Below are 69241 nucleotides of genomic sequence, written 5' to 3' on the forward strand. Positions count from 1 at the left end.
AAGGACTTCAGCCACCACCCATGGAAATATTTGTTCTTCTTCACTTGATACAAGTGGATTTCGTAGCTCCCACAAAATATACTATTCGTCTGATTTTGCACTTACAACATTGGTCCATATATTTTCTTATAGGTCCAACTCAATTCTCAGATTTCAACACTCAACATGTCACTTCTAAGTAGATCGCAGTTTGGTTCTCTTGTCTACGTGTAGTTTATACCATGAATACCCACAACCCGGCATCCAAATGGCACACCTCGTTGTCTCGCACTTGATGCTGTTGTCCCTAGGGATGCAAGTTGCATGGATGCTGGTCCCAAACCAGACCAAATATACCGCCATGTCTGTTTTTGGACCATTTTTTTTTGGAGTAACAATATACAACTATATTCTGATAGGTCGGATTCAATCCTAAGATTTTAGCACTCAATATGTCGACTTTTAGATGGACTTAAATTGGTTTGGTTATCTTGCCAACGAATGCCATAACCGGGCATCCATCCAGGGTAGTATCTTTCATGTGAAAGAAGGATTTGCTTTCCTTCATGTGAATCTACCGTCGGGTCACCATCAAAATAGTTTTTGCCGGTATCTCCTTCTTGGTTATTTTGTCCATTGCCAAGAGAAGGAAGAGAGAAGATGGCATACATAAAGCTAATTATTGTATGTGTCATGAGTCATTTTACCCATGATTTTGCATGGTAAGCTGTGCAGACACCACATGTATCCACCGCTCACACATGCATTCACTTGTTATTTTATATAGAATGGCTCATACTTAAACTGATTTGTTGGATGATTTTAAATGTTTCCAGTCAACAAGAAATCCATCAATCCTTTATTTAGCAGAGAAATCCGTGAATAATCGATAAAATTTTCAATAATAATTCAGAGAACACTCGACTCCTAATACTTATCATCCGCTTTCACGTCCTATGCCTCACAAAATACGCATCTGACGTAGTATCAAGATTCCAAATGCGTACTCTCTTTTAGTGAGATCCTACACCCTAGATTAGCCTTAATTTGTTTATTTTTAAGGCACAAGAATGATGAAGCTGATTTGATTCAACAAAAAGAAGGCAAATGGATTGCATTAATTAATAATAGAAAGAGAGAGAGAGAGAGAGAGAGAGAGAGAGAGAGAGAGAGAGGAGGTTCTCCAAACTTCAGTTGGCCTTTTATTTATTTATTTATTTGTTTATTTATGAGATGGATGAATCAGGCATACTTATGATATAAATGCATTCAACAAAATTAAAAAATAAAATATTATGAAGCAGAGATGGGATGATTGATACATCGAATCATAAAATTTTACTAGAATGCTGTACTATATAAGAAACCAATCTACCATCTTATTGGCTTCTCTATAGATGCGCTTGATCATCAGGAACATACACTCTCTTGAGTTCCCCGAGATACCATTCTCATTTCATTAGATCTGTTCGGTCCCACCTCGAGCTAAAAAGCCAGCAAAAGCCAAAAGATCGAGGAGATCGTGGATGCTCTCTAGTGGCATAAAACTAGACACCCACTCATGCGTGCTTATCCCGGAGGAAAAGGTATTAATTAAGAGCAGCTTCTGTGGGGTTAGAAGACAAAAGTGTGCTCCCTATGGACCATAAACCATGGCTAAAGTCCCAGTCATGGGGTTAAATCATGAATCCTGCCCTGCCATGCCTCGTCGTTGTCCAAATGCAAAGTTCAATCATACTTAGTTGAACGGTGCAACTCTTTAATTTCAAATGCCATGATTCCTGCGTAAAGGGAGCTGTTGGGTCAGGAACCTCTCAACTTGGATTCGGACCATCAAGGAGTGAGGCCAAGTCACTTTGTCACAACCGAGAATTTCATCCAAAAAAACTAGCCGAAAGTTATCATTTAGATTCCTTGATCCTGTATAAATACCCAATATATACCCGACAAATAACCGATGTGGGACTAAACATATGCCTGTACAGGTGCTCATATACTTTTTCCGTTTAAATCTTGTCGTCCTCGTCAAGTTAAGAATCCAAATTCATTCAAATTTAATCACAAGCACCATGATCGGCCCGTAGTTAGTCTCAATGAGCTCGTGCTGCAGTATCTCTTAGTCCATATGGGCCATGGGTCGGATTTACTCTGATACTCTTTGTCACAATTTAGAATTTCATCCAAAAAGACTAGTCCAAAGATATTATTTAGGTTTTTTGATTTTGCATAAGTATTAATAATGTGGGACTAAACAAATGCCCGCACGGATCCTCACACATTTTTAATAATAGACCATGGTCCGCACCAAAAATAGTTTACTCTTGAGTCTTGATTAGCCCAGAGCTTGCGAGTTCTCGTGAAAACTCTACTTCTAAAATCTACAGTGACCCTCCATCACCTACTTCTAAAATCGACAATGACCCTCCATCAACCCGTTTTTCTTTATTATTTTCATCTAATCTGCTCGTCTAGTTTCATCTTTATGTTTTTAATGTTTTTAATTGGCTAGATTCCTCGTGCTCTTGACCTTCTCATGGAAGCTTTTTTATTTTTTCCGTCCCTCTAAAGATCTTGTGTATGTAAGCAAAATATTTCTGGTTTCAAATAATGCGTTATCATATTATAATGGCTCCCATCAAAATCATTGTTGATCATTATAAAACAGTCATTAATGGTGAAAAGTAACTTTTAACATTTTTAATATTAAATAATCATTAAATAACGAATTTTATAACTGTATTATAATGGAAAGCTAATGGATAATAACAGAAAAAATGATGATATTTCTATTTATTTTTAGATAAAATATTTCTTCTGATCGTACAATCCCTTTTTGATGGAATTTTGAGAAAAATTTAAATTTCATAAGATATTATTTATTAAAAATACAAGTAAAATTAATATTGATTATTTTGTATTATAATAAAAATAGCAGCTCTTATATTTTTTTCATATAATGTACCTCGATAAAGTAAAGAGGGATTGCTGAAATTCTTATAGTAGCCATTGTAATGGTTTTAAGTTGTTATTTAAAACCATGAGGATGAGAGATGGCAACCTTTTTGCCAGAATAATAATGCCTCGTCTCTATTTTTTGTAATAATTAATTATTGACTATGGGATAAGTGAAAGAATCACTTGGCATTTGAAGAATTGTCCTCACTCTCAACTTGTCACTTCCATCAAACGCAAGATGGCCGATTCTCACCAAACATCGTAACACAACCATATCGGCTTCGATTTATTAAACATCTCATAGATTCTGTTGAAATTTATAAACATTGTTCAATCGATTTTAGGACCAACGAACAAAATCTACAGCATCAGAGAAGTCATAGACCAACTAGATTAACACAAAAGAAGAAGTTCCAAGGCCAAGTTCACCCTGGACTCCTGTTGGCTTCATATATTTAGAACATGAATCATGAGATTATGACTTGCATATGTGGTGAGATGTGCTATTCTTGCCTATAATTCCTTTCATTCAACTAGATTAAATCAAGTGCAACTTTATCCACTCCAAATCGCATAAGGGTCTAAATCATTTCAAATAGTCACTTGAAAATAAGGGTCTAAATAGATTGTCTCATTTAAGGTGGCCTGCAGGTCCTGAAATCTATCCATGAAACTTGCAAATGGTATTTTATCAAAAAGGCGACTACTAGGCTATTACAACTGAAACTAGCTAGTGACCTACAACCAAGGTGTCCAACAAGCTACAAGACCTATTTACTTAACAAGACCCGAGTGCATACAAAACGTACCATTTACAGTCAAATCATATCCTTGCCTAACTTATTTCCTCTTGATTGATATAAGATATAATCCTATTAGTCATGAGTTTTCCTTTCACAATATCTTTATCTTTCATCCAGCCATGGTGTAACTATTTGGGATCAATCTTTCAGATCCCACTTTTCTATATATTTTTGTTTCAGATTATTTATGATTTTTAAGCCTTTCACAGTAATTGGGAAAGGCTTTCACAGTAATTGGGAAAGACTTTCACAGTAATTTTTTTTTTCGGGCTTCTGCCTAATTTGTACAACACCAAAAAATAAAAAAAGAAAACTTTGAAAACCTAAGTTTCCATGCAAAGTCCCTTTCCTGGGTCCCCTGCCACGATACAAACTCCTTTATGTTTTCCCCCAAACCATGGACGTTGGTGCTTGAGGAGTCTCGATATAAGAAATTGTTGTTAGAATTTTTTTACATAAATATCCTCCAATAGATCAAATTTCACATAAATATCCTTTCAAATTTAATATTTATATATATATATTCTGGTAAAACACTTATTTTACTATTTTATTATTTTTTATTTTTATTTTTGTAGATATATCCATACTATCTAACGTCGTTAAAAAATAAATAATTTCAAATTAAAATGACTAAAATATCTCTAATGAATAGATGTGCAAAAAAAAAAAAATATTTATAAGACGATCACGATGAAGGATAAAAAATAATTTAAAAATTTTATTTTATAGTTTTTATTAATAGTATTAGAAGAACCGTTGTATTAGGACATTTGTATAAAAATAGTATTTTATAAAAATATAAAAATAAATATAAATTTTTAAAATATATTTATATAAATTTAAATTTTTAGAAAGATATTTAGGTGAAAAACTCTTGCTGTTAAACCCACCGACCCCTCAGTTTTTTCTGAGAAGGATTTCCGCGCATGCGGCGGGGTCGCCTCCACATGACTCCATCGCCCGAACACTTGCCCCCCTACGGGCCAACGCACGTGCGCCCAGATCTTGAGGCCCACGTGACCATCTCCAAAAAAATCCCCCCGACCATCCGTTTTTCCCCACCCACGTGTTGTTTTCCCATATTCCACCCGGGGCTCTACACGTACTCTCCACGTGGCACACGTCGAAGCAAGTATATTCTCAATTGACCAAATTACCCTCGTTTGTTACAAAATATCCATATTACAACCTCGCCATAGGAAACCGCATATAATATATCAGACGGTGGAGAATAAAAGTTAAGTAATAAGTGAGAACAAACTAATAGGTGAAGAGGCCACCGATCGGTGGACCCGGGCAAAGGCTGCTACGCCAGCTCCGCACCTTAAGGCGCGGAAAAAGCCCCATGTATGCGACTTAGAATTACAAAAATATCCTTTGTTTGATGGTCAATCATCCGATACTACATTAACTGTCATCACAGAAAAATAACTCACGCTATTTGTACTGCGACAAACATGCTGCTGCCGTTCGACTCGACCGTTATCAAAATCTATTCATCTCAACTACTATACTTAATCTCCACCGTCCATTTCATGACTTCAGTCTATTTAATCGAGTTACTTATGCGGCACCTGATGGGATCTAGAAAGTGTTGAGAAATTTTCAGCGGAGACAGCTGGGGGCAGGATCATATTCCTTAAATACCCCTTACTCCCCTTGCTCGTTTTACTTACGGGTTCGTTTACCCTTCTTACTCTCTGTCTCTCCTTGTCCCTTCTCTCTCACTCTCTCTCCTCTGTTCGCCACTTCCCGCCTAGATCCAGGAAAAACCCTTGCTAGAACCCTAAACATGCATTGCTTTTCCTTTGTATCGAAGGGCTTTTGGATTTTCCCTCAAGAAACAGGTGGAATCGAGCCAAGAATTTGTTGAATATCTGATTAGTTTGAAAAATTTCGGAACTTTGGGGAGCCCCTGAATCGCTTCTGGTCGCTTCTTCCCTCTTTTTTCTTCGAATCATTCGTGACTGGTGGAGCTTCGGATTTGGGGTTGCGCGATGAATCCGTCGGATGTCGCCAGGCGGCGACCCCAGGTGGCCGGCGCGAAGTTCTCCGAGCACGTGGTGGCCACGAGGAAGACGATCCCGGCGGCGAAGGCCAACGGGAGGTCGAGAAGGCGGAGGGTGGTGAGGGTTTGGTTCACGGATGCGGATGCTACCGATTCGTCGTCGAGTGATGAAGAGATCGGCGGCCGGGTCGCGCGGAGAAGAGTAAAGAGGCACGTGCACGAGGTCGGGATCGAGGTCGACGCCGCCTCGTCGGCCCGGCGGAGGGCGGTGGCGGTGGCGAAGCGGGTGGAGCAGGCACCGGAGCGACCGGAGGGTGGGAGGAGGTTCCGCGGCGTGCGGCGACGGCCGTGGGGCCGCTGGGCGGCGGAGATCCGTGACCCGACGCAGCGAAAGCGGGTGTGGCTCGGAACCTTCGACACCGCGGAGGAGGCCGCTACCGTCTACGACAGCGCCGCGGTCCGGCTCAAGGGGGCCAAGGCGGTGACCAACTTCCCTACAAAGAAGGCATCGCCACCCCCCGCTGTGGCGGCGGAGGCGGTGGCCGTCGACGGGGACGCGAGCAAGAGCAGCGGGAGCGGCGGCGGTTCCCCCGACGACTCTCACCCCTCGCCGACGTCGGTGCTCCGATACGGCGGAGACGAGGCGCTGTTCGACTGCATCGACGACGGCGGTGTGGACGCCTTCGGCTTCCGTTTCGAGCCGTCGTTATGTCTAACGGACTTCTACTGGCCGCGGCCGCAATTTTGGGAGGTGGACTTCGGCGAGTTGGACGCCGACGATTTCTCGTAGAGAGAGGTCGCTAATTTTTGCATGAAATGACGATTTTACCCTTTCCTGGTTCGGCGAGTTTTGCTAGTAAAAGCGAGTGGCGGGATTTTTATAGTTTGTTATTTTTATTATTATTATTTATCATAAAGAAGTCTCGTTAATTTAGTGCAAGGATTTTTGGGTGTTAAAGAGTGAAGTGAGAGTGGGAAAGGAGTGGCTTTCCGTGAGCCTCACGCTTCCACGTGGAAAATACTGGGAGGAGGCTATGTAAGACAAGTACATTGTCTTTGATTATAATAAATACTTTTTTGGAGTCAAGAGGCAAAAAAAGAAGAAGAAGGAAAGCGTTGAAATTGTTGATAAGCTCGTTTTGGGGCCGGAATTCTAAAGCGCTGCTTTTTGGAGGGTTAGTTCATACGTGGCAAGAGGTTTGTCGTGGAAGGGTTTGAGCTGTCTTTCGCGTAAAAAAATGGTTATCTATTTTCGCAACACTTGGATCATATCTCGTATGTTTTGATTAGATTCTACGTTATCTCTTTTCGTAACGGTTGGATCATATCTCTAATGGATTCTAAAGCATTTCGAACTCTTTTTTTCGTCCGTTGGTATAGATCTCGTAGCTGCTATCGCACGATCCAAACGTGCAAATTGCTAAAAGATTCGATATAGCCCCTAATCTAAGCGGTCCGGCACCAAACAAAAATCCTGTGGGCCCCATTCCGCACCGGTAAATCGGCTTCTTATGCCGCAGTACTCGGCCTCTCACATTCCACGTGCAAAATATTTTTACCGGCACGATGACCGGAAATCACAGTCTTCCATCGGCTGCATTTCGATACACTGAGTGCCCGTTCTATTTTTTTAATTAATTATTTTTCAAACAATATTTAAAAAGAAAAATAATTTATTTATATTATTTTTTATGTATTCTAAAATGCCTCCAGAATTTGTTATCCTGTTCTTTTAGGTTACTATTTCTTCAGATAAAATACTAAAATCTATTCATATTTCCTTTACATATATAAAAATAATAAAAATACTTATATATTATTATATATAATATATATTATATTATATTATATTATATATAGAGTAAGTTTATTTGGAAGTAGTTGGACTCTGAAATGGAAATAGAAATGAGTGACTCCCATTCTAACAATTTGGTTAGGAAGAGTTTATTCCTATTCTGGTTTCGGAGAAGAATGGAAACATCTGAATCTTTATAACCTAATGTCAACTTTTTTCTAGTATTCAAATCCTATTCTAATTTTGATTCCGATTTCAATTTCGGTCGCGAACTAAATACACCCATAATGTATATAATATTTTATTATATATAATATTAGAATATATTGCACAATATAATAATAATAATATAATATAAGAATTAGGGGTATTTTAGAAATAAAATAAAAAGATTGTTTTACTTGCTAATGAAAAATTGGCTTATCCACTTTTTATCGGGTAGGTAAGACTTTTTCCTCATTTCATAAGTAAATACTACCAATGAAAAAATAATTTATACACCTCAAGAAGCATGTGAATATGAGTAAGTTGGTCAATGAAAAAATTGACCAACTTTTACATGATAATTACCCACCAAAGAGCGGTTCTAAATATTAATAAATAACAAAAATGGTTCTTGATCCAGCAGCAACCATCAAACCAACCATACACAATATCAGGCCACAGGGCGTACCATAATTGCACCCCGTAGCATTATTCAATGAAGCCGGCATCAACATGGTTTGAAGTCTACAAACCTATCCCATTCAATGAAACGAGAGTCAAAAATAATTTCTCCAATGACTCTAACAAGCTTGTCGCCGATCACCCCATCTGAGAGGTAATAGAGTACAAGTCAGAGGCATTAACCTGGGCCAACCACACCGGCGGAGTCATTAGATGACGAGCCAGACGATGGAATCATCGCAATCAATGAGATCTAAGCTTGTCGCCAATCACCCCATCTGAGAGTTAAAGAAGCATGTCGATTGAGATGAGAGCCAATGAGTTCTGACATTGAGATGGCCCTTGTCCGAGGGCCGAAGGCAGCAGGCATGCTTAATTCATTGGAACAGCACCAGGCAAGTCATGTGGATGGGGTCCAAGGCACAGTTCTTGCCTGCTCCAAGCAGGAATTTTTTTTTTTTTAAGAGGGAAAAAAATAAAGTTTATAACAACTATTTTGGAAGAATTTGCAAGAAAGAAAAATATAATCTGGGCCATTTGGTCCATAAATCACTAATGCTAGTAGGCCATTCTCTCAAATTTAGCTGCATTTTAATTGTTGTCCATAAACTACGGACAAATAGGCACATAATTAGTAGATGGGAGATTGTTTAAGTTCCTCTTCCACACAACACACATTTATCACTAATCTGTTATTCTTTCTTAGCAAGAATCTCTACTGTATGCAGTTGATTTTTGAGCGTAAGCCATATAAAAATTCTTACTTTTTTTGATAAAACTGTTAAAAAGGACAGTGAAGGCCACCATTATTAAAAAATTTGTAGAAGAAGTTCATTATAAAACAACCTCTTTGTGAGATTTTTCATAGAGAGATATCGCCAATTCGAGACGGTCTGATATGAGAGAGAGCTTCTTTGAGGATATATAGCTGATCTATTTGTTGTCTTGTAAGGGTCCTTTTACTTTTAACATTCCAAGAGAGTGCTCCATGACCACTTCGAGCCAACCATGAGGTCCTGTCTTACTACACTGGGCTGAGGAATTGATCATAGTCTATTGCTCAAAGGAAAAATGTCCGCTAGTAGCTCCACCAGCAACCGGCCAGACTTGGGAAGTGGAGAGGAATTTGGAAAACTTGTCCTAAGTGCACAAACTTCATTCTCGTTCCTGCGGTTACAATTAAGGTTTCCACACAGAAAGACCTGCTCTGAATACTTTAACAAGTTTTTGCTCGTAGTTAAGTTCGCACCATAGAAGTACTTCTGACATTCTCTCGTGCTGCTACTTTTCCAGGGAAGGCGAGTACGACGCTGAATCAGCTCAGCCTGATAGGGGTCTGAACAATGGGTTCTAAACTAGCGAGTGGAAGCCTATGGATCTAGTTCTAGAAAAAAACACTTGAGAACTTATGATGTTCTGGAATTGCCAATATGGAAGATGGATGCTTTGAATGTGGGGAGTAGGTCCAGCACTCAGCTGTGTTGATTGATCTCAATTCCCAACAAGTAACTTGCTGTACCAGCAGCACATGACTTGCCTGCTTAATTCACTGCCTCCACAAATCCACAGTGGATATCCAATTATTGCCTCTTGTCTCGGATAATGAGATGACCAAGTGAATGCCCCTTCACACTGTAAAGTGGCAAGTCCCCCTTTCTGGATTTATTTTTATTTTTTTTTCATTAGCTCTCCCCGTTTGGAATGGCAGTTCACAAAAAAATGCAACTCAAATGCAGCCAAAGAACATGCAATTCAGATAGGTGGAAGCCAGAAAGGACTGGTAATTCAAATTACAATACATTATGGTGAGAGGAAGGACTGAAAAAACAAACGAAATGCAATTCTAAGAAGAATTGTCATGACAAGAAGAAATAAAGGTGGGATCATCACAGAGAATCAAACATAGTTGAAGGCCTGGAGAAGAGAATTCAAACGAGTAGGGTAACATCAGGATTCGGGTGTTGAACGTTGTCCAAAGTTGAAATGAGAATAGTGGCTGGGACCATGCAGAGTAAAAGATGGTCAGAAGCCGTTTAACAGTTGTGGTAAACAAGTGACTATTCAGGAGGGCTGTGAGTAAATTCTGAAGGCTTCTGTAAGGAGTTTTGCAGGGCAGCCACTAATGCAAATTAACCGGCCATATTGTTAAAGAAAGTTGGAACACATTAAGGATGAGATTGATCAATGCAACTCTTCCTAAATGGAGCTCATGATGTTGTCGTTTTTACCCTGTAAGTGTCAAGAAGACAAAAACGAAAAAGAAAAAAAAAATCAGTGATTGGGCTTTGTATGCCGTTAGACTAATCATAATATATATGCACAGGCATCAGCATAATAAACTTAAAAGATATTAAGGCCAAACACCCAATCTTCTAACTACTAAAAGTATACACTGGGATGAGCATCCAGGTCCAAACTACATCCACAACTTTCTCTACCAACCCAAGTCCGAATCCGATAAGGCCACAAAAAGTTGGCAAGTTCACCCACATGATTAACCCTAACTTAATACCAATCCATGTTTAATCATATGCCCAGAGCTTTTTGGCTCTAGGGGAGAACTTTATTGGATATGTTTGATGAAATAGATCAAAAATTGTAATGGAGCAATATGTTTCACAGGCAAGTTCCTCTCCAGTATCATGTACAAAAGACAAACACAGAATAAGTTAGCATGCACCCCACCATTACATGTTCCTTGTGGTATTTGGTGTGATCCACTTCATGCACGCATATATGGATATATACCAGTGTAGAAAGCCTTTTCCCGCAGATGAAGCACATAAATCTTGTGGCATTTGGCGGTGATCCACTTCATGCTCGCATATATTGGAATGGTAGGATCTTGTGGCATTTGGTGGCGATCCACTTCATGCTCGCATGTATGGGAATGGTAGGTTATTCTCGCAGATTGAGGACATGGAGATCTGCTATATATCTACTCCATGTACAATACCTAACACAACTAATTTAATTTCCATAGGCTCCACCAGGGATGTGATGGCATGCACTACACTCCACCATAAAATCAGATCAATGAAAGGTCAAAATTAAGTTTCCCTTCAACATCAAACATGTACTCGTTGTCTAAAAACATGACAATGCTCAAGCCTGCCAATACAGTAGGTTGATGGCCGGACAATCGCATGATCAATCACTGGTTAGGTCACACATGATGATTAATGTTAGTTGTGTATGAAATGTACCCCGCTTGAAGAACCAAACATCAAGAAGTGTGGTTCTACCTAGATGGCCCACCTAGAAGTAAAACAGGTACTGATTTATTTGCAAAAGATGCTCACAATCCATGCAGAAAAATAAAGAAAGAGGAGCGGAAATGTTCCTTGAAAGAGGTAGAACGGGCCGAGAGCAAGAACTAGCAAAAGGATTCTTAGCTAAAGCATAATCTAACATAGAAGGTATGGGAGGAGAGGTGTGTGGGATCACGTTAGTTCCCTCGCAGCTTGCGTTGTATCTAAGCCTTTGAGTTTTATCATCACAATTCACACATGCAAGTGAAGAGAGGCTCCTCGCCAACAATACATGACCCTTATGTATTTGCTGCATGCAGGTTTGTGTTCACAAATTTATGCAGCTTGATGGTCTTAAATCATCCAAGAATGTATAACATTTATCAAAGTTTGGGTGGGAGCCACCATGCATGCGAACATATATAGTTGCAGTGCTTGGAGAGGTAGTTGAATGGCCTGAAGTGAAATCAAATAAAATGGGGTGCTGGACGCACTATTATGATGTCCACATGATAGAGAGAAGTTATAGTGCATGCATGCGATCAGAAAAGATAATAGCATAAGATAAATTGCATACTGGCTGTGAAAATCTATGCGGGTGTGTGTTTAGTTCTATATTGGTTATTCACTAGGTAGATCTTGAAATGGGTACTTACATAGGATCAAGAAATCTAAATAATACCTTCCGACTAATTATTTTGGGTGAGATCTTAGATTATTACAAATGGTATCAGAGCGGATTCAACATATAACCTATATGAACTAGGGGACACTGCAGCACGGATCTATTGGGATTGACCATGGGCCGATATGGTGCTTGTGATTAGTTGACTGGATTTGAATTCTTAGCCTTATGAGGACGTTATAGCATAAATGGGAGGAGTATGTGAGGATCCGTACAAACGTGACTGGATTGCCAGTGTATTTAGTCCCACATCAGACCCAAATCTTAGATACTTAATCATACAGGATCAAAAAACCCAAATAATACCTTTCGGCTAACTACTTTTGGGCTAGATCTTGGGTTGTTACACTGGCAATCCAGTGAGCTTGTTAGTGGTGTTGTTGGGAAGGTAATTTGTTGGTTGGAGAACATACAAGGCATGTCTTTAACATTCAAATATTTGCACTCACTACATCTCATAAAATACTAAGATACCATTTGGATGCAAAAGTGGTGGTGGGTGAGTTTTGAGAGTCATTTCGCACTTGGTAGGCTACCAAATAATTTACTTGCTCAAGCTGCAAAGTCTATATTATATAAGCATAAGACTTAAGATGGCCCACATGCCACATCTAGTTTTTAAATTATTATAATTATGTAATAGTATTATTTTATTCAACTGAGATTTTAACGTAACTGCTTGTAACCACTCAATCAGACCATGTTAACGTTGAGGGCTGGTTAACGTTAAGTGGGTATCTCCACTTCCTTGATGGAAGGAAAGTGGGTGAGATATTCAGGTGGATATGGGTCTTGGCCTGTCTATAAAATTGCCTGTGATTATCCATCAGGTCACATATTTATGCAAAATAGACTAGGCTGAAAACTCTATCCTTTACTCTCCATAAAGACAGTGAGGGTTGTGAGGTTTGCTGGGATTTTATCCAACTAATCTCTTGGTTCTCTAATCGGCTTAAACAACTATGGCTGGAGGTCAGTCCGTATTATATGTGATTATCTTTCTTCCGTATGTAGTGTTATTATTTCTCCCAAATTTCTTTCATATTATTGTTCCAACTTCAGACATGGATGGTAATGTTGCCACTACAGTCCCAGCAATTAAGAAGCCATAAATTAATTCTTTGCAATCAAGAAAAAAATAATAGACTCAAAAACATGCTTTCCGATAAAATGTACTATTTCGATTTCGCTCCTAATGGTTTATGCCTCTGTTTTCCAAACCATGGTACCAATTACATGCATTATTACTAGGAGCTAGTCTCGACAATTATTAATTATAATTAGAAGTTGAGGCTTTAAGTATTATTTCAGAAAGCTCGGCAGGCGCAGAGAAGAAAGGGCAATGATCGGTCTTCATATGCACCACCTCGCACGGTGGCCACCGCCGGATCATGGCATCTTGCTGCTCGGGCTTTACCATGTTATCATGTGCTGTCCTTATAAAGACTCTTCGCACCTTGTTCGCTTTCTCTTCTCCTCCTCTAAATGTTGCCCTTGCCACTGCAGATGGCCATGGGCGTAGTAGCATTGAAGCCAAAGTGGAGTCCTGAGCCAGTTGGAACTACAGTCAATGATCTATTAAGACTTCTTGGTCCTAAGAAATTATTGTTCATGAACACAATAGTTTAAATGAGTTATCCATATCAACTTTCTTTCAAATCAGTAAACAGGTCTGCAAGCCAAAAAACAAAAAAGTTTATGTTGTTTCATTATGCTGATTTATGTTAAGTTACCAAGGTACCTCTTCAGGGCTCAATTGATATAATATTGGGCGTTGAAATTCCTTGCGTAGAGCCATGCTGGTGGGGGAATGACCACGCCCTAAACCGAACGTTAGCTCATAAACGTCACCATATTTTGTTAAATCGGGGATTCCCTGTTGAAATAAACAAGGTAAAATATCAGTACAAATGATACCAAATACATAGGAAAAAGAGACAATCGAATGAAGAAATAATGATCGTATATTCAGCTCTGCGTTGTGAAATAAGCAAGATAAAACATCAGTGTAAATGATGCCGAATACATGGGAAATAGAGAAAACCGAGTGAGGAAATAATGATGATATATTCAGCTCTGCGCTGTACATGTACTTATGCAGGTATAAACCGTGGAAGTAGATTTCTACAGATCATGCAATTACGGATTCATGTGCAATCTGAATGATCATATATTCAGCTATGCGTTGTATGTGTACCAATACATGCATGTACAAATTGTGGAAGTAGATTTCTGGATTCATGTGCAATCTGGGCTTTTCTGAATTCCAGAACTTGAAATAATTTGTTGGAGTTCACATTATGTGACGCAAATAGAACCCTCAAGGCAAGGCTTGACACTGAGCCTGTTGGTCAAATAAATTCATCTAGTTAAACATCATTAAGCTCATACTTTTTGAGGAATATTGGAAACCACTTGTGGCCGTGCACCATGCCAATCATCTTGTCTCATTCTTGTGGGTCTCATTCATCATGCGCTCATCTTAGTGATAGGCCCATAGAAACGAAATGAGGTAACTGGCGTGGTGCACAACTATATCAGTGCGCATGGTGTAGGATATAATTTTGTCTTGAGAGTCTTGGCACCCAAAACGGCCCGTTTTGTCTCTCGGATGGTTTTTTTTTTCTTATTTTTTTGACTTTATTATTTTATCCGGAACCGCTGCAGGCGATTGCAGGCCAGCAAAATCCATCTTCTTTCTTTGTCACGCTAACGAGCTCATCTATTACAAGAGGCGATAATTGACGCAAGAAAGTGTAGGCGTTGGGACTCTTCATAAAGGCCAATATGAGAAGGATAATTTTTTGGCCTAGCGTGCATGGCCGTTGTGGGCTAATAGAAGCCTTGTCCCATGCGTTTTTATAGGTCAGTTTTGTTGATAGGCTACACAAGAGCCAAATGGCTACTTAGTTTCTAAACCCATACCTATATTTTAATATTTCTTGACATACGTCGCAGGGAAAAACACAGGTTCTTAACTCAGAAAATAAGCAAGTGAAAGCATAAAAAAGAAAAAAAAAAGAAGTAAATATTCAAAAAAGTTAAAATAAATAAAAAAAGCTACTTCTCCTTAATAAATCTGTGGAGGCTCGCTCTTGTCCTCACATTTTCTCAAAAAAAAAGGGGTTATTGAACATGAGAAAACTGAAAGGTCAATGCCTGCAAGTTCTTAAAAATACCAAGCTTATACCCTAGAAGCAAACCTCATCTAGAGAAGCATTGGTGATTTTTTTTTTTTTTTGAGAAAAAAGAACACCAATGATATTGATCGTTGGAATGTTCCAACTCTCTCCCATAATTCATCAAATCTTGTTGTTGAGTATATTTAACGGCGTTCTGTAACTTGTTAAACTCAAGAAATCTAGAAGTACTGTATGGTGCAGGCACTGAATTTCTTTACATGCAGGGGAGATTAATGAGAAAAGACCGAAACAGTGAATAGAACAAAATGCAGAATAATTGTGAATGCTAAATATAACTGGTCTTATTTAGATTTTTATATGAGTAAAAAAACTTTTCTGTCAATTTTGAGGTTTTGTATGCCGGATTAATTTGTCAAGAGATGGTATCATGGCTGAATTGCCATTTGGTGATCATTGTAATATGATTCATGCCATGTTGATAATTAAAAAGGTAAATAGTTTAAAAGAAAATAAAAGCTCAAAAGAATTTTAGTGTGAGATCTTTACATCTATGACATCTTCTTCGGAGCAAAACCCTGATGGAAGCATTGTGGCAGCAATGAAGATAGATAGCTTGATTTTATCACTGAATTCATGCATAGCATGAGTCACGCATAACCCTCCAGCACTATGTCCTACTAAAATTACCTGTACAAAAATTGAAAAGATTGCTAATAAAATTTTTATATTTAAAAAAAATATAATTTGTAATACAACCAAGAATAAAAATTCTGCTACAAACTCTGTCATATCCAACATTTTTTATGAGGTGTTCGAAAACAATATCTCTACCATATGGAACTCTTTCCAAGTTTTTTTTTTCAGAAAGTGATCCATCCTTTTTTTCGTTCTTATCTTATCCTTTTTTTTCAAGCAAAACACAGAGAAACTCACCACCGCTCCTTTAAGAAAATAAAACAACTCATATTTTAATGCAGTTATAATGATAATCAAGATCTATGCATGAAAAATAAAAAAAAATAAACAATTTAAAACACTAAATATGTCTCTTATCTTCTTCTTCTGCACCAAAATAGAAAGAAAAAAAGTTAGAAGAATTCCAAATTCTTATGCCATCATCCAACAAAATCCCAAATTCCAAATTCAAAATACCTCTATTTAATTCATATTTTGTAAAATCTAAATTTCAAATGGCAAATTAGTCTACCACAGCCATCAAGAAGCATTCTGAAAATAGTAGTAATTAATAAAGAGCATAACCAGACCAAAGTAGCGACCTACCAACAATGATCATACGCACAGCAGAAGAGGTGGACATAGCTGGGGAAGGAGGAAGATTGGACAAGAAAGGGAAGAAGAAGAAGAGAAAGCCAGATGGGGGAAGTAACCTCCTTGCATTTAGGAAAAAAAAGGGGAGGAAACATAAAGAAAATCTCTCATTATAACTACTTGTATTATTATACGTACGTCGGATGATTGTTATACAAAATATATGCTCCGTCGCAGCAACGTCAGAAAATACCTTCTCGCCATCAGGCAGGGCCGACATGAAATCGAAGAGAGGTTTATCATACTCCTCGAAGGAGCGCACGGAGTCGGCGCCGGTGCGGTCGATGCCGGCGCTCGTGAGGTCGAGACACGAGACTCGGTGACCGGAGGCCTCAAGGAGGTGCCGGAGCTTGAACCAGCACCAGGCTCCGTGGCCCACGCCATGCACGAAGACAAAGTGCTGGGGTTGAAACGCTTCTGCGATCACCTCTTCTGCCATTCTACTCCCTTTGTAGTTATCTTTGTGGGTCTTCTCTTCTTCCCTGCTTCTCGTATATATAGGACTAATATACCCAAAGCTCAGACGTCACAAAGGCGGTATGCTCGAAGCTTTGAATCTTGGTACGTGGTTTACGGGGTGTTCGTACTCCGAATGATCTGGCGTATGAGATACGAGCCAGGTCAGCATCAACTATTTCTAGACTGGCCGGCTGCGGTGTAAATGAGTAGAGTCGGAGCGCAAACGGGAGAAATATTTGACATGAAGGAATTGTTGGCTGAAATGTTGCCAATGGCATATGTTTAGTAAAATGTAAGAAAATGATAATAGATTACTATTTTTAATTTAACTAAGTATCCTACGGACCGTATAGCCGTCGTCCATCTCAAAGTTCATCACCATGATGCACCATATAACTCTCTAATGATGCCTTGTTATATTTCAAAAATGAACAAGTGCTATCTCTTTTTGCGATGGATGACATGGTGGCTATCTATAATGGTACAGAATTTTGCGGTACAAAACATAATTTAGAACATATGCATCAACCATCAGTGGTCTCACTGTGAAACAAAATTAAGTTTGCATCTGTAGGATGCGCCAAGCAGTTCCTCGTGCCTTTTTTATGCTAATTTGAAACCTCTGGTATCCCCTATTTTCTAAAGTCAAAACATCTCCATTGTGCCACAAAAGTGGAGCAACTTCTCATACGATTGAATGGAGATAAATGAGCATGGCACCTAAACTTTGAGTCAAGGGTCGACGAATTGAAACGGCTGCCTATTTTACTGGAATAGTCATCTTCCTTGCAAGCAAGCCGCGGTTAATTAGAGAAATCGAAAAGGATGCTGCTCAACACCCTTTGACACTCAAAAAAAAAAGGAAGAAGAAATCTTTGGCATTAGTCTTCCAAAAGAACCAAAAGAAGAGCAAATGAGGTGGCAGCATAACAGCGTAGTCTGTATTTGGATCTCATTCTTTACTATGGTAATAATCCCTCCATAGCCAGAGGCTCCACATGCTCGAAGAGGAGCTGAGTCGGTGAATAGGATGGGGCGATAGAGGGGCTGTAACAACGTAAGACCTCACCCAAAATGACTAGCTGGTAGGTATTATTTGGGTTCCTTGATTTTATATAAGTACTGAAGATCTATCCAACGAATAACTGATATGGGATTAAACATATACCCGCACGGGTCCTCACATACTCCCTTCGTTCAAGTCCTAACGTCCTCGTCAGGTTAAGGGTTCAAATCTATTCAAATCTAATCACAAACACCATGATCGACCTATAGTCAGCCCCAATGGATCCGTGTTGCGGTGTCCCCTAGCTCACATAGGTGATGGACCATGTTCTCTCTAATACCATTTATAACAACCCAAGACTTCACCCAAAATGGCTAGCCGAAAGATATTATTTGTCGTTTTTTATCCTGTATAAGTACCCAAGATTTACCCAGCGAATAACTGATGTGGGACTAAACACACACCCGCACGGATCCTCACAAGGGCACAACACCGAGATCAAGAATGTTTGCCCGGGTGAGGAGGTGGAGCGCTGGCTGCCTCCCTTCTCTTTTTTATACTTAGGTGGTTAGAATGGTACATATGAAGGAATTTAATTGGTCTGGTGCGCCACTGAGCTAGTACACCAGGCGTAACATATAATCTCTCCTTTCCATCCCCTATCTATGATGCCAAATGGATGATTACATTGCAAATATTTAGCACCCATATGATACTGCCCTATGATGATAAGCCAGCTTAGTTTAAGTCAACACCGCGCATCATGTCTTCTACTTATATCTCTTTTGTCAAAACACGTGAGGTGATCGTCTTTAACGCCAAATGGAAGCTTTCTAGACTCATAAACATTTATCTTTGTTATTTGGTAGTCGAGAGAGAGAGAGAGAGAGAGAGAGAGATCTAGAGAGGGATCTACGGACCCATAAGATTGAAGGATCACTTGGAAAGGTAAGACTTGTCACAATGCACATAACACTCATATATCTTGGCAATGTTAAAATGGACCGGTCCCATCTATAGTTTATCGTTTGTTTCCGAACGGAGTCCAATAGCTTGCACACGAGATGCCGGCCGACAAGTTCCCTAGCATTCTTCAAGCAACCAAAAATCTGTCACTCCAGAGTTCAAATTGTGGAACCTGTCGGTTGTAAATCAAAATTATATTAGTTTCCGCTTTGGATATCCTCAAAAGAGGCCCCAAAAGAAGAGCCGTACAGTGCAATTTAGCTGCCTCTTGCGGTGCTTCCGTGGGACTAGAAATGGATGAGACTCTGGATGCCATGCGTGTGCACCTAACTTGATACTAAAGTAAGGTAAGAAAAGTTAGGAACGGAGACACAGAGCTTTGCTTGCGAAACTGTGACACCCTGGTATTTAACACGACAATCTCTGATCAAAGCTGCAGGGGAATTCCTTCTTATGATCCTCCATCAAAATAAACTTTGATCTTAGACGACTTAAAAAATACCGACATGCCATTTGGGGAATACATCAATGCTTCATATGAGCTGTGTACCGCACTGCTTTATGAATAGCATCAACCAGCTCATGCCGTATGGAGTGGATCCTTCTTTTTTTTTTTCTTGTTTTTTTAATATTCACACCACTTTAGAGTCGTAGCATCTCTCGTCATATTGGGGCGAAATTTTTAGTTAGACTAAGTGGCCTAGTTTGATCATGAAGCAACATATATAAGCATGTGTGTGTCATGTTCTTTTCCTTCTTGTCAGTCATCATGCATGTTGCTTTGCATTTAAAGTCTACTAGCTAAGAGGTGGACCTGGTCCAACCAATTACTACTCCATATGAGGGGTTTCGTGTTATCACAGATTAGCACATGGCACGACTGAACATGGGTGGTTTCGACCGAGCCGGTCTACATGGCTACAGTTGGGGTCATATTGGTAGCAGGTTTGACATCATTTAGCGCTCATTATGGAACAAGCTGATGTAATATGGAATACTCCAGGCCCTTTTAGGGGCTTCACTAAATTCAGAGGGATAGGGAGAAAAAGAAGCCATAAAATTTTTTTTCTGCTTGGAAAGGCATAAACTAAGAATTTCCAAGATATCTGTCAAATATGGAAAAAACAAGGAGCTTAAATAGAAAAAACTGCAAATTACACTAGAGGCAGCTTTAAATAGAATTCATGATGAGCGAGAAACCATAAAGCCGGTCGCAAATAATTAGAAGAAAATGATGGTTATGGTTAAAATTCATGCTTAAAGCTTTGGCTAGCGTGTCAAAAAACTGGCTAGAGACAAAAATAGGGTTTCTAGCTGCTCTATAGATCGAAAAGTTGTTTATTTGGAAGTTATTTTTCTACAATTTTATCTTAAACTATTTGGTTAGCTCCTCAAACACATGCACAATTCATTCTTAGAACAATGAATATTTGTTATCAATGCTGTTTTAATTCTTTTTATTGACATGATTGGTGATGTTATTAGAGTCTCTAAATTTATACGGAGGTCGAATGCCATTTTTGTGTGTGGGTAATAATTAGAGCTCTCTAGATGGAATTGTGTTATTAGGCCGGCCTCTATATAGTATGTTCCTGTCCACACTTGGGCCAACCCATTTGGGCCACTGTCAGCTTTGGCATTTTGTTCCCACCCTCTCCTTTCTGTCATTTTTCAGTTTAATCGAGCCGGAGTTTGATGCTAGTCCTTAACGATAGGTAGATCGCACCAGCCGGCCCAATATCTACATGGCCGGGGACTCGCGTCTCCATTTTTTTTGCGCGCGTCATAGGACCAGCTTCTGAGGCTTAAGTTGATGCTGGGCTTGGGCCGGCTTCAGGCCCATTTTCCCACCCTCTGATAAGAGAAGAGTGCTGTCTTTATAGAGACATAGGTCTTTTTCCAGTTTGAGATTTTATCAGTCAATGAAATATTTCATTCTATAAGAGAGAGAGAGAGAGAGAGAGAGAGAGATCTTGATGTGATGCGTGATCATGTCCGTGATGCAAACATGAGATGACAAGCATGATTGATCATGTACAGTGTACACATGCAATTTGTGGGTGACAGCAATGGCCAATTTATTTTTGGTATGTTAGCCATCCATAGTACAACAAGTAACATTATTATTCAATTCCCTTTCCCAATCTCCTAGAGTGTGGATTCTTTGGTGCCAGGGTCAAATTGCTATCTTTCTTATATGCAAGTGATCCAAATGCCATGGCCCATGCATGCATCAGTGCCTCTATGGATCCAGGCTAGCCAACGCAAGTGACCTCAAGGATGCAACGTGCACGTCTGCACGCACTGCATCAGCTTGCATGGCGTTGGTGATGCAGAATTTGACTCGTCTGTCTTTTGCACTGTAGTAAAATTTTCGAGTAAAATAATTATTTTAGTTGTTTTGGTAAATTGGATAAGTTAAATCATTCAAGCATATATAGATACATTTATGAAAATTAGAAAACAAAATATGTAATAATTGAATTATAATGTTTGATGAGAAATTCCATAATTGGCCACATAAACCACCATTCAATCAATTGCACAATTAGCTTTTCTGTCAATATATACAATCTCAATAGAATAATGTAGATATCATGTTTCAACAATTCTGTAAAAAAGGATGAAGTCCAATTTCTGCAAAAGATGGATTCAAAAGTCATCTGATTATTGTCAAAAAGTTTTCTTCTAAATAAATGTAGAAAGTTCTTAATATCTATATAGCATAAGTCAATCTATCTCATGCCATACATAGTTCCATCATTGAAATCATGGTATCAAAGATCTTGACATCACTCGTAAACAATAAAGCACCATTAGCATTTCTGACGATAAAATCTGCTCTACTACCATATTGTCATTGAAATTGCCCCTAAGAAAAAAAAGGAGGTCAGGGCTCCAAAAAAAATTTGAATAACTTGAGAAAATGCAGAAACTTCATAATAAATTATTCTATTTCGAAAATAAACTATCCTTTGTTCAAAAATTAGGATACAAGAAAATCAGGTTAGAAGATCGGATGAGAGCGGTGTAATGTACAATAAATTATCATTTTAACAATTCCATATAATATAAAGAAAAAGGTGGTATTTGTTAATTATGTGCTGTTAAAAATTAAAGAAAAATAATACCTCAAAAAATAAAGAAATACCATTGATTTGATGGCCTCTGCAATCTTTTTCCCATTTGGACTTCCGGAGTTTCCGATGGACGTGAGATCACCGTCCGATTGGTGTGCTTCCTATGGACTCGCAGCCGGTGCCACGGATTTCTCGGAATCGTTGAGTTGACGTCACATCGCTCGTACCCATGTTGACGTCACCACGAAACACAGGAGATGAAGACACGATCAGCGGCACGTGTGGAATTGACATCCAATTTCACACGCTTTCTGGGCGGCCGGCACCATTTCGGCCGTAACTGCGTCGTTGTGTGTGTATGGGTGTCATCCGGTCGGGTTCGGATCCGATGCGACCATCTAATTCCAAATTTTTAATATATTTATCACATTCGAATCCCAACTCAAGCTCTATATCTATATCTAATATCGGATAAAAAAATATATCGAGTCAGATTATTTCATGCATCCAACGTACTATCTCAAAAACCATGATATATAAAAAAAAATGATATCACAAAATATTGGAAACATAGAGATACATCCAGTTATTATTTTTTGTTGATCCTACAACCAGGAGATAAAAGGAAAAAATTCTAATGCTGAGCATATAATAGAGACATTTTTTTTTTTTTACAATAGTATCTAGCCACCTCCACATGGGAAAAAACTATGGATCTTTATAAAAAAATGTCTATGGATTTCAAAAGTGCTTAGTATAGCTTTCATACAAAAAAAAAAAAAAAAAAACAATATATCTCAAATCCATAGCATAATAAACAGGCACATAAAGTTGTATTCATCACAAAACCAAAATTATACACAAAAGATTTCATTGAAAGGACAAAGTTTTATGATTGCTCAAATTTATTGTGCATTACAATCAAAATGCCATTTTTTTTATATTTCCAAAACCTATAAATAAAAATTTCATGAAGTGAGTTTATTTTAATTAAAAAAAATATTATATTCTTTTATCACTTTTTTTCAATAAAGTTATATAATGAAAACTGAATGGATATACAAAATTGGTAGCTGTTACAACTACAAGCCTATAAAATGGTGCATGAGTACGTGACTTTGGATTTCTTTTCAGGATTCAAACCCTACATCAGCTTATTAGGTCCAATATTTAAATCCGAACACTATATTTCAGGTTGATTTTGGATCAGGTTAGCAGATTATTAACCTCTACTCGTAACATCGATGTACTAACTAGCAACTTCTATACCAGCAGATTACATTGTAATCACCAATGCATGATTTACCTTGTCTACCACTAAAGATCATTAATTGCAAAAAAATACTTTTTCATGAATCATGCTATTCCTTTTTGGCACACCACTCTGCTCTTCATCTTGACATGGTATCCAGAGAATCGCCAGCCCCCACATGACACTCACCTAACATTGATGTTACACCAATCTTCGGTTGCCACATCTAATTATCTTGATTGGAAAGTAATTTTTTGCAAAGCTACTAACTTTTAGGCCAAAGTCAAACCTCGTTGCAGGATATATATATATATATATATATATATATAGTTTGCTTAATGATCCAAATCATTGCCTTGTTGCCAGTATTTGCTTATAATAAAGCACCCAACTGTTCTTACTTTAGTTTTACGACGAGAAGAGAAGAAAGATGAGCCTAGGCATAGCGTGGACTTCAACGCTCTCTCAAAAGTCTTCCTCAAACTCTCTCCGGCCGGCTTCTCTTCCCCCACCTTCTCATAGAATGATTTCAACTCTCCTCCACTGACCAGCGCCCTCAATACGCTTCGATCGAGAGAGAAAGAGTGAGAGAGGGAGAGGGAGGGGCAAGAAAGAGAGGAGTCGTCACCTTTCCTCCATCCTGTCTCGAGGATCTTATCGCCCCATTTTCTTCATATATTCTGTTGGTATTCTCTCTGTCTACGTAAAAAAAGAAAAGGGAGTATATTATTTTTCATACATATATGTATATATATTCTTGACCTTTTTCGAAGTGTTATTGTTACATGGCATAGCTCTCGTTCTCAGTAGCTTCCTTTCTATTCTCTTTGCTCTTCCCCATGTAAATACTTCGAAAAGAAAGAGAAAAGGAAGAAGAATTAAAGGCATCAAATCTTCCAATCCAAATCTCCGAGGTAAGTTTTCTCTTCTTTGCTCCCTTTTCTGTTTCTTTATGGCAGCTAGCTGTTAAAGATGTTTGCTTTGGTGTTCTCAATGACTCTATTGGTTTAGTCTATGGGTTAGTTTCAGTTTTTTTTTTTTTTTTATGGAATTCAGTTTCAGTTTTTTGATTGAATTTGTTTAGGTGAAATATTGTTTAACAACCATGTTTAGTTGACTTTATTTCTAAATTTAGTCTAATGCGTTTGCTGGAACTCGGAATTGTTTTTTGTCTCAATTCTGTCGATTGGTATGCTTAGTTCTATAGAATGAATTTTCCTTAAATTTGCATTCAATATCCTCTTGTCGATCTCTTAATCGAACTGCTTATTTGAGTTCTAGAAGAATGTTGCAAGATTTTCCCTTCACTTCCTTCTGATATGAGGGAAAAATAAACCAAGTTTTGTCTCTGTTATCGGTGGGGAGCTTTGGGTATCTTAGTCTCCTATTCCTTCGATTTATCTAGATACAGCCTCTGTGATCTTGGAGCAAAGGAGGAATTTATCCAGTTGCCCAGTTTCGTAGGCTTCTAAGGTTTCTTTTCTATAAATGATCTTGTTTATAAGAAAGGCAACAAGCTGTGATCCCACGTCGCCCTGCTCCCATTTCCATTGGCATTGTGTTTCAGTTGTTCATGGCTTTATGTAATGGATGCAGTACTTCAATTGACTTCTGTGGTTTTATACATGCACTTCAATTTGCCCATGCACTTCAATTGGTGTTTTATTGAACCATCCTCAGTATTTCTTTTTGCATTACGGATCCGACTACTTTACATGCACATTCTCTCAAGATCACTTATCACTTCATTTGGTATAAACCAGAATTCAAAAGTTGACTGCTGTCTTCTCCCCTCCACATTTGATTCAATCTTCATTATGGAATTCTAGTAGGATTCATAGTGTTTTAGTCTTCTTATGTCAAATAGGATTCCTTTTAGGCAAGACATATCGAGGTTAGGGCTTTCCATTGCTCTTATGTATATAGACATCTTAATTAGTCTAAAATCTGGAGACCATTTAATCTGTCTTATACTCTGACTCACATGTTACAGAGCTTGTTTTTTGGTAAGATCAGAACAAACTAAAAGGCTTGGAGGAGAGGATAGATGCCAATTTTCTTCATTGGAATGTCTGTTTAAATTTTTGGCTTATATATTTGGGGCCTTCAGACAACCATGGAGGGCAGTTACGCTAAATTCCGGGTTGTGAGATGCCCAAAATGCCTCAAACTTGTGGTGGAATATGCTGATACTCCAGTATACCGGTGTGGCGGATGCAGCACGGTCCTTCGAGGTTGGTTCTTTCTCCACTCTTTTTAAACACCAATGCATTTCCATTTCTCTTTTTCTTCAAGATATCAATTTGATCTTCAACAAAACAAAATGCCAAAGGAAAATATAGAATCAGTCTTGATCATCACTGTAAAGTTGAACATATCAGTTTTGATGATTTTTTTTTATATATACTTGCAGCCAAAAATAGTACTGCTGCTGGAGAAAATGTTAACACAAAATCAACCGAAACCAATAATTCTGAGAGTCTTGCAGACAATGGCTTCTCAGATAATGGATCAACCTCTTCTGTGAAACAAATGATTGCATGCTCCACAAGTGCGCACTCTTCGGAGTTGGAGCACGAGGAAAAGGAAACCATGCTTTCAAACATCTACTCCTCTTATTCAAGTGCAGAACATAATCAGCCAGAGGATGGAGAAACCTCTGGTAAAGAAAATGGTTCAAATACCAATCAACTTGCTGTCAGAAGTGATGCATCCCAGAGCCAACCAGATGAAGGCTTTCATTCTAAAACTGAGGTGGAGGAATCTCTGGAGCGACTTCAGCAACATTCAGGGAGCTCAAAGGTAATGAATAAAGTGGAAGAACCTCCTGACTCCAGCCAGAGTGTTGCCTCTGAGGAGGATACGGTTGAAAGAGGATCCGGTGACGGGCTTGACCTTAGTTACTCTCAAGCTTATGATGGCAGTATATCTTCTTCTGATGCTGGGTGCAACAATCGCACCCGGGAGAGATTTCTGCGTCGATCTGGAAGAACTTTTAAACAACCCAAAGTTTTGGATATGGCTGATATCAAAGGAAAGCGAGGGAGCCAAATGACAATTGATGTTGAAGCAGACCTTCAGGTCAGCAGGACCCTCTCATCAAAATTATCAAATGAGAGGCATGGCTCCGATATCATGAGGAGCTTTAATATGAAGAGAGATGAATTCTCTTCCAAATATGGGATGTATGAACTAGACAAAGAGACCTCCTTTCATTCTGAAGATTTTCATTCAGTACAGAACTGGATGGAACCAGAAAATGGACCTACAGGTTCTCCATCAAGAGGATCGCATTTCCAACATGATTTTTCCAACAGCAAATCATCAAAACACCTCAGATATGACAGAGTGAATTCATTAAGGAATATGGATGAATTAAAAAAACTTGTTCATGGATTTTGGGATCAAAGAACAGAAGGGAGAAAACCTTACTTCAGAGGCACTGATTGCGAGCAGCAATTCTATCACAAGTCCAAGCACCAACCTCCTCAGTATTTTAAATCAAACTTACTTCACCGTCCACCTGATGCACTTTATGGCCCGAGACAGATTACATCCCAACAGTATCAGTTCTCGCAAATGGCTTTCTCCGGAGAGCCCTGCTGTTCCTGTTTGTATAGCCGTCTGGAAGACCAACGACTGCAGTTGCAGAGCAACCGCTGTATTGATGATATATGTAGAGCTCATGCCTACACTTTGTGCTCCCATTCTTCAGCAGCTGGAAGCTCACGTACGCTTGACCATGAGCAGGAGCTGTTGCGTTACAATGAGAAAAGGAAGCCCAAAAAGAACCATTGCCGGCCTATCTCCGGGGGTGCTCCTTTCATCATCTGCAGCAATTGCTTCGAATTGCTTCAGCTACCAGCTGATTTTCTTGTATTGAGGAGGAGACTGCATAAGCTGCAATGTGCTGCCTGTTCCAAAGTTCTTGCACTATCATTTCCTGCTAAAGCTTGCATTAGCCCTCAGGCTCCTCCTATCAAGGAGGTGCATCTACACGCCGAGGAGGCCGATCGCACGCTGCATATCTCGAGAAATTCTTCTGCAGGAAAAAATGTCAAGCAGACCTCAGGGTCGCAACTTCATCGGCTCATGGGGTACTCTTCAGCTAGTGAGCTACTATATCGACGTTGGGATATTGATGGAGGTTATGAAAGCATTTAGAATATCTGTGGTACCTCATTCTGACAGACCTTCTCAGGAAAGCATGCAATCGATGGATCGAGCAAGTGACGAATGTGTCTTTCATGTCATGAGCAAATAGGACCTTGTACTGATCCAGAGGTTCTTTGCTTTATGATGGACTGGTGAAAGAGGCTACAAGGGAGTTGACGCATGAACTGGCGAGCCTGAAATTGCAAGTTCATGCAAATGAAAGTACTATCCCAGATCCTTGATATCCCAGATTCTTGTTAGCTTTTGTGAATAGATGATTAAAAACCATTTGTGAATAGATAATCAAAAACAATCTCTCCCTCTTCACTTAGAGACTATCTGAATGATACAATTTTTTCAGCTCATGTCTGCGTCATTATTTTTTTTTTCTCTTATATATTGGCAAATCTTCCTTCATGGAATTCTCAGCTTTCACAACTATAGTATTGCCTTCTCTGAAAGGTACTTCGTGTGAAAGGCCCTTGCATTTGGCCATTTGATGGTACCATGCTAGCTTCCATCCCCTAAAGTAGAATTTATAGTTAAGATCACATACAAGCTGCATTGCTTGAGATTTTTTCACTTCATATGACAAGCGTATTTCTCCAGTGTCCTGAAAACTTGCATTACCAGGTAAAACGGTTATTGTCAAGAGTGTCTGATTAAACTTTAAGAATTCGACTTTTTATAGGAAAAGAGTTAAGTGATTGGATAATTTATGAGGACGTCAGCTCATACAATAGTTTGACTACATAGTTTGATGACAGTGCTGTGTGTAACCAGCCAGAATCCAACAGAAAAATACTTGGGCAACAATCTATTCGTGTATATTCGAAACTCGCTTCAGTTCAATGACGACCCTTTTGCCCCTTCTAGGCCATCAAGAGCTGTGTGAATGCATCATCCTTTAAACCAACTTCCTACCAATGCCGCTGTCTGATACAAAGAATACATGCAACCGCGAAGCTGTCTTCAGAGTTAAAATGGGCTGCAGATTTCCCAGTTCAGCACTGGAGACCATCCCTTCAACTAATTTATGGTGTCCTAAGAACCATGATCGGGATCTGAACTGCTATCAGAATCTGAGTACAGCTCAACAGGCCTATTCCTGTTCAAATTTGCTTCAAGTGGTGGGAGGCTATCATCAACGTCAGAATTTGATCCCTCTTCACCCCCAGATGTTGGTCTTTGTACGTGGGATTTTGAATCATCCACCATTGTAGTTCTGAAGATGGCAGGCCTGCATGGATGTCAACAAGAAATACGGCAAAAAGTCACATAATTGCTAAAACCAATACGGGCACAAACATAAGTTTCGCATTCAAAGTGGTTCTAGTTAAGTGAGGTTGTTACAGTGTCTCCCATCACATTGAATTTCCAATTCCGTGTCTTGATTTAAGAAAGGCAATGTCCCATAAGTTTTGCATTCAAAGTGGTTCTAGTTAAGTGAGGTTGTTACAGTGTCTCCCATCGCATTGAATTTCCAATTCCATGTCTTGATTTAAGAAAGGCAATGTCCCAAAAAACTCAGAATTGGTTTCATCTAAGATAATGTTAGTTATCCAAATTGGAGAGAATTCAGAAGTTAAAGATGAATACAGCATTCATGATGCTAACAAATTAATGGAGGCACATGTAATAAGATGCTCAGTATATGAAAGATTATCTCATCATGGTTAGAAAGGTGAGTACATTCAACCATCGAGAAGCTAGCAAACAGTGAAGCTTCCTGAAAGGACCGTTTATGTGGATATTTCCTATTTTATTAAACATTAACAGTTTTCTATCCCCCCCTGACATATGAATTTCCTCTCTAGTATGTCTTCTCCTTCCTAATCCCCATTTTGCCATCCAGCTCTTCTTGGTCATCATGGTCTGCTCCTTCTCTTTTGTAACATAATGCTAGGAACTTAGCAAAGTGGACATTTACTTGTTTTCGGTAAGTGAACAACCTTTTTCTTTTGAAGTCTTGATCAGCAATAACTTACGATTACGGAAAAGAATATTAGAACTTAATTGAAGTTTTTAGAAGTGATCACTCTTCTCTAAAATAATTACTTCTCCTATAGAATTAAGTGCAGATTATTTTACAAGACATGCCTCATGTATAATCAAGATACAAGACTAAAAAGCATATACGAACTCATACAAAAGAAATATAAATTGTAGATGTATTTTCAATTCTTACCAAAACAGAAATTGGAGATGTATTTGCTAGTTATAATCATAAAATTAGCAAATAAATTAACTGCCTGCCACTACAGCAATTAAGATACATTTGTACATTTCAATACAAAGCATGAAGCCCATGAATCAAACAGCATACCAAATACTGATAAATCTTTTGGGAACACTAAGCAAAGAAAAGAGATTAATTTCATATAATTCGGTGGCTGATTCAAACTAAATCAAAATTCAAGAGTACTGTGTTAGAAACAATAGCAAAAAGCAACCAATCAGTGATAAATCTGACTGTCGGGATAAAAAATGTACGAGGGACTCATGGAGAATCCAGGGAAAACTTTCCGAAACCATTTCTGATAAGATGTTGCATATTGATGTTTTCCTTCCGTTGTACTCCTCAAAGATGATTTCCATAAGTTTCCTACAGTGATTCTGAGGAATCCAAGCAATTGGTTTAGTTGTTCATCTGATGCAAAAATAGAACATTGAAAAAAAGGTTCTGCTAAATGTGGTTGACAGCACTAAACATTCTTATGCTTCCCTTTATCACTAAATACTGGGCTTAACTTATGAGAATTAGTATTCGTTGTATTTTCTTTGATATGTTGGCGGAGACTTCTCATATTGAAGAGAACCAGATTAACAGTATCACATTTACCCTGCATAAATTGGATCTTGGTTCAAGGAGTCCTGTCTCTGCCAACTCTACTAAGAAGACATTAAACCATAATAATCACATACTGACTCACCATTCTGGAGATTTTTCAAGCTTGCGAACTTGGTCATGAAAAAGAACTCGTGAAACCATACACACTATCTTGCTACCTGATTCAAGGGCCTTCTCCCTCCCACTTTCATCTACCACAACGAAATTTCCTGCATAGTCAATGAAAATGGAAAATCACTTCAAAGGCATTACCAAGTGCTTGGAAAAATGATATACAACTAATAATAGTAAGAATGCTAAATTTACTAGAAAAACTAGATGTTAGTAAAGACTAACATAATTCTTTTTTTTAAGGTCAGAATATTCTAGAATCACCTTTTTTAATCCAAAAGCTCCTCTGGAATTTGGCTGGGAATAGAGCCAGAGATTTAACGGCTTTGGCATCCATAACCTAAGAAAAGTAAAACAATATATAAGCAAGAGCTTATGGGACATGAAACAAAGCACCGAGTTCAGGTCTAAACAATAGTAAACGTAACAGAAGTATCATATTTTTTTTAAGCTGTAGCTTCAAAGGCATGAATGATGAGACATCATATTGTGCAAAGATTTGCTGGGTTATCACAGCTGAATCTTTGTCTCGGTTTGGAGATAACTAGCTATTTCTTTGACTTGATGATAAAGCTGCATTTACCCCAACATAATAGAAATCTATAACACTCATGCAAGATTTAGATTCTATCTTTATGACATCAATTGCTACAATTTTGGTAATCTCCTGCCAAAGCAATAACTTACCAGGCACTCCCGATCTTTTTTGCGGTCACATGCCTATCCATTTTTGTCATTCAATCATTTCAAAGACTAAATCTTCAGCCAAAGATTTCCTATATCTTGATCTTTTTGCCTCTAAAACAGCATCTAAGTTTTCCCACTCCTGTTTCACAAGCTCTCCTTACAAGCTTTATGAGCTATATTTTTATAAATTGACCATACCATCTCATTTGGTTCTACATCTCTTTCTTTCTTAATAGATCAATTGCCACTTTCTCTACCAATTTCAACAATTTTCTTTTACTATGTTTACATATTTATATTGACATCTCTACCAAGCTACGCTCATCCATTTAACAATCTAGACCTTTCTTATACTACGCAAACAAAAACAAGCCAAAGTTAACTCATACTCAGCAGCAATAGGCACTAGCCCAGTATCCTCATGGTCAAAGTCATTCAGGAAAATGCCAATACCTAATAATCAATGAACATGTTTAGTGATGAGGTCAAGGGAGGTCGGACTTCGGCCCGCGTGTCCAGCGCCAGGGGGAAATCTTCCGCCCTCCGACCTCGTCCCCACCAGTCTGAAACAGCGGAGGCGACTGCTTCTCACGGTTCTGCCCCACAAAAGGCGTCTCTAAAGAGAAAGGGGTTGCCCCCTCCACTTAAGGAACAGACCTCTCCGCTATTTAGTCGATGTGGGACTAAGTCCAGGCCCCTTTATTCCCACAACATTTAGTAATCCAAGAAGTGAAAGGCTAACTAATTACAGTTTGCAATTCTTTTTCTATATGTAACTAAAGGGGCACAAACAGCATAGCCACATGCAGCAGAAGCTGCAATGTATCAATGCGCAATCGAAAGTATGAAGCCAGGAATAACATCACTGGCTGTTATGCTTCCCCCAGCTATAAACAAATCTCCAGAAGAAGAATCAGTCCAAAACCTTTCCTTGTAGACCCGACAACAAATAGCCAAATTCGAATAGAGCACAGCTAGATTCAGACCTCAAGCAAAATATTAAGGAAAACACTTCTATAAAGAAAAGGTAACACACTAACGATATGTTCTCAAAGACAAACGCACCAACATAATGTCACCATTGAAAGCATGCTTTCCCATAGACCAAAAACTGCACTGCAGACAAAAAAATAAAACTCACAGAAGGAAAAAATAATAATAGTTTGGAAAGCAACCACTTCAAGATTTCTTTTTTTTCCATAAAAATTTGAGAAATATATGAGCCACTGTTCATGTATGCGCATGCGAATATACACAAACACACATCCGCATAACGAATCGTAGAATAGCAATCAAAAGATCAAAAAAATCGCATGAAGATTAACAAATTTAGATGAATTTTACCAAATATTATCTCTAGCAATTAGAAAAGAAGGCGGCCCTACCTCGATGACGTTGGAACCCCTAAGGGACACGACCTGCATGATGCTCTGCCCTTCTTGCAGAGAGAGCCCTTCCTCTTGGGATGCTCTTCTCAGATTCTTTCTCCCCGATCTCATGGTGTTCGACATCGCTTCTCCGCCGAGGTCCTCGACGCCGGAGAACCAGGACTTAAAGTAAGTGCTGCCGCCGCCCCTATTTCCGCGGCACGCTCATCTCTCTCAGGGTCTTTCAATCGACCTACTTTATTCGTTAGGTTAAGAGTCGCGCGCGCGGCCTCCAGGGGTCTTTCTATCCTCCGTTGAGCGCAGGAGCGGCGCCTAAGCCCGAGCCCAGACCATCCAATTGATTCAAGCGAACGAGGCGGAAAAACCCGGTTATCTTATTTCTTTGGCCGGACTTTTAACACGTAGGCTTTTGACCGCTTCCATTTTACTTTTTAGTCCTAGATTGACTTGTACGAGATTTACCCATGCCTACACCTGTATCATGCATATTTATAACAGTTCTTGTATTCAATTATATTATTTTTGTATGCAGTTATATGATCCTTGTAAACGTTTGCATCAGCAAGGAAGCAGACATGACTGCAGATCTTACAAACAAATGATCCATGTACAAAGGACATGCAAAGCATGACGGATGACAGATTTGCACCTTAAGTGGCAGAAAAACATGTCGAAACCAAATAAATCTGCATATTGACGCACAGCTCATGGAGAAATATTTTTATTTCCGTCGGAAGTTGTGAAGGCCTAAAATTCAAGTCATGCAGTAATCACCAGACTAGACAGCAAGCACATCTTCAGCTATTTACTGTTCCACAGGATATGCAAGGCATGCGACCAGCTGGGAAAGGACTAGGAGAAAGCATTTGATAACTGCCTAGGATTCCATTGACAGGTGACATGTCAGTGGTTTGCCATGTCTCTATTATTTATTTGAATTGACAAATACACTTTTAACACTTTTGGTTAACTTACTTCTCATGTTTCTCCACCTAGAGTGTCCTGAGAGAAGAGCATCCTTACTAAGGAGTGCAATGGATACAAAGCTCTAGCTGCAAGCTGGGGCAACAGAAACCAAATGACAGAAATACATTAACCATTTTGAAGATTGCAGGTAGCATTGTAACTAAACTCTAACAAGGAACAGCAATGAGGTACATAGGAAATTAAAGACTGAAGATCTAGTCTATCAGATCTGAGCATGATAAAAGACGAGGCGCTCAGCAAACTTGACTGCAATTGTTCTGCTACATGGTGCGGTCAACAGAATTTCCAGTGGTTGTTGCAGTTTACGCACGTTACAAAAGTCGTCATCGGCTCATCAGCACTCCGAGTTTGCAGCTGGTAGTAAGTGCACTTCCGCTGTCCACACCGGCCACATTTAAACTGATCGGTTGTAGCTTTAGGAGCTCCTCCACGTTCACACTCAAACAGAGCCTTCTCTTTAATCTGCTTATTTTCAAGCTTTCTCTCATCACTAGCCATCTCTTCAGGAGTCATTTCAACAAGTTTCTCAGGCTTCACTTGTCCAAGGAGAACCCGTCTACGCAGATCAGAGTTTTTCCCATCCTTTAAATTGAACATAATGGACCTATATTTAAGCTTCTGAGCACCATTAGAACGGCCTAGCTTTTCAAACATCACAGACTCCACTGTGACTGCAACTCGAATTGGGTCACAAGCATCTACTTCACCTAAGATGTTTCTCACTTCATCCCTACTATCTGCACTTGTCTCACCAGGAACTTTAGAGAAAGCTTCAGCAAGAAGTTCCCGGAGTTTATCACGCACAGGATCATTACATTTGATCAATGATGTCAGCTTTGGAGGACCAACTCGGAAGGATGATGGCTTCTTGATAACAGAATCCCGGTTCTCTTCCCTCAAGATCCTCTCAACTTTGATATTTTGACCTGAAGGCTCATTGTTTCCTGCCTCGGTCTTTTCAGACTTCAAAGTCCCAGCCTCCATCAACCCATCTGAATCCTTCTTCTCAGCCTTGAGCTTTTCTGAATCCAAAATCTTGTCAAACTTAATGGACCCAGCCTTTGAAATCTTGTCAACCTTGACAGTCTCTGCTTTCTCAGATTTGACTTCAACTTTAAAAGAACTATTACTTTCAGTATTGCCATTTTTTTTACCATTAGCAGTCTCATCAATAACTACCTTTTTCCAGAACTGCAACAGGTCAGAAGCAACTGCTTGAATCTTCGAGTGAGGATGCTTAGTAAGATAGCGAAGACGTTTGCCAACCTGAAAAAATAAAAGAGTACAAAAAGCCTAACTGTGAGAAGCAGAACAGTAAGAAAGAAAACTCTGCAAAAATCATTAAGGGAAACAATGAGAACAGTAAACATATGACATCCTCACATTGAATAAATACCCTTACTGGAAACATAACTGCTCTTACATTCTGTGTAGTGCCTCTGAACTTTGATTTCATAATATTCATCTTGGATGGGAAAATAGTCACTTATAGAAAGCGTAGACATAGCTTCACTTTATAAGTGGTATGGATTAAGTCAGTATGTCATAACATTGGCACCGGATAAGTCCTGCTTGAACTGCATGAACTAGTATGTAAAGCATTCTCCCATCAAACCACATTAACTTCTCAAAACTGGATGTTTTATTAGGAATTTCATCATGAAAACAGACTAAACAGGAAAGTAATTCCTAATCCCATGCACAACTTGGGAAGCTCAAAGCATCCAAAAATAAGAATATACAATCATAGTCCATGGACCAAAGAATCTTACAAAAGCTTTTTTGTTATAATGGTCAAATTACATCTAAATTATACTAAGCTGGCATATTTTTCCCTATTAATAGTATCCACTTTTTGCTACCCTGTGTGTTTTCCACCTTTTGCTAGAGCCATATCAGATCTTCATTGCGGTTAAATAGTCCGACATCAAATTGGACAGGAACCTTGGTTGGTCTCATATACTCATAGGCCCTTCCATGTAGTAGCTAAAGCTTTTAGGGTGGATTTTAGCACGTTGCACATGCCCATGCCATCTCAATTGACTCTTAATTTATCCTTAATTTATGCAACTCCTATATCTCCTCACATATACTCATTTTTTTGATCTATCCTTTCTAGTTTCACCATACATCCATGTAAATATACTCCCATCGTAAGTCAATTTCTACATAATTCTAGCTAAAGATAATTGTAAAAGAAAAACACACTAAACAAACTAACAGGAATGCTAAATGCATAGAGACATTCAAAAACTTCTGATGACTTAGGCCTCATTTGACAGAGCTATTGGCAGTAGAGTTTTCAAAATCACTCCAATAATGCATCCGTGTTAGTAACTCTATCAAAAACTAGCATGTCAGTTCGACTAACAAATCAAACAATGACTGATTCAATTCTAAACATGCTCTCATATTTCCTCAACAAAGTAACTCAGATCCCACGATAGCACTCCACTTCAATAATATAACAAAATCACATTTTTAGAACTGCTGCACAAGAATTAGTATGAGAGGCCCTGATGCGAATAACTAAAAGACAACTCTCAGTTTTCTTTGCCACCCAGAATGTACAAGACCAAAACATTTCCATGAACCAGAAAAGTAATCTCCAATAGTGGCAAAGCCCAAACAGCCAGCCGACCTATTATCAAAAAATAAACTTTAACCACTCACCCAAAAAAAGGACCAACCAACCAAATGGCAAGCAATAAAAAAAATTTCAAAACAGACATTGAATGATTTATAATATCCCTCTCTCCACGATGGCTACATCCAATAAGAGAAATACCTTAGCTTCAATGAATATCAATATTAGCCCCAAAAAATCAGCTCTCTTCGATTCAAAGGAAGGTGGTTTTTACATCAAATCAAAAACCTACCCTACTCTCATCAACCACTAGAAAGACACGACTAGACACCAAAAAAGGACACTTTTTTCACCAGATCGAAGAGAAGACGACCAAAAGCCGTGACCTGAGACCCGAGAAACGAAAACAACGGCGCACCTGAGTGGCCACCAGAACATCCGTTGTGACCGGGATCTTCCTCAGCTGCCGCAGCGCATCCACACACCGATCCGCCTCCGGAAACGCGCTTCCATCCCCCGCCGCCGCGTCCGCCGCCCTCTTCGCGGCCTCGAACATCTCCAGAAGCTCCTCCTTCATGGCTCCCAGTTCGCCACCCAAGAATCGAAGAATGAATAGGAAAGAACCGCGCAAAAAAAAATCTGGACAAAGAAATTTGTTCCGAAAAACTGTAGAGGAGAAGATCGAAACCCCAAGAAGCGAAACAATCTATTGATAAAAACCCTAGAAATCTAGGAGGAGGAGAGGAGCAGAGGGCTTTGGCTTCCTCTCCGGCGTCCCGCTCTCATTCGCTCACGAGGGCGAGAAATAGAAGACAAGAACATAAGGCGGTAATCAACTTACTCTCGGTAACATTTATCGCGACCAACGGAAAGGCAAGTGCTGGTCCGCGAAGTGGCTGGAACGAAAGATCGGACGGTCACATTGGTGCCACGTGTCTAGTATTGGACTGAGGGGAAGTGGAAATTTGTTTTAGGATATGGTAAACCTTGTAGCGAGTAGTTCTTAGAAAATTTCCTTGTCCTACGGAGGCTAGCGCGAATAGTTCTTGGGTCACGTGACAGGCGGGCGCGTCCTTTCCAAAAGGGGAGCGTGGTCGGGTGGCATATATGGAAATGACACAAAGCACGTGGGGACAAAAACTGGGCCCGCTCAAAGGCCGAAGGTGACCTCATCGTTCGTGGATAGAGGTTTTTATTATTATTATTTTTTATTTTTTATTTTTAGAGACGGGCCATTCATATTGTTCTGGCCAGAAGACGTTCAAAAATAATAATAATAATAATATACCATGAAATTCTGCTGATGCGCTTACTCTAAATGATAAGCTACAAAAAGAGCCATCCACTTCACGGCCATTCATACTGTCACGCTTGGAATCTGCCGGCTAAGACCGCCATGACTGCACACTTTTTAGAGCAAGATTCTAGAAAATATGCTAGCCTGAAAAATTATCACAATTTCAATTCTGGTGAGCAAAATGATCTCAATTCATAACGAACAATAAAACTCATCCAATTACAAAATTTATTTATTCAACCGGTAACAATGATGCTCTATCTATTCATTTTTTTTCCATGTGATTTCAACCATAACTAAGTATTAAGACATTTGTAACATGCAACTCTAAAAAGCAAAAGAAAAAAAAAATTATGAGCTTTACAGCCTCATAAGAATTTCGAATTGTTACATTATAAGTAATAAGAAAATAATTAAATGAACAAAACTAGATAGAACGAATACCAAATCAATACTCAGAAGGTTTATATAAATAACATACACATAAGCTCTCATTATCATCTTATCAAAGATTGCAACTCAGAAAGAAAAAGGGAAGAAGTAATGTGAGCTTTATAGCCAAGTGAGAATTCCGAATCGCTACACCATAAGTAATAAAAAAATAATCTATTAGCATATAAGATAAAATGAATATCATATCAGTACTCAAAAAGCTCATTCAAATAACATGCACATAAATTCAAGAGAATCTATGTAGCATTTTGGAAATTAAGGGTTGGGAGCTTAAAATTTTAGATCTTCTTACCAACTTCTAGAAAGCCTTGTGTCATTTTTATTCATCGTCCATGAACTTCACAGCCAATGAAACTTCATATTTCACACTTTATTCATAAGAAGATGCTCATTTTGAGACTATAAATTTATATACCTACACTCCCTCATTGATCCATTATTGTTTTTAGATAGATTGCTCGTTGATAAATTTAAATGTATTGCAGTCCAGGATCATCTCCTTGAGCAAGGTGACATAAAGAGGAGCCAAAATCAATTTGTTGGGCGAGTAAAGTGAAATTGGCATCTCATGAGGATAATTAATTCTATGAACCATTTTCCACAAAAGCTAAACTTGATGTGGAAGGTACATGGCCACCCTTGTTGGAATATCATTAGCATATATTTCTTGGCTGGAGTTTTCTCATGATTGCATCTTATTTTAATTGATAGAATTATTATTTGTCAATTTCATTTTTTTGGGACATTTAAGGAGATTGTCCAAGTTTTACCCCATAATATGTGCATGATAGAAGAGGGCATCATTTCGAGTCAATTAGTGGCACCATATTATGAAATTGGATGACATCTTTTGCTGGTAGTGTAATCACAGAGCTGTGCGACAAGGAGGCTGTTTAAGGCTTAAATGCTAATACTAGAGTATGAGCACATCTCCATGATTCTGCAAGGGTCTCATCAATGAAAATGGCCTCAAAACCTGGTTTTCAAGGCAAACTCAAGCACCATTCACGCTCACATTTTGCTTCTCGCAAGTTCTTATAGGCTCTACCAAGTGCACAATTGGAAAGAGTATATATTCAAGGAAAGTGAAAGCTTCTTTTAACCAAGCTTCTCTCCTCAAAAAAAAAAAAAAATTGACATTGTGTAATACGACATCCAAGCTTTGAACCACTTTAGCCCCACAAGCTTTTAATAAAGTATGGGGATGTCCATATTACGTATATAGAGATTTTTTTTTTTTTAAAAAAAAGAAGGGAAAAACTTCCTTATGATGTCCATTCACAATGAGCTCCAACTTTCTTGTGATCACACGCGGCAATGCCAAGTCGAAAAACCAGGGCCCGAGTAGCTTTAAACCCCTTTTGTTTGAACTTTGAAGGAAGGGATGTGGTTCCTTGTCGACTTCTGATTTTGCATAGAAGACGAATCATGCATGGCTCTCCTACCAACTTTATTTGAATCAATCGCATAAAGAGTTTGTTACAAGAAAAATTTCTCTTACATGTTACGCAATAGGATTGTCTTTTTTTTTAAAAAAAAAAAGGCACATCAAGATTGGTGGCACTTGTAGGAATTAATATGATACAGGAGATTTAGTTGAATTATAAGTTGCCATGCAAGCATCAAGCGAGTCTGAGGAACCTTTTGTGGCAGTGACGAAAACACGAGCATTTTTGAATTTCAAAAGATAAGATTTCAGAAATAAACCCCCGGATGCGGGAATCAGTGCGCTTTCTGCCAAATCCTGGTCGCATCCTTCTCTCGGAAATGCGCATAGTCTGAACAACAACAACAATAATAATAATAATAATAACCAGAATCCCCCACTCTAAAAAGGGCAGACATTGTCGGCACAAGAACTACCGTTTATATAAAATATTATATAAAAGCACCACATGAAAACTCCAAAATAAAAACCAGTATCTTTCCGCATATCAAAACCATCCCATCTTCCTCCGAAATCTGAAAAAATAACGGTTGGACCAAATCGATTAGCTCAATGTTGGACCAGTCCAATCACGAAACAACATATATTTACATTTGTTGCTTCGTGGTTTGACTTGTCCACTGCTGAGCGGGATCTGATCCAACCAATAATTTTTTTCCAAAATCTAAGCATCCAGCTCCGAAACTAGGTCGGACAGGTCCCCTCAACTTTTTTGAGCGCGGTTGCACTGCCCAAAAAGACCGCCATACATGATTATCCAATCCCTCATGGCTTTTGTAATATTAGCTTAATTTCTTTGCAGTTGATGAAACACTCCATTGTGACATGGTTCTGTTAGGGAAATGAAACTTAAAGACGATATCCACGTCAAGAGACTAACTTCCATGAATTGGTAGCATGCTCTACTTACATGGTCCATCAGAAGTTGAGCAGCCAAATTGAAATATTTATGAATTAAAAGCCAGCATGGAATTCGATGGGCAAAGGAATCCGCTCGGCCAGTCAAAACATTGTTTTACGTGGCTGCCAACTTGAGAACATAGATTGGATTGCTGGGGTTGAACAGAAAAGCTTTGTTGAGCAGTGCAGTGTCACCCTCCAGAAGGAGCAAATTGGAAAGCTCCATGAACAGAAGAAAACCCCGTGGTTGTCATTTTTCCTATTTATCGTGTGAAAAGTCATGGCAATTGGGATGGGGATTTGCAAAAGTGTAGGAAATCTGGCTCTCTAACAAAATCTATAAATGTTTTTACTATCACGGTTATGATTTGGACTTCTGTATCAGTAACATTCCACTTTCTCGGCATTTAGTTCTCTCTTTTTGTCAAAAAAAAAAAAAACTATGTCGTTATGCTGCTGCAGTCACTTCCTTGTTGGTCATGGTGATATCTAGGTTATCCATTTGTTCGGTGCCATTCTATTCCAGACTTTTCACTCCTACCTGGTGTCTGATCTAGAATAAGAATTTATAAATCCTGTTTCACATAAGTTGGTGAAATAAGATTCAGGACACCGACACATCAGATTTGCAAATCTATCACTGGGATCATCTAGGATGCCTGTAAATGCATTCTGACCAGATGCCCATCGATGGGCATGTATCATATAGATGGAAAGTGGATCAAAGTTTATCTGTCATATGATTGCATGCTAGTTAGATTATTTCGATCAATGCTTGGAAAAATAATTTCTTTCCTGCAATTATCCTGCTGCATCCTGACAATTTCCTGCGCTTATTGTTATTTCTATCCGAGGAGGCCCTGACTGTGTGGAGTCATTGTGGCTGCAGTCTCACCAACAACACGTTACATCCAACTGCTTAAACTGAAAGTCCTAAGGTTGAGCTCAAGGTTGGCTTGCATGTGAAGTCCAAAGTGATGAGCCAGCGTGGATTATCTTACTAGAAAATCCCATCAAATTTGGCTTATACATTACCTTCATCTATGTTTATCTGAAGTGCAGGGAAACAACCATTCTCGAAAGCACCTTTCACAAATCAAGTAAACGGTAATGACATTCCCAAGCATAAGATTGGAATCAGCTTGATTTTTTCACATCAGCTCAATTAGTCATACCATGCTCATTTTTCCATGTGGTGCTTATTCTCACATCTGCCAGCTCTTGTAAGTTAAACCATCCCACAAGTGCAGGGCACAGCACTTCCAAAGCAACCGATTGGACAGGAAACAACATTTGATATATCTCATTGCGAGGATTAATGTATAGTGGGAACCTCTATAAGATTTTCATCCCCGTGATCTTTCCATAAAATAAGGCTTAAACAGGATAGCTGAAATGAAATTCGATTCCACATGACTGCGAACAGAGAATAATGGAGATTTCTTCTTTTTTTTTTCAGCGAGCTGATAGCAATGTCATTAGATATACTCGTTATTGTTATTCTGATAATGTATCCTTGAGATTCAAGAGAACTTAATGCTCTGTCTTTACTTTGACGTCTCCATTGGGTAAAACACTCTGTGACTGAGCCATCCGTTTTGATTCCTGCATGATAACAGCAAAAATGCTTAAATAGACAGACTGGAACAGTATGCAAATGAAGACCGAGTAACACAAGACTCGACATGGTACATAGAAGAAAGCAGCTTCTTATTTCAGCTGTCATCATATCGTGTTGAATTGATTAATATAATTTCAGCATCTAAATCTTGGTACTCTCCAAACCTAAATGTCAACCATTTTATAGTGGATGTCGTTGTACAAATTCGTATTCCATTTTGCAATGCTAAGATGAGACAAGTAATGGTCAGGGAAAGCTCAGAACTAATTTCCTAAGGACACAGCACAGTTTTTTTTTTTTTTTTGGTCAAAACAGCATTTCATTTCATATAACTCTAATGTACGTACAATCAGCCAGATCAAGTGAAAGTAAGCAGTACAAAGGACACAGCACAGTTCAGCTTGTCAAATATGCTGCATGAGAGGTAGAAAAAAGAGGCTTGCTAATTTCATGGATGGCTTGATAAAACTGGCAAAATTGTAGATAGCCCATCTCTTACAGGTCAATGAAAAAGATAGGAACTCTTTTTGGCTTTTATGTTAATGTTTTGCAAGAAAAGAAAAACCCAACAAGCACACCTTGGCACTATGCTAAAATATAATATGTGACCCCATTCATAAAAAAGGGTAATGTATTTATGATTGCATGACGTAAAGATGTCAACACGAACAAAATACTTGGCATATATAGGAATATTAGTTGGCAATCATACGGTTCCCAGGGAATAGTTACTCAATCTGACATTGTACAACATTAATGAGATTGAAACTTCAACTTACAGCAGCAGAAGATGCACGTATTTCCCTATAGTTTTCCACTTCATCTGGAAAAGCTTGTTCAAGCTCCTCTAAAAGGTACTTCCGCAAGCTCTATAGCAGACAAGGAAGACAACCATAGAACGAGCATGTTATAAGATGGTAAGCAAAATTGTGAAATGGCATTATTAAAAATTTAAAAATAACAAAAAAATTTAAAAAGGAGTAGGATGAACTTGTTATAAGATATAATTTTGCTCCACAGAAATGGAACCTATATGGCCTAAATAATCTAGTCAAAAACAATAAATTACATGAATGCACATAATTATAAGACCAGATGTTATTTCATAATTTAATTTGAACTTTGCATGATGAGAACTACCTTGGTGAAGAGGTTTAAGTGGAAGGGTAAGAATGTCAAAGTTGACTGTTGAAAATTATGTTCAACTTGACTGTTGAACAAATGAATGCATTAAGGCCTTATATTAGAGATAGCATATGCATGCAGCTGAAAGACCTTGAGCTTTGTGCAAAAAAGATGGCATTGACCCCAAAGGTTTGGGATCTAGTGATCACCTTGGGTCGCATAAAAGGCCAACTATTGGATGTCTTATGACAACAGTGAGATAAATTCATGACACCTTAGACTAGGTGAGTGGAGTCCTTGCACCATGAACAAGCAACACTGGTTTAGAACAGCAGTTTAGATTAAGAGCACTAGAAGGCTCCTTAAGCCTACTCCATATTATATTATCAAGTTTTCATTCCAAGAATCTGAGTGCAAAATTCTAGAAACAGCGTCCTCATGGACATAAATGCCTTTTTTTGGCTATTTGCATGGTTTCTTAAAATAGATAATTGCAGAACCTTATCTTTTGTAAAACAAGTTTCATGAAAAATAGGGGCAGATCCATTTTTCATAAAACTCAAGTTTCAAGTTTTATGACATCCCAGCCTTTCCCACAAAACCAATTCTATGGAAAGTAACTTTCACAAAATTCATTAAATTTAGGTCTTCTATAAATTCATTTTAGAACAACCTGACAATCAACATCCCTAAAAGGTTATCCTAATATAGACCTTTTGAAATGGTCCATAAGTGAATTTAAACTAAATGGTAGATTTTATGTGGTTTATTTGAGGCAAAATCCCCTAAAATATTTACATAAAGTCAGAGACTAATTGTCTTAAAAGACCACATATGTCATGCACCTGTGTTTCTGAGATCTGCTGCAGCATCTTAATTTGCTAACAGAACTTCTTCAAGATTTACCCTATAGCATATATGTAATTTTTACCAAACTTTTCTGGTAAGCCAAGGAAACCATTATCTTAATGTCGACATAGGTTGCAAAAATTGAGGATATGGCCTCTGACAGATAAATTGCAGAAAAAGATTTATTCACCAAGGTTCATAACTTCATATTTGTCCAGTCGATCCGCATGTTACCATTATCATACTAAATGAGAGAAACTTACAAAGTTCATCACTGATTCTAAATGCAATATAAAGCCAATTCAATCCACTCTGAAGGCAATCATGTATTAAGGATTCATTGTCAGGAACTCCTACTGTTTATACACACAAAATATGCAACAATATCTTTCAAAAATTCCTAAAAAATTATCATGCCCTAATTCTTTTTCCAAAAGGAGCATACCTTAAAAGCATCAGTCTTTCCTTTGGTACTCTGGTTCTTGGCAATACAATTGTTGAGAACATCCCTCGTAAACTCGTCTGGGTTCTTCCCATCATCAATCAAACTAAGATCCAAAAAATTCATCAGAATTAAGAAATTGAAAAAAACCAGAACAAGAAAGAATTGTCAAAAACGGGAAGGAATTCAAATGGCAAAATCAGCGGCCTCACTTCACCACCTCCATCGGGACCTGGATGTCGCAGTTCTCAGCCAGCTTCTGCATCGTGTCAAGATCAGCAACAAGGGCGTTTCTGCGTGCGCGAAACCCTAAAATTAGAACGATCGGGGAGGACGGGAGAGAGAAGAGAGGAGAAGAGCAGGAGCAAAGAGGGGAATTACAGGCGTTGGAGGAGGGGGAGTTGAGAAACGACGCTAAAGGAGGAGACGGTGAGGTAGAGTTGGTGGAGGAGGCCGAGGGTCTTGTCGACGGAGTGGATGACCTGTTTGAGATTCTGCGACGAGTCAGCGGCTGGGTCGGCGGCGGCGACGGCCGCGGCGCTGCTGTAGGCGTTGGTGGTGGAAGTGAGGGCGTTTCCGGCCGCCATGGTGGCTCCTGTGATGGCGGAGAGGCCGCCGTTGCCGGCGGTGGAGTTCGGAGAGGGATTCATTCGCGCTAGCGTTCTGCGAGCCTTCGAGAAAATATCAGTTCCGTGTTATCGAGTCCGTTTATTGCTAACTGGGTCGGGTCCGAGTCAAAGTTTGATTTTTAAGACATATTAGGCTTCAGCCTCCTCTTGTTTTTAATTGCTTATTAGTTTTAAAAATATTTATGCAAAAATTTCTGTACTATTTGAAGTTTTTAATTTTTTAATTTTAGTTTAGTATAATTAAATAACTAAATTTTTAAATTTGTGTAATTCAGATTTTGGTTGTAAAAATCGTCTCGTGACAAATTGTTACGTAACGTCAAATGAGATATTATTCTTTTCTGCCATATAAGCTAGTCATATGACATCACGTGATACTTTCGTCGCGGCAGCCACAAGAAATTTTTAGTTAAAATTTGAATTGAACGTATTTAAAAATTCGATGATCTGATTGCACTAAATTAAATTTCAAAAATAAATTAAAATTTTAAAAAAAATCAATTTTTTTATAATTATTTTTTTATTTTACATAAAATTATAAAAACATATTTTAATTTTTTAAAACATTCAAGATAAATTTCTATAATTTATTTGGAGTGATGCTTGTGGTAATAAAGCTTATAGTGAGAGGCCAGCCCTTAAAAAAACTCAAAGGTAGAATCTGATGGATTTGATTAAATATGGGGAAGATAATGAAAGCGCGCGTCTCAAAACGACATAAATGTGGGAGAGAACTGTCCAAGGATCTAGCAAGGTAAGATGGGGTGGAATTGACCTTCTTGCTAGTTGCTATGTTAGAGCATAAGCTAGTCTTTATGGAATCTCCACTCCAAAATTTATGGAGTGGCTAGACCAGAGGAGGTCGCTTCCGATTCAAAACATTTCGATTGTGATGCCGATAGATGATGGTGATGCCGAGCTAACTGACTTAGAAGTCTTTGCTTATATTGTACCAGCAGCAGCTAAGCTATGAGGCTTGCTCTTGTAGCTCGCAGGTTGCTACACCTGGCCATCCATGGTGTAGCATCTATCACGTTGGATAAAGAAAAGGAGCTGGAGGAGGAAATGGAGGAGGCAGTTCATCCCTTCTTTTTTTTGCTTTAAAAAAGGGAAAGAGGGGAGGAAGAGACAAGCCCACCTCCGCGTAGCAGTCTTCACTGGGCCCCACCCCGCCAGGAGAATGTTCGATGCGGGTAGAAATGACCGTGTGTTGGGCACCCCGGCCGGTTTTACTCATACCATCCCCACCCGTGGGCCGGTTCGGTTACCCGACCCGACCCTCCGTGTGAGTACGTCACACCTGGCACCACCTAGGCTACCAGCCGACCAGTAGCGCTTCCAGACCCCGTGTCCAGGCGTGGGGCATCCGGTCCCCAAATTTAATCGACGTCCGTGCGTTTCGAACCCGGAACCACTTAGTTGGAAGCAAACGCCCCGTTCCAACTAGGCTACCACCTTGGTGGCAGGCAGTTCATCCCTTGGAACCCAAGATTCTTATATAGATGGCTAGATGCTTTCCAACATCCTGAAATCCTTCGACTGCAACAAGACTCGTGTTGGAGACACAAGCTCACTACAAAAGAAGGAATAACTCCCGGCGCTTTTTTTTGTCTTTATCGACGCTTATAAGCGTCGGCGAATTCCCAGCCCACGCTTCGCAAAGCGTGGCTCAGACGTCGGGCAGGTGGGCGTGGGTCGGGTTTAGCCCGACGCGTTAAAAAAGCGTCGTTGGTCTATCCCAACGCTTTTAAGCGTCGTTCCTTTTACTATACGCCGACGCTTATAAGCGTCGGCGAGAAGGGTTGCTTTTACCGACGCTTTTAAGCGTCGTTTATTCTATCAGACTCCGGGGAGAAGGGTTGGTTTCTACGGGCTTAGGCCGACGCTTAAAAGCGTCGTTAAAGGCTTGCTTTTCCCGACGCTTTTAAGCGTCGTTTCTTCTATCAGACTCCGACGCTTCTAAGCGTCGGGGAGAAGGGTTGGTTACTTCGGGTTTAAGCCGACTCTTAAAAGCGTCGTTAAAGGCGTGCCATTAGGTGTAATTCCTGTTGCTTATAAGCGTCGGTATTAAATTTTTTTTAAAAATTTTTTTTTGAAAAAGTAATTTTTAAATACTCTGTGTACATTAAATTCTTACAAAACAATAGAAACAAATACACTATATAACAAAATATGAGTCACAAACAAGAACTTTGATTGCATTCATATTATCATATTTGATTACATTGTACTTCAAAAACATTCTAAAAACATACAAGTCAAATTCCTAAGTACACAATCTACAATATGTATCAAGGGTCGGCATCATCATCATCTCTACAATATTGTCATTAAGCTTGGGGCGAGCCCAGTCAACCAAGCTCTGCTGCTTGCTCGGGCGAGTCTTGTCCACAGACCGGCGTCCTATTAAGAGCTCAAGAAGGACAACCCCGAAGCTGTAGACATCACTCATAGCTGTCAAGTGACCGGCTTCACATTCAACAACAGGATTTGCCTGAGAAAGGGGCCTTGCTGTTGTCAATACTCCAGTAGATGTTGGAATTGGTGAGTAGGTCGGTTCCTGGATAACCTTCCTTTTATGCTCTTTAAAAGTGTTTGGTAAGAAACTCCCAACGAGCACCTGCAAAGTGTTAAAAAATCAGATTATCAGACACCGTTTCTACATATTCCTGTGAAGAAATTTTTGCTTTCCAACATCACCTTATGATGACTTAAAAAGCTGTGGACTATTAAAAGTTTCAAATGTTAAAAGGATTCAAGTGTGAACTTGAATGTCTGCTGCTTCCTGAGAGATATCAGCATCCTTTCCACACAGTCTTCGCAATGCAACTTCAGATTCCCTATCCCGTCCCACCTTCGCCTGAGATAATTAAAGCATCAAAAAATCTGAGACTTGTTCTTCTTGTAAGCTTTACATGTTTGATAAATTTATACAATCTCACCAGCCATCTAGGAGACTCTGGGATGAAATAGAGACCCACAAGTATAACAAAGCATGGAAGAAGCCCTACATGAAAATCTAAACTGATTAGCTATTTGTGACAACAATAGTAACAAATAGGATAGATTTTTGATTTTCATCATAATCTTTTCTCATCGGTATTCTAATCATCGATAAAATGATGGAAGCATTCTGGACTTACCAACTAGAACCAGCATGCGCCATGTGACCAGCGTTCCAATTAAGTAACACGACGATAATCCCGCACAGATTAATAACTGCAGTTAAAGCATGTAAACATAAGTGGTTTTTGCTATCGCATTCTTGGCCCCTTAAATTTAACTTTTTTGTTTGCTGGCTACAAAATTCTCCTACCTGGTTTACGGTTGTGAGCCCTCCCCTAAGCTGTTTTGGTGCAATCTCTGCTATGAAAACTGGCACCTGCTCCCAAGTAATTTGACAATTATTATTAGTATGTTTCTTGATTCTACTCAACTTTAGCAAATACCACTTTGCTTCAAAACAGATAGAACTAAACAGCATAGAAGCTTTATATTATACTACAAGTGAGAATCTTATATACATAATTATATATATATATATATAGGTAAATTTTCATGGACTCGAGTGCAAAGTATGGGTTCTTTCGAGCGTCGAATACTGGAATCCTTCCAATCTTTAAGCATTTTGATTTGCAGAAGCTAAGGTTGCGGTAACACAATGAAGGTATAAAATGCTTGCAAAGCCCTGAGAGGACCATACTTTTGTTTCTATGACTTACAAATTATGGGTGCAGTTGAAAGAAGCATACCACATAGGAAAAAACTCCAGTCCCATATCCTGTAAGAATTCTCCCAAGGTCGAGAGAAAATGCACCCTAGGCATGGTAGAATGTGAGAATAAGTTTTAAATTTGTCTCAGAATTTAAGAATCTAGAGCACCAAAACTAACAAAGTTGAGAAACAAACTTCAGCAAAGTAAATTCCAAGCCATCCTATAATGCAGACGATTGCTGACATTCTCATAGCCTGCTTCCATCAAAATGAGCCAATTTACAAACATATCAAAAAGTGATGCTTGGGGAAGATTAGTGATTCTTTTCTTACTCCTTTACGGCCAGAAAAATCGGAGATACGCCCACTCGTAACTGCTCCAATCATTGCACCAATAGTCACTATGGAGCCAAAAACTGAATACTGCAAAGTTGGCATAAAAAATTACACTAAATATTTTACCAGCTGCATGCATATTGAGCTTCTTGAACACAAGCTTTCAATATTAACATATGGAGGCTCATCTGTTAAAAATAAATCCCTAATGTAACCTAATGTAAAACTGTGTTAAAACTTGAACATTCTTTTTACACTGTCAAAAAGGTTATTGGTGTGGAGTTGACTTCTCGAGCAATATCAAGGGCAATTGCAATAAGTTTCTGTAGAGGAAGGGATTTGTGTTCAAGCTTGTGTAAAAATGCCCTGAGGGATCCTCCAGAAAGATATTCAGTAATTACACAAAAGACTGGTGGTTTCTTACATGCTGCTGCCAGCTGCACCAGACCAGAGATAATCATGAGGGTGGCAGAAAGGAGCATCACCATACAAGATTGCACGAGACAGTAGAAATTCAAGTAATACATAGAGTCAGACAAGATTGTGAAGTACCGCATAAGCGTAGTCATCCCAAACTCAGCTATAGTAGTTTATGAAGGTGCTGGCCCTACCTAACATGCACATTATAAATACTATATGAAATGTTTCTATATGAAAAATTTTGAAGTAAATGAATTTTAGAAACTTACAATTGCTATAATATATATAGAATTGAACATACACATATAGATATTATACAAAGATAAAATATCCGGTATATTATATAAAGAATTGAACATGTGATAGATTTAGGCAATTGTTATTGTAATCAATATAGAAGTCATATAGGAAATCTACCGAACAGAAAATAACAACAACTATTTTTTCTTACCAAGTCTTGCCTATAATGATATATTCCAGTGATATTTCGCTTCTTCCATTCCTTCAAGTCAACGATGTTCATCCCAAATGCCCATCGACAAGCTTGTGGATCAAAATTTTCAGAGATTTTTGGGTTTGAGAAATTGAGGTAAGTATCAAACCTATGAAAGTTCTCTTTGCACGTCTCAACTGCTCCATTCACCATCCCCTTCAAATCTAAAGACCGGAGTGGTGTCAAATCCTTTTGAACAACAACATCATCATCAAGAAAAAGTATCTTATCAAGCCGTGGATAAATAGAATGAACAGTTTACTTGCATGAAGAAGATGTATTCCAGTTACCTCATCTAGTTCGTGGGAGTCAAGTTGTCCAGCCGGACTGCCTGTCCTGAAACCATGTTCCTGTCAAGTCAACATAGAGCCATTCCCCAAGTAAGATAAGGTGAAGTAGATAAAGTAGTGCATATTTGAAGAACATACTAATTTCACAAACAAGAACTTTTCATTCAAAATATTCATATTATCATATTTGATTACATTGTACTTCAAAAACATTCTTAAAGCATACAAGTCAAATTCCTAAGTACACAATCTACAATATGTATTAAGGGTCGGCATCATCATCTCTACGAGTAGATGAAGTATCATCAACCTACAAGAAAAAAAATATTTTAGAAACTAAAAATACGAAAGTCATCACGCTCATACCAGAATACATTATAATTACATAAAATATTCAAATAGATTTAGTTATGTACCGGAGGAGCAAATCTCTGCAAAAAGGATGAAATATGGTCAAGCTGGTCCTGCAAAGATTGTATCTTCAACTCTTGGCTTTGCTTCAACTCCGCCATATCAGTCATATGACTCTGCCTCATCTCCTCTATCCTTGTCTCATATGACTGCTTTATCTGTGCCATCTCTGTCTTCAAACTACAAACCTCTGCAGTGCTAGTACTTTGTCTGGCATCTTGGGTATATCGGCTCACTGCAGACAGCTGAGTGGGGGTAACTCCGACACCGTAACCCCTCACGCGACCATAGCGTTCTGGGCCCATCAATTCAGCATAGACTTGAGCCTCGACGCGACTGGCCGCGTCGGATGATGATGACTCTCCGACGCGCTCTGAAATAAGAGTTGTAGCTCTTTCCTATATCTCTCTCAAGAAAAAAAACAGTCACATTAATATTTTAAAAGAAGTAAAATTAATAAGAAAATTCTGAACAAATAAAAAATGAATACATACAACTATATCTCTCGACTCGTCCCGGACAAAGCTGCCATCTCGGTGAGTGTGGGTCATCTTATAAAACTCTACCTCACCAGGCTCCCTTCCATGCTCTACCATCTACACATACGGAAAGTATATTGGCAAACTATATATCATGATACGTGCTATATGTTAGTAAAATATCAAATAGTTTCAAAAGAACTTACGAATTCATTTCTACGTCTCGCATAACTCTTCGAGCCTGAAGTATGAGGAACTGCTTGAGATGCTCGTGCAGCTCTGCCAATATTAGAATATGTCTGCCAAAATAAAAGCACACAGTATAATATGATTCAATGTATATATTCGCAATCTATATTAATAATAAATATAATATAAAATATTATACGTGACCTGTCCTCTTTCTGAAAACCACTTCAGTCAGTGCAGCATCCACTTCAGTCACCGAATCATTCTCATCTTCTTTAGGTTTTACCCATCGTGAAGTTCCACACCTTCGGCATGACTCTTGGTTGCTATTTTCACCACGATATAAAATGCAGTCATTCGGACAACTATGTATCTTCTCGTATCCAAGGTCCAACTCTTTTATTAGTTTTTTGGCTTCATATGAAGATGATGGCAAAATAACACCTTCCGGAAATGCATCCTTTAATAATTGAAGAAGCATGGTAAAAGACTTGCTGGACCACCCATTCAAATATTTCAAATGTAATAAATGCGGAAGAAAAGAAATCTTCGTAAAATTCTTACAACCCGGATACAGTTCTTGATCACAATCTTTCACCAAGTTATCATAATGAGCTGTGCCATCAGCTGGTATAGATTCCTCAACATGCATGGACTGATCAATAACTGCACGCTCATTTTCTCCTACAGTTCTGATATTATGTCCAAGAGCATCTCTAAGTAGGCCCCTTATATCATCTTCTTCTACAGAATTTTGTTCCGTGTCACTACATCCAAAATTGAAGGTGTCTTCTACATAGGAGGGTTGGCTACATGAAGGTATGAACTCTCCATGGAGTACCCATTCAGTATAACCCTTTAGAAAACCATTCCATACCAAATGTTCTTCAACAATTTTTGGATCAAGAGCAGAACCGTTTACACATTTTTGACATGGACAATAAATCTTTCCGTTCATATTAGATTTCTCAAAAGCAAACTTAATGAAATTCTGAACTCCATCCAAATATTCGGCACTGGATCTCAACTTATTTATCCAACTTTTGTCCATTCTATTAGAATATGATATTTGAACTGCAGTTCATACAAAAAAGATAAACACTATTAGAAGGATGGACTACATATAAATGTGCTGGTTACATAATTTCCAAAATGCATATAATCACATCTATAATTCGGTACAACTCATCGTTGTCTACTTCTCTGTTGTTTTGTTTGATTGGTCCAATGAAATTAAAATGAGTTTAGTGGAAGAATTTATAGCTATCCCTTGAAATGGAGCATCATATCTGTATCTGCTTTCATTGAAGTTGCATTCCTTGTACTTCTTTCAGTTATATTGATCTTTAGAGCCTTATCATCTATATTTCATTGCATTCCCTTAAAAACATTAGACAGCAAATGACAAGGAGTACCTCCTAAAAAAAATAAATTAATAAATTAACCAAGCGTCCTCTGTTACTTCATGCTTTGGTGATGGCATTAGCATATGATGTATACTTCCTGTCAAGTGTTTTTTTTTTCTTTTATGAATTTATCTTTTAAGAACCCAGGACCATTGATATTTCTGCTCGTTACAAAGAACATCAATGCTGGGTTTGAGTTTTGTGGGAGTTTAAAAGTGTCTCGGGGGGATGTGGAATGCGTAACAATGACTTTATGAATTATTACATTTATATGATACCGAACCCTAATGTATGATTGATCTATGTGCTAAATTTTTATAAGATACCGAACATATAGTTTATCCAGTCTGCCAATATAGCTCATTGCTTCATCCACACTCATGCAGATGACAACATATAGTTCATCCCCCAAAAAGACTACATATATAACTCTGATAAATAGCATTCATATATCTGTACATCCAGTGAATGGGCTATATTGGTTTTTTTTTTTTACTCATGAAAAGTACGTGTTTATGTATGCATGCATGTCTATGAATATATGTGTACATATACACACACATATACATACAATATATATATATTGTATGTATATATATTTGTATGTGTGTATTCCTATCATTAAATGCAGTTGCTTTGAAGGGAAAGGCACAAGTGGGCTTCTTGTGCCATATCATATTCTTTTCTTGTGTCATGTCATAAATGTATATTGGAGCAGGAGAACCCAAGAAATTTACTTGGAGCATGAGAACCCAAGTAAATTTTCACATGTGTATAAAGCAAATGTATAAAGAAATGCTTTGTAAAATGAAACAATTAATAAATAGGGCATTTTTTTCTTACTTCTGAATCAACAACAGTAATTGTAAAATGTGATTGCGGATAACTTCACGGCTCTTTCTTACTGCAGATTCTTTGCACAAAAGAACAAGCTCATCTACCAATCTGAGCAGAAGAATAACAAGTCAGCAGTAGCTTCTATTCAACAGAATCCACAACTAAATAATTAATTAGCAGACTATCTAAATTATAAACGAGATTAAAATACAAAATATTTTCACCCAAGATTCAATCAAGAGTTCAAGATTTCCATCTTGTTTCCTAATGGGAAGGATTGGCTGTCAAAAAGGAACTAATACAGATAGAGACAATTAACACCAAGTAAATTCATCCAAACATAATTATATACCATTGGCTTCTTCCATGATAGATGATATTAGATACATTTATATGTGCTTCTAAACTTGGGATAAACCTAATAAGCAGAATAAACTTTGGGAGAACAAAAGGAATGATTATATACAATTAGATGGACACCGGTTGAATTTTTGAGCAATCTCAATTTTCATCTGAATAGAGTTGTACAAGACAAAATCATATCAACATGAACAGTTAAGCATACCTTTCAATATATGGTGATTTCCTGATCCATGGCACCTCTATATGCTTATCTGAGAGCATCCATGTGAGTTATGAACATAAATGCATGCATACACATGTATATATATCCAATTTATACACATAAATTTTCACATGTGTAGGTGGGACAACATAAATGCTTTATACACATGTAGCCACCGACGCTTCTTTGAAGCGTGAGGATATGTGACGACGGGGGTATTTTTTCCCGACGCTTGTGGATAGCGTCGGCAAAAAAGGGTCGCCTTTTTCCAATTTTCCTGTAGTGCTCAAATGATGTGGTCAATAAAAACAATACAATAAACTTCAAAAGGATTCTTCTTTCCCAACAGGAAGAAGAACAAGTAAATAAACTGAAGAACAGAGAATACTAGCATAAAAGGCATCCACGACTGATATCAATTATGTTTGGCTTCAGAGAATTCTCCCACAGCCAACTTAACAGTACTCAGGTTTACAGCACTCATGTCGACAAGTGACCCAAAAGAACACCATGCCCCAACTACACGAAACAAAACAATCAAACAGAAGGCATATGTGGGTCGCGGAGAAGAGAGAGAGAGAGAGAGGGGTGTAAGAGATAGACCCTCAAAGAGTGTATACATAGACCATTTGATTTCTGTTTTCCCTTGAAGCTCAGCACAAAAGCCCAATATAAGCCACAATCTATTGAAACCAAAGCAAAACACGAGAAAGGAAAACCATTTCCAGAATCCATTTTTAAAGAAAGAAATGTAAAAAAAAAGGATAAACCCCATCATCAGCAACCAAGAACACATATATTAGATGGGAAAAAAGATCAAAAATAAAAGGCCGAAAAAGGATGGAAGGATTAGCAACGGTAGATCTCACTTCACGTTAGGGCATTCCCTAGCGAAGTGGCCCAGCACCGGCCGGAATGGCGGCCGCCCCGGGCGGTGATCGGGATGGAAGCCCCTCCTCATACGCCGGGCCGGATCGGGCGCAACGAAACCCTAAAAATTCTCTTAGCGATTTCGCGAAGAAAGATGAAAGCCGAAAGAGAGAGAGGTCACGACGAGTGGGACTGAAGAGGGAGAGACGGTGGAAGGAACGGAACACGAGGGCTAGCGTTTTACTTGCCGAAAGCGGGAGGGAAACGGCTGAACAGCAACGGTGGGGAGCAGAACAAGCGAGAAGGAGGGAGAGGAGGGAGGAGAAGAACACTACCTCGGGCGGGCGGAGCGGGTTGGGGTCGGTCGGTCGACGCCGGAGAGGAGGAAGATGGGGGCCAAGGCAACGCCGAGAGGAAGAAGACGAAGGCCGCTGAGTTCGGTGGCTTTAGCGCCGGAGAGGAGGAGAAAGAGGGGGCTCGGGAGTAGCTAGGGCAAGTCTGCGGGATGGTGGGCCTTAAGGTGCCTTCGGCGACGCTTATAAGCGTCGTTTTACCGTTTGGCTTAACCACGCATATAAGCGTCGTCTTAGGCCATCAACAACGACGCTTTAAAGCGTCGTTTGGCTTGAGTCAACGACGACGCTTAAAAGCGTCGTCTAATCCCTCAATTTACCCACGCTCATTAAAAGCGTCGGTAAAATCTAGCGCGGGAGAAGAATTTACCGACGCTTTTCAATAGCGTCGGCAATTAAGCGTCGGCGTTTCTCCCTTTTACTGTAGTGGCTGCTCTTTCCAAGAACAAAGCTAGCTCGAAACACGATAAAATTCAAGGCTGCTGGGGTATTCGCATATGGATTTCAGCTTGATTTAGTGGTTTGAAGTAATTACTATTTAATACCCTGCCATGCGTTATAGCAGTTTCAGAGACACAACCTTGGACCCTGAATACATTTGCTTGGTGCAAACTATATGCTTTTCCATGACCATCCATGAGAGATGCCCATTTTTATCTCATTCTAAATAGACTTTAAAGATAATTCGTGCGTATAGGAATTGTTATCAAATGCATTCGTCAGAACATCCGTTCAGATACAATCATATTCATACAACAAAAATGAACATTAAATCCTTGTCTAGTCAAACACAATAGGAGTACAATCTAGCAAATGCTAGCTTGAGCCATTCCATATTCCATAACTTTACACTCCCAGTTTGTCCCATAGAAACAATATTCAGGATCATCCCCTCCCTCGAAATTCAGAAGAGAAGATAATGAAAAGGATGGCATGCCAAGGAACAGCTATCAAGCCCAAACAATCAGATCATTCTCGGCTTGGCGACTATGGTAGAGTGCTTCAGAATGTGAAGGCTAAACTGCCCACCTTTCTCACTCGTATCAAGTTTCTTTTGCCCTGGGGGTGGCAACAGCTCAAAGTTCTGGACCAAGCGGCCAATGGTGATCCCCAGAATTGGCAATGCAAGGATAATTCCTGGGCAGCTCCTCCGGCCAACCCCAAATGGCAAGTAGCGGAAGTCATTGCCATTGGCCTCCACCTTCGCCTCCTCCTCCAAGAACCTCTCAGGCCGGAACTCCTCGGGTTTCTTCCAGTGGTCAGGGTTGTTCGCAAGCCACCATGCATTCACGAGGATCTTGCTCTCAGCAGGGATATCAAAGCCACCAAGCTTGGCATCATGGAGATTCATGTGGGGGACCAGTAGGGGGATGGCCATACGAAGGCGGAGTGTCTCCTTGATGACAGCTTGAAGGTATGGGAGTTTCTGGGTGTCGGGCTCGGTAACCGCAACACCAGGGCCAAGCACAGTGTCAAGCTCGTTTCGGAGCTTCTGTTGGACCTCTGGATGGTTCACAAGCTCTGCAATTCCCCACTCGATTGACCACAATGTTGTCTCAATGGCTGCATATAGCAATAAAATTGGGGCATTAGTATGATGCAAGAATGGCATATCAATCCTTTGAGAGTTAAATTTTGCCCTTCAAGGAGGAAGAAGAATAGGAGATATATGTAACAACCCAGTACCTCATCCAAAGTTACTAGCCAAAATATATTATTTGGATTCTTTATTCTATATAAGTACCTAAAATCTACTCGGTGAATAACCGATGTGGGACTAAACATACGCCTGCACGAATCCTCACATACTTCTCCTGTTTAAGCCATGACGTTCTCGTCGGGTTAAAGGTTCAAATCAATATAAGTCTAATCACAAGCATCATTCATTCAGCCCGTGGTTAGTCTCAATAGATCCGTGCTGTAGTGTCCCCTAGTCGACATAGGTTATGAGTTGAATCCGCTCTAATACCATTTGTAATAACCCAGGACCTCATCCAAAATGGCTAGCCGGAAGATATTATTTTGGTTCCTTGATCCTGTGTAAGTACTCAAGATCTATCTAATAAATAACTGATGTGAAACTTAACACACGACGGCATGGCTCCTCATAATATACCTGCTACATTAATGTTCTCAACGATGTAAAGTACATTGTCCTCATTGATCTCTCCCTTCTTCTCCGCATCCAGGATGTGATCAATTGCACACTTGAGCCCTGCATTATCTACCGGTTTGGTGCTTGCCAGCTTCCTGATCCATCAAACAGAAAAAATTGAATCAATCAATCAGATATTCAAACAATAGAAGATTGCCTTAAAATAGAGCGCTTCAAAATGTATAAAAAGAATAGATGCAATAGAACATTATTATATTCAAGATTCGTCGTCGCGATACTGGACCCATACCTATGCCACACTAGCATAGTATCGGTCGAGTACAATTTTTTTTTATATACAGAGTGTTGGTACACCGTTCATACTAAATATCGGTATCGAATTGATACAGTAAGATGCATCATGTATTGTCTGATTTGAGCCGGTACAGCATATCATGATTATATTAAATGATTAAAAGAGAGATAGCACCTCAATCCAAAATAAGAGCTTTAAACCGTGGGAAACCTCTTAGAATATACGCAAGAGAACATTATTATGTTAACCCCATACCAACACAAGAGAATGGACGGGAAAAAAAAAAAAAAAGAGGAAAGAAAAACCATAAATAAACCCCTGTATTGATAACCCAAACATTCCCCTTTTTTACTTTTTATTTTTGATTTTTAGTGATGAGCACAACCCTCAGTCCAAACCATCCCTCTAACAAAACAACATAAAACTAATAGAATCGAAAGGAATAAAATAAGGCAAATCCTAATAGAAGTCAGACCAAAAGTAGTTTAGAAAGTGCTTTCATGAAATCAGAATAAATAAATAACAAATAAAGAAAAAAGAGGTAAAGATCTACTCACTTCCTCTCCTCAAGGAAGTAATCCTTGAAGAGCTGCAGCCTCCTCTCTTTAACCTCCTTGCAGATCTTGAGGTACCCCCTCAAGAAAGGCCTCAAGAGGGGGATAAAATCCCCATAATTATACTCAAAACTCTGGGCCAATCTGCTCCTCTCCCCATTCAGCGCCTTCAGCCGCAGGAACAGAGGATCCTCCTCGCTCTCGAACCTCCGGTCGAACATAATCCGATACATATTGTTATACATCATCAGCTGCAGCCTCCTTCGGAGCACGATCCCCTCCGTCGCCGCCTTCGGGTCGGCCTTGACGTCGGCGACGACCCTCGCGGCCTCGTCCTCCCACCCGGTGCGGTACTGTTGGACTACTTTGTTGGTGAAGAAAGGGACGGTCATGATGCGGCGCATCTTGCGCCAGTGCTCGCCGTAGACGGTGAAGACCATGTCCTGGCCTTTGCCGGTGAAGATGTCGAAGACGACGTTGCGGGTGCGGGAGCCGAACTCGACGCCCTGTGTGTGGAGGACGTCGCGGGCGACCGCCGGGGAGGAGACGACGACGAGGTTGCGCTGACCCATGCGGAGGAGGAGGATGTCGCCGAAGCGGCGGGCGAGGGCGGAGAGGTTGCGGTGGTTGAGGTCGTCGCCGACCTGCAGCCAGTTCCCGAAGACCGGCACGGGGAGCGGCCCCGGCGGCAGCCGGAAGCGCTTCCCCCGGAGCTTGGAGACGGCGATTGCGACGACGATGGCGGCGAAGAGGCCCAGAAGGGCCTTCTCTAGGAGCACCAGATCCATCGCCCAGAATGAGGGTGATGAAGGGGAGAGAAGTAAGTTGGTTCGGCGAGTGCGCGATAGAGGGATGGCGAGGGGAATATTTAAACGGGTGGGGGCTTCGACAGGAGCCGTTAGATTTGACGGATGGTGGGGGTAGGGGTAGGTAGGGACGGTAAGATGTATGCGCGTGCCGCGGAAGAATGGGTGGGTGTTCAATTCGTGGGCCCAACAATTTGGACGGATGCCGAACTAGGGTCCGTAGGCTGCACATGGTTGGAGATTCGAAGAGCCGCTAATTATTTTGTACGCGCAATTAACGTGATATAACAGATATATGGGATTATTTGATGGACGGTCAAGATTCTTGCTAATTAGTATGCGGAATGGGTGGGTGCTCGCCGGACCAGAATCAAAGTGGGGGATGGAGATGCGTGGACTCTTTACCTTCGATGATAAAGAATTAATAATGTTTATGGCATACCGACGAGCCATTTTGTTCGTAGCTCTTGGCTTTCTATAAAAAAACTTTTAAAAAATATAAATTTATTTTTTATCTTATTTATGTTAGGATTTTATTTCCAATTTTAGCCTTTAATTTTTGAATTTGAGTATGAATCAGAGACCCGTTAGTATCTCATTTAATGTGGCGTATACGATAATAGATGACTCAAATGGAAGTTTGTTGCAGTTAATGCCGGCTTTATTTTATTGGCGATGATTTGGGTTCTCTAAATTTTTTTTTGAACTTTTTTCTAACATCTCATCTCCACAAAGATTACAATAACACTAGTACATCAAAAAAACGGAATCCCTTCATTCATAGTTCTATCTCTATATTATTTGTGAATGAAATAAGGGTTGTTACTTTTTAGAGTACAGCAAGATAACCACCTTCCCGACCCTAGCAGTCAGCAAGAAAATGGTACCTAACCATTCAAATTATCATTGTCTTAACGGGTTCAAGAGCATAACATGAAGTAGATGAGTGAATGTGTTGGGATAAAATGCAACCAGAGTGGTCCTCAGCAATATAAATGTCAGAGTGAATTTAAGGTGAGATGAATGTGAGCTATTGAAAACGCTCTATAAGGACATTAGCATTGAAAGTTGAACTAGCACCAAGCTGAGGGGTGGTGTCTCCTAGCAGAGTTCAATGGTAATGTTCGATGCATTAGGGGAGGCTGTTGACAATTCTCTTACAAGGGAAATATATTCAATTGGTAATGTTCAATGTCCTAAAATCTCGAACATCTAATACTCCTTAATTGGTTCTTCTAATACTTTCAACAAAAAAAAACTCTTTAACTCTTCCCAACCACACAGCAGTTGCCAAAAGAATAAGGCACGATGAGGGCTCGATTGCTACTTAGGACTCGTTTGGTTCGCAGGAAAAGGAGAAGAAAAGCATGGTCAACGAAAAATGAAAAAAAAAAAGTTCATTATTTGTTTGAAGTTTTCAAAGAAGAGAGATGAAAAAACAGCATTTTCATGAAAATAAAATTTTCATGTTTTATAAGAAAGAAAAATTCATAAAGAATGCGAGAAAGCTACTTTCCTACTGGTTGAGAATTAAAATATTTTCTTTTTCAAAACTACGCTTAAACCATCAAAATCTATGAATAAGATTTTTTTTATTAAGGATATAATAGATATTTTATACAACTTTTTTAGAAAATTAGATGCTCGACCAAGTATAAGCCACTCTAAAATGGCTACTTTTTTTTAGTCAATCAAACATACCAAATTCACATTTCGAGATATTATATTATCAAAAATAAGCTTTTCAGAAAAAAAAAAAATTTCAACGAGAAAATTTTTTTTTTTGCAGCCAAATGAGTTCTTAAAACACAAGATATGAATGCCAGTGCATGGTTGTGATCACTTGTCACTTACCACGTTGAAGGAGAGAATAGGATCTGAAGCGGGCACATTTGTTGGGATTTTCCAAGTTAGGTTGTTTTACACGATATTTTATAACCAATGCGTGGGATATCATGTCAGGTTATGATGTTAAAGTCTGAAACAATGGCAACGCCAAGTATAAAAAATCGTGGTAAAACAATGTATAACAACCAAATCACACCCATATATGATAGTTGTTGCTTGCACATTGTTAAATAGAGGATAACGGGAATTATAGCATGAAATAATATTTACGCTGTAATCTTATTTTACCTAGGAAAATCACTTTGGGTATCGTGAGATATTATTTTCCACCAAAAAAAAAAAAAGACCAGTTATTACACAAATTTTGGGAATCTTCATGCGTGTTAGAAAGTAGTCAAACTCTAGACCGTATCTCTCTCCCTTCTATAAAATCTATATTTTTAAAATAAAATAAAAATAGTTACAAACATTAAGGATACTCTGCATGTGTCCAAAATCAAGAATCACAAGTGGCCCGACGGTTTTAAGAATGAGTTTTAATTGACCTATTTAGAATAAGAGATGGAGATGAATATTTAAAATAAAACTCATATCAGATTTGTAATAAAGTCAAGAACTAGCATCCCGCCCTAACCCAACCCGACATATTTATTGAATATCCATTGTTCAATTATTTGCTTTTTTTATTTTAAGGTATCTTAGATTTTTAAAAATAATTATTTTTATTTGTTATCTGCATTATTGTAGAATACTTGGTTTATGATATTTTATGCGTTGAAATCTTAGTTTGTTTAAAATTATATAAGGCACTGAGATTTAATATTATGATTTAAGCATAGCTCAGAGTGCCCTAAGCCATCTGAGGTAGGTATGGGTTCGTGGTTTTTAATTGCGGTGCGGGTCAATTCTATATCTAATTGAAGTGGGGTCGATCCTATATCCGCTCTGTTGCCATCCCTATTTGCTTGTCTTATTGGTGGAATCTATATATTAATTTGTAGTTAAAAAAATCATCAATAACGTGAGGAGAAACGTAGCTGGTAGCTGGTGGTGGGTCGGCAACCTCGCAACCGGCGCGTCATAGCTTGCATCATGACGGCCGATGGTGGCAGAAAAGTAGTGCAGAAAAGGAGACGCTCAAATGGGGTCCAGGTCACACCACCCTCCTCTCCCATTTTAGAAAAAAAAAAATCCTGATCCATGAGGTCAGGAAACGTCCAACCTTAGGCCCTTTTAGATGTCAAAATAAGAAAAATGAAAGCTATTTTATCGAATTTTTGGATTAAAAATCCATATTCAACAACACTTATACTGAATAGTATTAGTCTCTACAGCAGCAACTATTGTAATTCTCCCTAAAAGATTATGCAATCCACTCAACTCCGACCTCTATCTATTGGTCCTAATGGTGTGTTTTTTCTCCTCGTCCTCATTATATAATTGAGTTTTAAAAATAAATTTTTAGGTACAATCGGTCTTAGCTTGCATGTATGTCAAGATACACTGCACGATTAGGTCTAAGTCCAGGAATATGGGGTCCAGCACAATTGACATCCTCTCACCATGATTGAGATCGTTCCAATAAATGAGTGCATCAAGACGCGTGTGGTTGTCATGTGTTGATGACTTCTAATAGTTTCAGCTTAAAACAGCACGAAGAACTCGTTTAAACTAATCAAGCACCTACCTCCCTCCCCCACCTAATGGTTGTCATGTGCTGCAGATGAGGAAATAGCAGAGCCACGTTAAAGTTTGGGTTTTTATGAGTTGTAGAAGGGTTGTCCATTTGGAATTGGTGCATCCATGGCACCTACCTCCCTGATCAACCTACCACGCCTCTTCAATCAACACATCTCTTGTAGGATCGTATGGCATTAAATTTCAGAAACAACATCGAACTGTTCTCGTCTTCCAGCAGATCAAAATTTTTGTATGATTATTTAGCCAATCATGGCATCTTTCTTCCCCACGAGAGAAAGGAAAATGGAACGTATCCATCATGGAACCATGGCCAAGGTTGAAATTTTTGGCAACGCACTATTTAAAAATTGAACCCGTGGTTGCCGAGCGGAAGGGAGCAGCTCATCGTAGCGTTACATGTGAGAAAAATTGCCAATGGAACGGTTGCAAAACCAAAAATTAGAAGCTGGTGTCTCCAGCTTTATGGGAAAGAAGACGAAAAATTGGGCGGGCATTCTAGCCAAATAGGACTTGTGTCTTAATCTGATTTCTTAACTTCATAGCAAATACTTCTAAAGCTGAGCCATATTGGGTTTCCACCTTTACAAACTTCAAAAAGTTACGATTCTCTACCTGCATCTGCTGAAATCTGGAAGGCTTCGGTCCAAAAAGAGTTGGAGAGAGAATTTCAGATGCTTCGGGCGGTTCCTTACTCCCGTCTAAGGGAGCTCTTTTCGAGATGGGACAACCGGTAGCATGATTTAGACACCACAACCAAATTCCGTAGTGGGAAGGCGGCGGACGAGTCAAGGGATAGAAGCTGGCATCGTCCAATTTTTTTGTCCCATTCGTGTTGCTTTGAATAAATTTTGTACCCATCAAACAGCATTCAAAAAAATGTTGCATAATAAAAAAGTAATTATGCTCATCAAATTTGCTTATAATAGTCATAACTATTTCAAAAAAAAAAAAATGGTATAAATTATTGCTTGGCATAAAGATACATGTTACGTCTGCTTTTTATTTTTGTTGGACAAAATAATATTATCTAAAAACATCCCTAAGATTAGTACAATTCATGTTATACCTATCCATATAGATATAATCTTGCCATTCACTTCTCTCTTTTTTTTTTTTTTTTTTGGGACCTTCATATTTTTAATATTATATTGTTCCATGAGTCATTCACATATTGTGACATAACAGGTGATTTATTGTGACGCAGATATTTCGCAATATATATTGTGGCATGATTGGTGCTTTATTACTGATGATGGTGAATGATTGATGACAGGGAAGCAGAACCGTCCGATTCAAATTGTGAACAAGGGACCATCCGGATACAACCACACGTGTCACCTAACACCACACGAGGTGGCCACTTTTATTCCGCCATTAGTTCTATTTTATTTGTTTTCTTTGAAGGTCCAATGAAAAGGGAACGGAGGATACACCTACCACGGTGATAGCGGCGGGGAACGAAGGCAGTCGGCCAGCTCCCACCTCACGGGGGGCGACTTTGCCAACTACCAGTAGCCGTCCACCGTCAGATTCCGTCATCAATTCCGTCATCTGGCGTCATAATTTTTTTAAAAATTTATTTATCTGGTAGAAATGGAGGTCTAGTCTAGGTCTAGTCTGGAAGAAGTAAGGTCCTGTTTGGGGGAGCTTTTGGAGGGCCAAAAAGCACTTTCTGGCCCTCCAAAAATACTTTTAGGGAAAAAAGTGTGTTTGGTAAAATTTTCAAGAAGCTGTTTCAGCTTTTGCGGGAAGCTGAAAACAACTTTTTGGCAGAAGCTCAATTTTGGAGCTTTCCGAAAACGCTGTTTTCAGCTTTGTCGGGAAGCTGTATTTTTGACCAAAATACCCTCATTTAAAAGTTTCTTTTTCCTCCCAAAAATCTCAATCCCACCGCCTCTTTCTCTCTCTCCCTCTCTCTCTCCCTCTCTATCTCCTTCTCCTCAATGCCGTCGGCCCTCCTCTTTTTTTTTTTTTTTTGGGAGGCAGCCACCACGCCGGCCACCCGTGGCCGCGCCCCCCAGCCCCCACCCGAGCCCCCCGCTGCTGCGACCCACCACACAGCCAAAAAAAAAAAGGAAGGGGAGGAAGGGGCCGCCATGGCCGCTGCCTCCCCGGCCGGCCCGCCGTCTCGGCCCCCTCCCGAGGCCCTCCCTCCCCCGCGGTCGCCGCGGCACGCCGTCCCGGCCCCCTCCGAGCCCCTCCTCCCCCGCGGTCGCCGCGGCACGCCGTCCCGGCCCTTTCCCGAGCCCCCCTCCCCCCGCGGTCGTCGGGGCCCGCCGTCCCGGCCCCCTCCCGAGCCCCCCCTCCCCTGCGGTCGCCGCGGCACGCCGTCCCGGCCCCCTTCCGAGCCCCCCTCCCCCCGCGGTCGTCGGGGCCCGCCGTCCCGGCCCCCTCCCGAGCCCCCCCTCCCCCCGCAGCCGTCGGGGCCCGCTGTCCCGACCCCGTCCCGAGCCCCCCTCCTCCCGCGGCCGCCGCGGCCCGCCATCCCGCCCCCCCTCCCGCGGCCCGGTCCCCCTTCCGGCGCCGCCGGCTTCGCGGGAGAAGAAGAAAGGAGAAGAAGGAAAGAGAGGAAGGAAGGAGAAGAAGAGAAGAAAAAAGAAAAGAAAAAAAAAGAAGAGAAGGAAAGAAAAAAAGAGAAGAAAAAAAAGAAAAGGAAAAAAAAGAAAAATAAAGAAAAATAAATAAATAAATAAATATGTATATAAATGAACGAATAAATAAATAAATAAAATAATAAATAAATATATTTCAATGAAATAAAATAATAAATAAATAAATAAATAAAAATATTAGTAATTATTTAACCAATTTTTTTACCTAGTTAGAAAATTTGTTAGAGAAATAAATGGTCATCAAAAGAGTACAAAATTAATTTATACTAATAATTATAATGTTTTATACATTTATTATTGTATTATACTATAAATATAATATAATATAATATTATGTTATGTTAAATAATTTAATATTATTTTAAATTATTATCCTATAGTATACAATGTTATAGTACTATATTATAATAATATTATGTTACATTACATTAATATTATACTATATCATATATTTATGTATTAATATATATTATATTTTATTATGCACTATTGTATAATACTAATAATGTCCTTTATGGTCATTTTGTCATACAAAAGTACTTTCTCAGTTTGTTTACCAAACAAATGTTAAAGTGCCACAGCATTTTAGAAATGTAGTTACCAAACAGCAAACAGCTTTTTATAAAAGCTCTACTTCCAACAGCTCTACTTCTAACAGCTCTACTTCCAACAGCTCTACTGCCAACAGCTCCCCCAAACAGGGCCTAAGACCCAAAATACGCGCCTCGATTCTCGAACATCAGTTGCAAGCGACTGCCGAAGCAACCAAGAAAACCCAACGTCAGCACCGGCAAAGAGATAGGCACAAATATCATCACCAGCCTATCTGGTCCTCCCATAATTCTTGTACTAGAAAAATATCATTATTCGTAAAAATTTGTACAGACGTATATTTAGTTCTATATCAGTTATTTACTAAATAGATCTCGAGTACTTATACAGAATTAAGAAATTAAAATAATACTTTTTGATTAGACAATTTAGATGAAATATAGGATTGTTACATTATTTGAGTCCACACTTGCTTCGATCAAGATTTATAAAAGTGGTAGGTTTGGCATCATGCCTGATCAATCTGGAATTTTTAGTATAAATTTTAAAAGTGACAAATCCTTAAAGAAGGGTACCACCAAATTAAGATGATATTAATTATCCTGTCCTATAATATATTATTTGATGGAAATGTTATAATAAAAAATAAGAAATAATAACAAAATTAATAGTCTTATTTTTAATTAGGTAGCTTTTCTCTTTTATCTATTTCAAGATGGATTACTTGTTTAGTAGGAGGTTTGTTCGCTTTAGTTCATTGAGAGATAAACCAAGCTTGGCATCATCCGAGATTGAATACTTCTTTCATTTAATTAGCTACAATGCATGTGCAATGGCTATCACTAAAAATTGTACATATAAAATAAATTTAAAAAAATAACATAGATTAGATATGATTTACTTCTCGAGGAACATGAGATTCTTTCGTTCATGGAATTATAGAAATTATAAAAAGGAAAACTTTTCCTTAAAGTCCTCCTTTCTTAGTGTCATATGATTCTCTCTCTCTCTATATATACATATATAATTTAGCATAGTTTCAATCTTTAAGGCAGAAATCTAGCTATTGTTATCATGGGAATAGAGAAGATGCGAGGTATAGGCGCTTATATGTAGCATTAGGATAAGCCAAGGTTAAGTGATGCGCACGATGCAATTGAAGGCTTGGGTTGGCCCAACCAAGCCGGTCCATGTAGAGAGTTTGTCACACATGGTCCATAGTGATTCTAAACCACCATTAAAATTGCATCAGACAAGGATGAATTGTGGTGCGGGCATCAAATATGAGGACTTATGCAAGCGTGTGTTTAATTCCACATCGGTTATTCACTGTATAGATCTTGAGTACTTATATAGGATCAAGGAACCCAAATAAAATCTTCTGGCTAGCCATTTTGGGTAAGCTCTTGGATTATTACATCAAATTAGGTCCAAATTGCATGGATCGGACGTAATTACTATCCTCTTAACCTATAAAACACTACTCGTGCTGGTTGCGCTGGATTGCCCTTCTAAGTTGTGCCATCCACTGATCTAAGCTGCATGAGAAAGAGCACGTCAAAGCCGTGTCTTCCTTGGGATTTGAAGGTACGCAAAGTAGTTGAATTTACCAGTTTTTAGTCATAGTGATCTAGATGCGATCGGCCCATGCTTTAATGCTAAATAAAAAGATACTGATGGATGCTTTGTGTAACGGGCGATCTTGATTTCACTTGATCTCCAGTTCATCTTGGTAGTTTGGATACCTTGGCCCAACCTTAGTTGGGCCCAACCAAGTTTTGATAATGACAATAATGGCATTATCTTGTTATATCAGAACCCCTACAGAGGTTACAACAGCCGTTATTTATACCAGAAAGTACAATCTCAAATTTTTTAATTAAAATAACCATTATTGTAATGGTGTTATAACAAAAAAATAATGATTAATAATAAAAAAATAGCAGCATTGTTATTCAAATTGGTGTTTATGTAATAAAAGATATTATTTTTAGATAATACAAACTCTCTAATTTGATGGAAAAATTGATGAAAAAAATCTTGAATTTTGAAAAAGAATATTTAAATAAATGGCATAATTAAAATACCAACTGTTATTTGCATTAAATAGATAACCGCAACATTAAATTATGCACGGTAACACCCATTATCTTGACTACTATAACCGTAATATCAATCGAGAGTCACAGAAAGTATTATAATAGCCATTTTAAATGGCTTATACTTGATAGAAACTAAACTGAGACTCGGATTTGTGGAGTCCACGTCCTTTTACGATTTTTGACTCTTAATTGATTCCTTTCTCCTTATGGCATTCCTTAGTTCTCTCTTTCCTTACTCATTAAATTTGATACTATTCGGTTGTTCTTCCTTTATCTTGATTATTCTATCGATTTGTTGTGTTCTTTCGGTCAAATATGCAATAATGCAAATCATTCCTATAGCAGCGGCTCTTCTTCTATAAGTTCTTCTCATAGGCATCTTTTGTGTAGCAATTAGCTCTCTTCAAACCATCTTCTATAGGAAAGCCTATATGAAGCAAGAAATCCAGCCCAGTAGAGTAAGCATTCACTGTATCAATCGAGCACTCTAGTTTTTATGGTGCAATATCAATTAGGAATTAGGGTCTTGGGATATTGAATCCACACTGATTGAGTAGCGGCCAGCATCCCGACCAATCTTTGACTTGATTTCACCATGATCTAAATCCCGAACTTATAATTCTGTGCTAGATTAGACAGTTATGGATAAATTGCAAGCCTTATGGACTAAAAATTTATACCACATAATAGAACGCCTCAAAGTTGGTGAAATTAATTCCTTCCGATGATGACTTCTTACATGTAATGTTTCGCTGCCTAAATCCCAAGCTCGCATGCATTATACAATGCTGGGGTAATTCATACTAACAAGTCGTACCCTTAGGTTTTCATAGGCAGAGTTGAAGCATTTATTTCTTTGTTTGTTTGTTCATTTGTTTATTTATAAATCTTGAGCATCATTCAAGAAATCCCCAAACAGACAAAATTAAATTAAAATACAGATAGAAAAACATGAATAGAAGTTGTAAAAAAGCAATATCTTATAGTTACTTGTAATGATGATGTGGTTAAAAAAGAATACCGTAACATAAGGATGGTTGTAGCATAAAAAGAATATCCATCTTGATATGCCGTGCAAGCTTTATTCTCTGTTGATTTTCTACTGTTTTATTCAGCTGTTTTTGAAATTGTAACATAAGACCGGATTGTTGGTATTACTTTATACTGAAAAGTTATCCCATATAATATTCCTTCAACCTTCTAAAGAAGGTAAATATGTCATTGCTGTAAATTTATATTATGTTTTGTTGGTAGAGGCAATAAACCTTAGATTATTAATTAGAATATATATTTTTTTTAATAACGGCGGCTTACATACAACAAGTGTGAATGAGGCCAGCAAAATTAGAACGAAAAAAAATCACAGAGTGACTTCTACGTAGA

At 39.0% G+C, this 69241-nt stretch overlaps 9 protein-coding genes across 14 annotated transcripts; 2 read left to right on the top strand and 7 right to left on the bottom strand.

Annotated features, from left to right (window-relative positions):
- The first annotated feature begins 5257 nt into the window (after positions 1-5257).
- Positions 5258-6847, top strand: LOC103706005 (pathogenesis-related genes transcriptional activator PTI6-like). The gene has a single exon (XM_008789933.6). It carries the CDS (start codon positions 5738-5740, stop codon positions 6536-6538), a length of 801 nt encoding a protein of 266 aa, XP_008788155.2. The 5' UTR covers positions 5258-5737; the 3' UTR covers positions 6539-6847.
- A 6265-nt stretch (positions 6848-13112) lies between these two features.
- On the bottom strand, positions 13113-17063 carry MES17 (methyl esterase 17). The gene is made up of 4 exons (XM_008789935.5): positions 16811-17063; positions 15835-15975; positions 13887-14021; positions 13113-13691 (listed from the first exon to the last, which is right to left on the bottom strand). The coding sequence occupies exons 1-4, from the start codon at positions 17054-17056 to the stop codon at positions 13416-13418; spliced, it is 798 nt and encodes a 265-aa protein (XP_008788157.3). The 5' UTR covers positions 17057-17063; the 3' UTR covers positions 13113-13415.
- A 6667-nt stretch (positions 17064-23730) lies between these two features.
- Positions 23731-27900, top strand: LOC103706007 (uncharacterized). 2 transcript variants are annotated; one of them, XM_039132381.3, is made up of 3 exons: positions 23731-24294; positions 25374-25614; positions 25794-27900. In XM_039132381.3, exons 2-3 carry the CDS (start codon positions 25497-25499, stop codon positions 27542-27544), a joined length of 1869 nt encoding a protein of 622 aa, XP_038988309.2. In that variant the 5' UTR covers positions 23731-24294; positions 25374-25496; the 3' UTR covers positions 27545-27900. The 2 variants fall into 2 exon arrangements, with proteins under 2 accessions (XP_038988309.2, XP_089783280.1); XM_089927154.1 differs by having other exon boundaries at positions 23791-25614.
- A 317-nt stretch (positions 27901-28217) lies between these two features.
- On the bottom strand, positions 28218-33491 carry LOC103705972 (Nucleic acid-binding, OB-fold-like protein). Of its 2 annotated transcripts, none has more exons than XM_008789893.6 (4): positions 32570-33491; positions 30762-30837; positions 30469-30595; positions 28218-28775 (listed from the first exon to the last, which is right to left on the bottom strand). In XM_008789893.6, exons 1-4 carry the CDS (start codon positions 32693-32695, stop codon positions 28580-28582), a joined length of 525 nt encoding a protein of 174 aa, XP_008788115.3. In that variant the 5' UTR covers positions 32696-33491; the 3' UTR covers positions 28218-28579. The 2 variants fall into 2 exon arrangements, with proteins under 2 accessions (XP_008788115.3, XP_038988310.3); XM_039132382.3 differs by lacking the exon at positions 32570-33491 and adding an exon at positions 32250-32394.
- Positions 33492-33642: 151 nt separating this feature from the next.
- LOC103705973 (transcription elongation factor TFIIS-like) lies at positions 33643-36976 on the bottom strand. Of its 2 annotated transcripts, none has more exons than XM_008789895.6 (2): positions 36565-36976; positions 33643-34825 (listed from the first exon to the last, which is right to left on the bottom strand). In XM_008789895.6, the coding sequence occupies exons 1-2, from the start codon at positions 36721-36723 to the stop codon at positions 33833-33835; spliced, it is 1152 nt and encodes a 383-aa protein (XP_008788117.3). In that variant the 5' UTR covers positions 36724-36976; the 3' UTR covers positions 33643-33832. The 2 variants fall into 2 exon arrangements, with proteins under 2 accessions (XP_008788117.3, XP_089783281.1); XM_089927155.1 differs by having other exon boundaries at positions 34983-36973.
- Positions 36977-41518: 4542 nt separating this feature from the next.
- On the bottom strand, positions 41519-44986 carry LOC103705974 (mediator of RNA polymerase II transcription subunit 10b-like). 2 transcript variants are annotated; one of them, XM_008789897.6, is made up of 5 exons: positions 44662-44984; positions 44493-44573; positions 44284-44386; positions 42644-42733; positions 41519-41848 (listed from the first exon to the last, which is right to left on the bottom strand). In XM_008789897.6, exons 1-5 carry the CDS (start codon positions 44928-44930, stop codon positions 41777-41779), a joined length of 615 nt encoding a protein of 204 aa, XP_008788119.1. In that variant the 5' UTR covers positions 44931-44984; the 3' UTR covers positions 41519-41776. The 2 variants fall into 2 exon arrangements, with proteins under 2 accessions (XP_008788119.1, XP_088566872.1); XM_088710746.2 differs by lacking the exon at positions 42644-42733 and having other exon boundaries at positions 44662-44986.
- A 2096-nt stretch (positions 44987-47082) lies between these two features.
- Positions 47083-49040, bottom strand: LOC108511276 (sugar transporter ERD6-like 7). Its single transcript, XM_026804221.4, has 7 exons — positions 48957-49040; positions 48819-48878; positions 48662-48727; positions 48226-48291; positions 48053-48128; positions 47852-47916; positions 47083-47769 (listed from the first exon to the last, which is right to left on the bottom strand). Exons 1-7 carry the CDS (start codon positions 49008-49010, stop codon positions 47665-47667), a joined length of 492 nt encoding a protein of 163 aa, XP_026660022.3. The 5' UTR covers positions 49011-49040; the 3' UTR covers positions 47083-47664.
- Positions 49041-50393: 1353 nt separating this feature from the next.
- On the bottom strand, positions 50394-51393 carry LOC148700129 (uncharacterized). 2 transcript variants are annotated; one of them, XM_088710913.2, is made up of 4 exons: positions 51259-51393; positions 51068-51169; positions 50579-50971; positions 50394-50472 (listed from the first exon to the last, which is right to left on the bottom strand). In XM_088710913.2, the coding sequence occupies exons 2-4, from the start codon at positions 51167-51169 to the stop codon at positions 50425-50427; spliced, it is 543 nt and encodes a 180-aa protein (XP_088567039.1). In that variant the 5' UTR covers positions 51259-51393; the 3' UTR covers positions 50394-50424. The 2 variants fall into 2 exon arrangements, with proteins under 2 accessions (XP_088567039.1, XP_088567038.1); XM_088710912.2 differs by lacking the exon at positions 51259-51393 and having other exon boundaries at positions 51068-51247.
- Positions 51394-56019: 4626 nt separating this feature from the next.
- LOC103708914 (trans-cinnamate 4-monooxygenase) lies at positions 56020-59148 on the bottom strand. The gene is made up of 3 exons (XM_008794027.5): positions 58241-59148; positions 57389-57522; positions 56020-56835 (listed from the first exon to the last, which is right to left on the bottom strand). The coding sequence occupies exons 1-3, from the start codon at positions 59023-59025 to the stop codon at positions 56237-56239; spliced, it is 1518 nt and encodes a 505-aa protein (XP_008792249.3). The 5' UTR covers positions 59026-59148; the 3' UTR covers positions 56020-56236.
- Positions 59149-69241: the final 10093 nt, after the last annotated feature.

Source organism: Phoenix dactylifera, chromosome 14, assembly GCF_051530095.1.
Source record: "Phoenix dactylifera cultivar Ajwa chromosome 14, Ajwa_hap1_PhDact_Kaust_v1.1, whole genome shotgun sequence".
NCBI lineage: Eukaryota > Viridiplantae > Streptophyta > Magnoliopsida > Arecales > Arecaceae > Phoenix > Phoenix dactylifera.

Bases quoted from the DNA above. Each gene is read 5' to 3' on its own strand.
- LOC103706005 (XM_008789933.6), top strand. From the start codon at position 5,738: ATGAATCCGTCGGATGTCGCCAGGCGGCGACCCCAGGTGGCCGGCGCG.
- MES17 (XM_008789935.5), bottom strand. From the start codon at position 17,056: ATGGCAGAAGAGGTGATCGCAGAAGCGTTTCAACCCCAGCACTTTGTC. The intron at 14,022-15,834 runs GTAAAGATCTCA...TTATTTCAACAG, and splicing joins CCGAAGAAGATGTCATAGAT to GGAATCCCCGATTTAACAAA. The intron at 13,692-13,886 runs GTACCTTGGTAA...CAACTGGCTCAG, and splicing joins ATCAATTGAGCCCTGAAGAG to GACTCCACTTTGGCTTCAAT.
- LOC103706007 (XM_039132381.3), top strand. From the start codon at position 25,497: ATGGAGGGCAGTTACGCTAAATTCCGGGTTGTGAGATGCCCAAAATGC. The intron at 25,615-25,793 runs GTTGGTTCTTTC...ATATACTTGCAG, and splicing joins ATGCAGCACGGTCCTTCGAG to CCAAAAATAGTACTGCTGCT.
- LOC103705972 (XM_008789893.6), bottom strand. From the start codon at position 32,695: ATGTCGAACACCATGAGATCGGGGAGAAAGAATCTGAGAAGAGCATCC. The intron at 30,838-32,569 runs GTAGGGCCGCCT...TACTTTTCTTAG, and splicing joins GGGGTTCCAACGTCATCGAG to GTTATGGATGCCAAAGCCGT. The intron at 30,596-30,761 runs GTGATTCTAGAA...TTGACTATGCAG, and splicing joins GAGCTTTTGGATTAAAAAAG to GAAATTTCGTTGTGGTAGAT.
- LOC103705973 (XM_008789895.6), bottom strand. From the start codon at position 36,723: ATGAAGGAGGAGCTTCTGGAGATGTTCGAGGCCGCGAAGAGGGCGGCG. The intron at 34,826-36,564 runs GTGCGCCGTTGT...TTATTTTTTCAG, and splicing joins ATGTTCTGGTGGCCACTCAG to GTTGGCAAACGTCTTCGCTA.
- LOC103705974 (XM_008789897.6), bottom strand. From the start codon at position 44,930: ATGAATCCCTCTCCGAACTCCACCGCCGGCAACGGCGGCCTCTCCGCC. The intron at 44,387-44,492 runs GTGAGGCCGCTG...TTTGGATCTTAG, and splicing joins GTCCCGATGGAGGTGGTGAA to TTTGATTGATGATGGGAAGA. The intron at 42,734-44,283 runs GTATGCTCCTTT...TGTCTGCTATAG, and splicing joins GAAAGACTGATGCTTTTAAG to AGCTTGCGGAAGTACCTTTT.
- LOC108511276 (XM_026804221.4), bottom strand. From the start codon at position 49,010: ATGATTGGAGCAGTTACGAGTGGGCGTATCTCCGATTTTTCTGGCCGT. The intron at 48,879-48,956 runs GTAAGAAAAGAA...TGATGGAAGCAG, and splicing joins ATTTTTCTGGCCGTAAAGGA to GCTATGAGAATGTCAGCAAT. The intron at 47,770-47,851 runs GTGAGATTGTAT...TAATTATCTCAG, and splicing joins CAGAGTCTCCTAGATGGCTG to GCGAAGGTGGGACGGGATAG.
- LOC148700129 (XM_088710913.2), bottom strand. From the start codon at position 51,169: ATGGTAGAGCATGGAAGGGAGCCTGGTGAGGTAGAGTTTTATAAGATG. The intron at 50,972-51,067 runs GTATGTATTCAT...AGAGAGATATAG, and splicing joins ACGAGTCGAGAGATATAGTT to GAAAGAGCTACAACTCTTAT. The intron at 50,473-50,578 runs GTACATAACTAA...TTTTTCTTGTAG, and splicing joins TGCAGAGATTTGCTCCTCCG to GTTGATGATACTTCATCTAC.
- LOC103708914 (XM_008794027.5), bottom strand. From the start codon at position 59,025: ATGGATCTGGTGCTCCTAGAGAAGGCCCTTCTGGGCCTCTTCGCCGCC. The intron at 57,523-58,240 runs GTGAGTAGATCT...TTGATGGATCAG, and splicing joins TACTTCCTTGAGGAGAGGAA to GAAGCTGGCAAGCACCAAAC. The intron at 56,836-57,388 runs GTATATTATGAG...TGCTATATGCAG, and splicing joins TGAGAACATTAATGTAGCAG to CCATTGAGACAACATTGTGG.